This window comes from Schistocerca nitens, chromosome 9, assembly GCF_023898315.1.
Source record: "Schistocerca nitens isolate TAMUIC-IGC-003100 chromosome 9, iqSchNite1.1, whole genome shotgun sequence".
NCBI classification, from domain to species: Eukaryota; Metazoa; Arthropoda; class Insecta; order Orthoptera; family Acrididae; genus Schistocerca; species Schistocerca nitens.
The window spans coordinates 77,742,334-77,814,422 of NC_064622.1; positions in this window are offsets into that span (position 1 = coordinate 77,742,334).

The following is a 72,089-nucleotide window of genomic DNA, read 5'->3' on the forward strand; positions in this document are numbered from 1 at the left end:
AAGACTCGAGATTTATAAGCGTCGCGGCCGCTCAGTTCGGCGACAGTTTACTGGCGCTCAGATACTGTATTGCCGCCAGCTCACGGACTGACGCGTCCCGCTCGCGTCTTCCTGTCGGTAGCGGCAGCCGACCTGTTCGGCTGAAAGCCCGTCCAGTACCTCTACCTCGCTGACTAGAGTCTGTCACGTGTTCGCGAGTCACACAGAGTGGGCACCATGTGACGGGTGGCCATAAACTATTAAGTATCATCTCAAAATAATCAAGCTGCGACCACGGAATCTGATGATGGTGTTAGCCCTCCTCTACATAATTATCCACCCTGCAGTGCGACACATCTTTCCCAACCATGGATGGCCTGGAGGAGACATTGGTAGAAAAGTAGCTTTTTTTAAAATTTATTAGCTTTCAGAAAGTGCCCATACAGCCATTTCAATACTATAGTGTCAATTGTGACGATACGAACGTAAAGACAAGCCAACTCCCAGTCCCCGAGTGAAAAAAATATCCGGCCCTTCCGGGAATCGAGTACGACGCCCTGACAGCGCAGTTACCGAGGAGGACTATTTTGACAACGTGGAAGCGTTTCACCTCAAAAATCAACTCGTCGCCACTGGGGAAATGCGTGTCACGCAATGGGTTCTAAGGCGCTGCAGTCATGGACTGTGCGGCTGATCCCGGCGGAGGTTCGAGTCCTCCCTCGGGCATAGGTGTGTGTGTTTGTCCTTAGGATAATTTAGGTTACGTAGTGTGTAACGTTAGGGACTGCTGACCTTAGCAGTTACGTCCCATAAGATTTCACACACATTTGAACATTTTTTTTTTTTTTTTTTTTTTTGCAGTGGGTTCCTCGTGTGAGGAAAAAGGAAGAATTTACTGGATTCCTTGTCAAGAAAATAGAAAATACGGCCTGTGAGACCAAATATGATAGCCCAAAGAAGCATAACTGTATCTCACGCACAGTGAGCTGAGGCGTTTTTACGGGGCAAACGTAGCCCCCTGGACAGCTCCTGGCGAAGCTTCCTGCACACAGCCTCCCGTAGCCTGGTCGGGATGTTTCACTAGTATGCTCTTGTGATAGTTTTCCCCTGACAGGCACAAACTGTTAGCAACACATCACGCTATTCGGAAAAAAGCTCAGCATCTCCTTGCCCTATGATGGTTGCTTCTTCTCTTTTTCGGCTGTGGTGAATACACATGTTTTCTCCGCCTGCAGTGATCTTTTGTCCCGGTGTCACAATGACGCACACACAGCACTCGTCGATGGCGATTATGCAGCTAGTCATCTGAATTAGCCTAAGAGAGCTGCAACAATTCGTTAATGCCTCGGTTTGGGAGAATTTTTGAGCGGGTGTGAGCAGTCGAAGAAACCTGCGGGCGTCGTCCTTTGTCAAACGGCCCTAAGCACATCTGAGGTCATCAGTCCCCTAGAATTAGAACTACGTAAATCTAACTAACCTAAGGACGTCACACACATCCATGCCCAAGGCAGGATTCGAACCTGCGACCGTAGCAGCAGCGCGGTTCTGGACTGAAGCGCCTAGAACCGCTCGGCCACAACGACCGGCAATCTTTTGTCACATCAAAAATGTGCGATACATTGAACATGGATCCATGTCAAATTTTTACCTTTGTCTACTACCGCCTTGATTGTAATGGGCGAATAACCGACCACAAGTATCTCCACTTCTTTCTCGATTACCGCTTCGTAAGAGAGACACAGTCTGCCACTTCGTACTACGTCGTTCAGACTTGTAATGGCCTAGCTGGAAACGTCTCCGCTGCCTGACCACTGTGTCATACAATGATCCATCGTTTTCGTGCACTTCAACCAACTCAGCAGTGATTGCTGGAGCATTATTCCCCTTCAAATACAACAAACGCATAAAAGCACGATACTACACTTAGCAGGCTGCACCATTTTGGTTTAGTTATGCTGACGGTGTACTGCGATACCTGCGATGCCGTGGCTTGGCTGTTATTTATCTCAATAAAATAAAATAAAAATAAACATCATAGCTTTCTCTTTTCGAGGCAACAACCGAAAGATTGTGTCGAACCCTCCTATGAATTCATTATACAGGATTGTATTGTTCTCTTTCTTCTAAGAACGTAGGCTTTAGCGCCTGTTGTCGATTATGTTAAAAGTTTTTGGGTAATGGTACCGCGTGCCGGCCGCGGTGGCCGAGCAGTTCTAGGCACTTCAGTCCGGAACCGCGCGACTGCTACGGTCGCAGGTTCGAATCCTGCCTCGGGCACGGATGTGTGTGATGTCCTTAGGTTAGTACAGAGTCTAGGTCCAGTACACAGGTAGTTCTAAGTTCTAGGGGACTGATGACGTCAGATGTTAAGTCCCATAGTGCTCAGAGCCATTTGAACCAATTTTTGAATGGTACCGCGTCATTCTCGCAGAATTTTCCTATTCGACCTGTTGGCTTCCTTGCTAAGGCACGAACTTAATGTGCGCCTCTCAAGTAACCCAGAAAGTCGTCGATAGGAGAGGATAGCCAAATATGACATCAGGAGATAGATTTTCCTATAATTCACCTTTTAGCAAAAGCATCATGCTAATGTAACCGGAAATCCAGAGAGGCAAACGAAATTGCTGAACTTCGAAACGACTTTAACCGTAGCTGCGGCCTTAGCCTGCTGGCGTCATGGTTTCCCGCTCTCAGTGCTACGAGCACACCACCGGCGGGTGCAGACGTTAACACAAGCGATGCGTCACTCATAACCCAACCTCCAGCCACTGGTACGCTGGTGAACGCTTTAACCCATCGCGGTGTTGTCACTGAATAGCCAACAGTTACGGTAATTAAAACAAGATGTAGTGCCCTTTAATTAGTGAAAGGTTGAGAGTGCTCCACAGCGTACAACCAGCTCCTTCAAGGAGTCCTCAGCTAGAAGGCCGAAACGTCGGACCTTAAGATGCTGCAAAAAGCTGCGGTACCAGTAACTTCTAACAACACCACATCCTCAGCTGTAAACTGAATCGTGACTGGATAGCTCAGTAGGTAAGAGTATTGCTTGCTTAAAGCTCAAGGTCCGGTACAGAGTCTAGGTCCAGTACACAGGTTTAATTTTAAAAGAGGATACACTTCGTTGAAAAGTGAATGAACTCCTAGGTTGTGGGTAAACCATTTCTCGTCAGTATACTTTCTTCCACTATTGGTAGTCTAGTGAAGTTTACAGGAAAGCTTCTATCAAGTTTGGAAAGCAGAAAAGAGGGACTGACAGGACTAAAGCCTATTCAGTTGTGTGTGGCTCAGTCTAGAAGTCCGCGGTGAGATCAACACGTGCTCAACTGATTTCACCAAAGTGTACGGGCCTGAAGCTGGCGTTGACGCAACGCCGAAACTAGTAGCGAAGTAAATAAAAAATATTAAGTACAGCTGGAGGAATTTCATTTTAATAAAAATTATACCAGCTGTGTCCCACCTACATCCAGTTTAAATATGGTTGTAATAAGATGAAGCCTCTTCGGCATTAGAATTGCCGTCGATAAATAAGGTCTGAGATTCGAGGCCCTATCCAGCACTGTCTGGTAGTTTCAAAATAGCAACAGACTCTGCTGGAGAGTGAAAGATTCGGTCTAGCAGTTATTCAAATTGTGAAAGGTTTAGAAAGACACTGCTGAGTTATACTAGCGTCTGGGGCCGAGCCGTTGCAAGGACGAAGGCAGGTTTAAGATCTCGTTGATACCATTGGCTTCGTTCATAACACCAGCTCCGTGGCGTGGGATGTGCGATGAAGGCGAAGCGGTCGTCCTAAGAAATCAACCTAGTATTTATCAGGGTCGAATTTAGGAACTCAGGAAACACTTAGAATACCTGGAAACATACAGAATTAAACTCTCACTCCTCCAGAAGGCGGATGCCACCCGTTAAGACGCTGTGCCACATTGCTCAGTAAAGTCATTTGAGGAAGTGAGTATCCACGAAGATGGACTACTGAGGAATTACGTTAATACTTGGTCGTATTCTCGCAACCACCGTAGGACACACTTAACTCACTGTTGAAGGATGACAGAAAAAATCTAAAGTACGCATTATCTGCAAGCTTAGGATCATAAACATGGTTAAGAGATGCACAAGTTTCACAGCTTTCGATTGATTTACATCTACAAATACAGGGTGTTAAGAAAAAGTGTCACATATCCCTACAGGAGACAGTATTAGTCAAAACTGAAAGAAAAATTCGAATAATGATACGTCCGTAATCTGGTACCTGTTGAGACACAGGCCGTTGAAGATCCGCATTTCACAGCCTGCAATTTATTTACAGGTGTGGCACGATAACTGAATAGAAAAGGTTTTATAGAAACCCATCCCTTTCGTTTTTTGACGTACGAGTACCGTGAAAGTCACAGTACAGCCCATGCGAATGCGTAACAAAGGTGCTGATGGAACTTAAACGGGAAGATTTGTGTAAAAGGCGGCGTCGTTTCAGCGAAACATTCTTGCGCAGATTTAGAGAAACGTCATTGCAGAATGACTTGTGGTAGTTCTACTGCATCCATTACAAATCTCACACAGGAACGGAGAGAATAAGACAGCGGAGTGTACTGAGGCATATGTGCAGTCTGCTAATATTTGGTATGTTGTTCGCGTAGAGCATCAGCGAACAGTCGGACCTGACTACAGAGGTTATCAGTCGGTCCCCCGCAACGTTTCATGGCTGACGGATTGACCGAGGAGATCCGGGAGCATGGCCTCCCCGTTCACCGGATCTGAATGCGTTGGATTTCTGGCTCTAGGGAGATTTAACAGCACTGGTGTACGCTCAACCCTTAGACTATGTGCAGACGCTGCAGGAGCGTGTGACCAGTGCATGTGACGCAATGTGAATAAATTCTGGCGTGTCGGAAAGAATGCGCCTAAAGGATACGTGGTAACCCCACGCGACACTGCATGTGGTGTCTGCTTCAACGTAACAGACAGATGGGAATGAGAGAACAGGTTGGATCATACCTCAACACATACTAGTCTCCGGGCATAACGTTCTGGGAACTTCTGTTCTACATTTGACCAATACTTCCTCATTTAGAAGTATGTGACATTTTCAAACGTCGTGTATACTCCGCAAGCCGCTATACAGTGCTTGGTCTCGGGTTGAGGCGGGGGGGGGGGGGGGGAGGGGGGAGAGGGGAGGGGGGGTTAAATCGGACCAGCGTCAGCAACGTCCTGTCCTATTACGTTGACGAAAGAATCTAAGGAAAAAATGACAGACTACAGAGGTTAGCAATCAATGCTCACAAATATTGTTTATTGGCTAGACCAGTTTCGGCACTTATCTCATTCCCAGTAGCCCATATTACATACTGACATAGTCATCGGCGAAGAAATAACATGGCTTATTGAGAATGACTTGAGTGTCGAAACCGATTTAGTCAATAAGCAATATATGTGAATAGCGACAGGTAACCTCTGTAGTCATATGTAGTGAGTTCACTGATGCTCTATGCCAGTAAAATAGAAAAAATTAACGTACTGTATGCTTCAGCATACTCCGTTATCTTGTTCTCTCGATCCCTGTGCGAGATATATGATGGAGGCAGTGAAATTATCACACAGTCATATTGCAATACCGGTACTCTACATCTGCGAAAGAATGTTTTGCGAAAACAACGTCGCCTTTGTTACCAATATTCCAGTTAAATTCCATCAGCACCTTTGTTACTCATTCGCAAGCCCTTATTGTATTTTCACAGTACTCGTATGTCGAAAAACGAAACGGATGTATTTCAATAAAATCTTTTTTTACTCGTCAGTGGAGTTACCATTGAATAGTGGCCACTTTTAGTAATAAACAGGAGATTGTTTTATAAACTAAGAGAAGTGGTAGTGATTTAATACGACAATGCTCAGAATCATGGATGATCAGACTGGAGAGGGCAACAAAATGGCGTGCACCTAGTTAGAGGACACACACAGTGAGGAAAGGCTGGGGAAAATCATTGAACATCATCTGTTATTAAGTAACTCCTCCAAAATTTTATTAACCAACAAGAAATTAGTAAATACTTATGTTTCCAAACAGGTAAATCATCATTACTTTCAGTGAACATGATTATTTTCTTTTTATTTAAAAAGAAAACCCGTTAAATATTAATGAATGACAACAGAACCAGCTTGACGTCAGATCGGGCCACAAGCCCGTCTGCGGCACAACAGGCGCCGGGCGTAGAACTCGGGACCAGCCAGCGGCGAGAGCGAGGGTAAGACGACTTCTACAACACCTACAGCAGGCACTCTCTTAAACAGTGAAAGGGTAAAACAAAACTAAAGCTTTTGGCCCGCCTCCGAAAGATGTCACACTCAGAACGCGTATAGACCCGGAAGTACCTAAAAACCAAAGGTTATTTATACTTTAAATGAAAAACAAGTATTTCAGTATTACATAAAATATTTGATTTATCCAGCTAAAGAGTAAGGAGGGATATATACTACTGGCTAGATTAGATTTGATCAGTTTTTCGTTTCATAGATCCGTGCTGAAGAGATCCTCGTGGATATGGAACATGTCATTTATTTTTTTAATCTGAATTAACAATATTAATAGTATGAGTATATACAACACATTAAAATATTCGTCAATGGAGTAGAAGGAGTTGGCCACTAGTATGTCTCTCAGGCTCTTTTTAAACTGATCTTTATTTGTAACTAAATTTTTTATGGCTGCAAGAACCAAGTCACTGCCGCTGATGAAAGTGGATCCCCTTTCTGAAGTTCAACACAGTGGCAAGATGAAATCTAAATTTAAAACTGACCAAAAGCCAAAATCACAAGAAAACAATAGTTAAATTTTAAAACACATATACTCTAGATAGATAAGCCAATTTCCATAAGGGAGGGAGTGGAGCACACGCCAGCGGGTCCTTCGATTAATCGCCAGTTAAATGTAAAATACGAGAAAACAGCACATTGAAGTTGAAAACCAAGCGGAAGGCAAGCGCCAAGAAGCTTCAAACAGACTGCAGACAAAATGGTTCAAATGGCTCTGAGCACTATGGTACTTGACATCTGAGGTCATCAGTCTCCTAGAAGTTAGAACTACTTAAACCTAACTAACCTAAGGACATCACACACATCCATGCCCGAGGCAGGATTCGAACCTGTTCCAGACTGTAGCGCCTAGAACCGCTCGGCCACTCCGGCCGGCCAAACTGCAGACAACAGCCGAGACGAATTTCTGGCTAACATTAGAAACGCCCCATAAACAGAAGAAGACAGGACGTGGTTCTTTCCTCGTCCTGGGGGGGGGGGGGGAGGCCTTGACCCGTTGTCCGCCAAAATCCCACGATGAAGGCATTCCGAGCGATTGGGGCAGCCCGGCGCTCGGTCCGCAGGCCTCGCTGAATCGCGCTGGCTTCTTGAGGACGAAATTCCTAAACCACGCAAACTAGCACAGCCAGGACAGGGGCAGCCTCGCCAAACACATGACGTCAACAACCGCACCGTGCCGTACGGTAAGCACCGGTTCACGACGCTGGCGCCAGGAAGTACGTGCGCCATCGGCAGTGGCCATTTGCTCCCCAAGAAGCACGTACGCTCCACCGGAGACCATTACTAACTGTTCACTTCCAGCACTTCCTTCCTACTGCTGAGAGAGACCAAAGATCCTCCAACTGGCAAAGAAACTGTTCAGTTCGCAGGGCGAGAGCTGTCGAAGCGCAGCACGGCTCAGCGTATATAATGGATACATGTGGAAAAATATGAACTCAAATAGTTCCTCAAAGTACAGAAGAAAACGGAGTAACATCCCCCCCCCCCACAAATATCTTAATTTGTATCTTTAGGCAGTCCGAATGCAATGGCTCACGTCGAGTTTGGAGATGAAAAACTGTCCTGCCTCTACGAGGCTAGTAAATTAACGTAGATGATGTAGTTAATGAGCTGAAAAAATGTAGCTTGTACCTGAAGTTTATTGTAGTACAATCAAAATTACTAATAGCATTTACTACTACATTCACCGCGTTCGTAGTGATCACATTATTATACCTCGCGGATAAAGCGAGTGATATGATGACCTTGGATGTTTAACCCTCTGATTTTTCTTAAGGCACTGTTCCCGTCGTCATTAACTTCATTTCATGCTATTACGCCACGTGACAATAATGATAAACTTGCGATAGCGCGCCTGTATTCTGGGTATCATAACTGCCCTTTTATAACTAACGTCCATTCCGCACTCGAGCCCGAGTGTTCGAAATGTTCAAATGTGTGTGAAATCTTATGGGACTTAACTCCTAAGGTCATCAGTCCCTAAGCTTACACACTACTTAACCTAAATTATCCTAAGGACAAACACACACACCCATGCCCGAGGGAGGACTCGAACGTCCGCCGGGACCAGCCGCACAGTCCATGACTGCAGCGCCCTAGTGTTCGTCTCAGCAGTTTAGTATAGGCTGTAGGCAGGGTAGGGTTCCTCCCGCAGCTGCAGAACTACGCACATGGCCGCTCCCGACGACAGATGTACACGCTTCTCCTCCATTTGTTCAGTCACGTCTTAAGAGTACCGCAGTGACTAGCCATTGGCGATCAACCACTTGATGCAGGAAGAACCCTAAAATAAACAGCTAGGACTATGCATCCCAGTGACCTAAGTAGAACGACGACACAAAACTTTTGGTAGGAAAAGGAGACGACAGACTGTGATTTCTTCGACGAAACTTAAGGAAACATAATTCACCCACGAAGTAAGCAGCTTACGATACCCTCGTTCCACCGACTCTCGAGTATTACTCATCAGCCTCGAACCCGTGCCGGGTGAAATTAATCAGCGAGGTAATGGAGATCCGTAGAAGAGCTGTGAGCTTCTCACAGGCTACACTAAAAAAAGCGAAAAGTCACGGAAGTTCTCATCAAACATCCGTGGCAAGCGGTGTAGGAGGAACATTTAACATTATGGATGGCTTTACGGTTAATACCCCAAAAGCGTACATTCTAATAAGAATCTGGAGACATTTTACGTCCACTGAAATATAGCTAACGAAATTAATATGAAAATTTGAGAAATAGAGCTTAGACCTATCAATAGTTGTTCTTGCCACACAACCTTCGTGAATGGAACAGCAAAGGAGGGGGGGGGGGGGGGTTGGGGGGAGGGTGGCGACGGGGAGGAGGGTGGAGGAGGGAGTTGACGACAGTAATATCAGAAGCGGTTAAAGTGGCACCTGAAACCCACTGTAAACTTTTAGAGATGCTGAAGGAAGTAAAATTCAGGAAAGAGATCCGGGAGTAAGATGCAGATTTCTTTCACTGCCTGGTACTACATCATAGTTCCAGCGGCTTATTTAGAGAATGATGCGAAATGGAACCGTAGTGCCGGCCGAAGTGGCCGTGCGGTTAAAGGCGCTGCAGTCTGGAACCGCAAGACCGCTACGGTCGCAGGTTCGAATCCTGCCTCGGGCATGGATGTTTGTGATGTCCTTAGGTTAGTTAGGTTTAACTAGTTCTAAGTTCTAGGGGACTAATGACCTCAGCAGTTGAGTCCCATAGTGCTCAGAGCCATTTGAACCATTTGAACCAAGCGACCGCTACGGTCGCAGGTTCGAATCCTGCCCCGGGCACGGATGTGTGTGATGTCCTTAGGTTAGTTAGGTTTAAGTAGTTCTAAGTTCTAGGGGACTGATGACCTTAGAAGTTAAGTCCCATAGTGCTCAGAGCCATGTTTTGAACCTAGGCTGTTGAAGTTAATAAGATTGCGGAGCAAGGTGATCGAGATTCAGGATAAGCCCATTTGAAGAAAGCAAAAAACTAGCTTTTTATGAAATAATAGGGTCACACGTATCAATAACAACGTATGGATTTTGGCTGTGTGATTCTGTGTGATAAATCGATCGCGTGATAAATAAATACTAAATACTACGATCTCGCTCGAGTATTCGTTCATGCACGAAATTGACTATACCGGAAAGAGAACTAGATTTAAAAATGTCTGTAGACAGAACAATCAGTGATGACATGGAACAACTTTAAAATCTGTTTTTCAAGTGAAACATACAAGTGAAATCAGCTAAAAGCGCGCAGGCGGTTACACTAATGAAATTCGGTCGCGTGTAAGGTACACGCACGTAACGGGCAAGAGCCGAATGCAGAAGTTTGTTCTGAAAGGATATCCTTCATTAACGAAAACCCTTTTCTGTGTACAAAAACTGATCGCGTTACTGACACTGATGAGTCCTTGAAGCGCTTTAAATTCTCGTCTTATTTTCAGTGCTAATATTTTGCTAGGCCAGTACCCGTTCCGCTAATTACCTACGCCGTAGGAGTGGAAGAACGCCAAGCTCAAATCGAAACATACGGTCACCTTCCCAACAGACGGTACCGTAGGACTCTCTGTGCTAATAAACCAACTGCAAAGTCACACACAGGGCATTTCACCTGGTGCGATATCGGTTATTGAAACTTTTTCATAAGCCCTGTGACAGAAAGTAGAACGAGATAAAGCTCTTTTCTCTTTCCTCTTTGGATTGCTTTTCCGTTCTCAGGACACTGATGATTTTTCCATATTCCCTTAAACAGTTTTCGAAAAAATATAATCATGACGGTCTCATTTTCACGTATGAGACAGAATATCAAAAAAATAGCTCTGAGCACTATGGGACTTAACATCTATGGTCATCAGTCCCCTAGAACTTAGAACTACTTAAACCTAACTAACCTAAGGACAGCACACAACACCCAGCCATCACGAGGCAGAGAAAATCCCTGACCCCGCCGGGAATCGAAGCCGGGAACCCGGGCGTGGGAAGCGAGAACGCTACCGCACGACCACGAGATGCGGGCGACAGAATATCCACTTAAAAATTTCTGCGTGTCAAATCCTATATGTACAGTTACTCCATTAGTGAGACATGTTCTGTTCCAAAATGTTAACTTTTGAATTAGATGAAGTACTCGCGTATTTGATCAATTTTTAGAAATATATGAAGCCCCCACACTCCTAAAATACCAGACAATTTGTGGAACAATCTGGGTAGAAATTTTAATGAGCGCATCTGTCTGACACTGGCCAACTACAAACAGAAAAGTACCCTCCGCTTTAACTGTTCTACGTACATAATGTATTCTGCAAGAGCAGGCAGTAGTGTTTCGCAGAAAGTTTACGCGGTATTGGGAATTATTACGGATAAACAAACAGAGCATTTTTTTTAGATCCATAAAATTAAAGGGAACGAAAATATTCTAAGCCCCATAATATATTAAACGGTAGAGCATTCTTCAGTCATCCCGTGGCCTACATGCACGAAATAACACCTAGTTTGAATGTGACGGAGTAACAATAGGAGATATAATCCAGATTTTCGTAGCATTAGGGCTGTATTCACCACAGTAGAAGTATCAGTAAAGAGTTAATCAGATATTAGCAATTGTCATTCATCAAAATGATATTTGATTTTTAAAAATAATAATAAAAATTTTAAATAAATTAACATTACCCTATAAACCGCTGGAAAATCTCGAAAACGCTAAGAGATGGTAATGTGGCTTTTGGTTCAAAAATCAATAATTAAAAACGCTTCCAACTTTTCGACCGGTAATGTTTCGCTGTTGTTTTAAAACCAATTCCTTTAGAAGATAACTTCGGGAAAAACAGTCGTGTAATCTTTATGTTTCATTAGCGAGGTACTCCTTAAGCAATTATTGTTTTGAAACGCACATAAAGATCATAAAGAGACTAAAAGAATTTGAATGACAGTTACGATCCTGTTTTCTGCTCGCCAACGATACAGCTATACAAATCGTGTTTCGCAGTCCCGTTTTATGCCGGACATGCAGCTGAACTTTTAATGTTGTAAGTTGTCAAAACTTACGCCGTAGAAGAACAGTAGCGAAACGAGGCATAAATTTCGCCTCCTCCTGCCGCTATCTGAAACGATAAATCTGTCGAAGCACGAACAGTACGATTTTCACCCCGAGCAGGTTTCGTGACTGCCGAAGATTTCTTTTCGCTGCTGCCCTGACAAGTTTACAACTTTCTCACAGGAAAGGAATCCTTCAGCCGGGAACTGGAAAGCTCTGATAATCAACTTTGTTAAAAATGAGTGATGTTTCAGAAGTTGAGAGTCTAGGACATCTTGCTCTCTGACGTTTTATACCTAGCAACCACGCCTGCGCAGTTTGAGAATACGATGCCTTTTCTATTTCGAATTCATTTATTCAGATTGGCTTCTAAAATATTGATGACACAGTTTTGTGAACCTTATATGAATTCGCACATCTTTACTCTGAATAATTCTGACCTACATTTTTTTCCACATCACCAATTCTTACAGATGCCAGAAAGAGATAGTTATTGATCTCCATCGGTGTTGGATGTATCTACTTTGTTGCTGATATTTTTCTTATGATTTATCATTAATTTTATCTGACACGTCGTGATACACGTTACAGTACGCGTGCTTGTACTATGGTGTAACAACCTCACTTGATGAAGTCCTCTCGTTGTTGTTTGTAGTCGGAGTGTTTTGGAGTTTCTGCAGTCATTGTCGACAACTGCAGTTGCCGTCCTCGGATGTAATACGTCGCAAATGATATCATTGTTTATCACACTGGATGCATTCGATTGTTTTCATTAGATTGTCGGAAATGTTCTTTATTAGGGCTATTAGGGCTTAGATTTGCTTTAGCTTTTTCAGCCTACATCACCCAGAACACTAGTATACAGGAACGGTCGTTGTCGTATATGAGCTAACGTACATAAAACAGAGAAACACTATATGTCAGCAGCTGATAATGGTGGTTTTTATGTAAATTTTTGTGCCCTGGAACTAGAAATGACCAAAGAATGAGAAGTAGCACGCTGGTTGACTGCTCATAGTTAATGAGATCTACAGCTGCATCCGCGAGACTACTCTGCAGTTCACATTTTAAGTGTACGGCAGAGCGTTAGTAGAACCACTGCCAGACTATTTCTCCACTGTTGCTTACTCGAATATCACGGGAAATAATGAACACCTATATCTTTCTGTGCGAGCTCTGATTTCGCCTATTTTATCACGATGATGATTTCTTCCTATGTAGATGGGACTCGATAAAATATTTTCGCATTCAGAGGAGAAAGCTGATTCAAATTTCGTGAAAATGTCTCCCTTTTTTAAATTTTTATCACTCCAACTTGCTTAATATATCCTTGACGCTCTCTCTCCTATTTCACTATAATACGAAACAAACTGCTCTTTTTTGACCTTTTTTGTCAATCTTACCTGGTAAGGAGCCCATACCGTGCATAATACTCAAGAACAGGACAGACAATCGTACTATAGGCAGTAGACGAGTTGCTAGGCAGTAGACGTGTTGCCGTGTTGCATTTTCTAAGTCCTATGGCAGAAGACGCAGTCTTTGGGTCGCCTCCCACAACATTTTTTAAATTTTTTTGTGTGGTGGTTCATAATTAACTTGTTTGAAATTTTAATCCCTAGGTATTTTGTTGAAATGACAACCTTTAAATTTGTGTGATTTATCGTGTAACCGAAATTCAATGGGCTTTTTATTACTAATGTGGAAGATCTCACTTTTTGCACCATTTTGTGTTCAGGAGGCGATCCGATGGGGTACCTCGGTGTAGTGGATCTGTTACATCAAAGAGGAACACCCTTGTAACGAATAATACGGCCTTTTCTCAACAGCCATTGTCCCTGTGCGCAGCATAAACGTTTAGTGCTGCTTCCTTTAACCGCCTGCTGCATACAGAAAGAAAGGCAGAATATTTCGAAAGTGTCTGTTATTCTCTGCTTAGATGCTTCGTGTTTATTTATCTCACAAACAGCGTGAGTGTGCTCGAGATCTACAAAATGCATGCCGTATTTGCAAGCAGAGCACTGAAAATAACATTTGACAGCTAACGAAGTATAAGAAAGAAACCGTTGTGATAAGGAACAAAATTTGTGTGTATTTATCCAATAGTCTGATGAAAGTGCGTTTGGCAACATGGCAAGGACATCCGTCGGTATGACACTGCATTTGTCACTGATCAGCTGAGCAGGAGAATGCATAATGACGCAACCTGTCCTGCACCCTTTGGTGTAGCTGTGCGTAAGGATAGTTTGCTCCATTAAGGAACATGTTGACCGGACGTATCCTTTTTGCCCTGTACAACGGATATGCAAGGATGTCAATACCTAGAAGACGCTGGAATCTCGACTTTCTGATTTTAACGGCGTCAGTTTTAGGCGTTAAATGAGGCTATCCTCAAGCGAACAACATATGTCCACTTGTGAGTGCTAAGTGTCAAAATACTGTCATGTAGGCAAGGAGAACACAGTTAACATAAATGTAATAAAATGTCGGTGCCTCCAACTCTCTGCAATGGTAGCTACATTTTCATTTACCTTTTCACAATACGTCACAATTTTCCAAATTTACATTACTCTCTCTCAATGCTCTCTAGATTATTTATGTAGTGGACACTTGACCGTTGCACTGTAGACGAGGAAAAAAACTGTGTTGATTGCAATTAACGGTGCGAGCGCCGGCCGCGGTGGTCTCGCGGTTCTAGGCGCGCAGTCCGGAACCGTGCGACTGCTACGGTCGCAGGTTCGAATCCTGCCTCGGGCATGGATGTGTGTGATGTCCTTAGGTTAGTTAGGTTTAAGTAGTTCTAAGTTCTAGGGGACTGATGACCACAGCAGTTGAGTCCCATAGTGCTCAGAGCCATTTGAACCATTTTGAACTGTGCGAGTGCGTGTGCGAAAGATTGCATGTAGCTCTGATCTTTGCCTTCGCAGTTAGCTTGAGAATATTTACTAAAATCATATAGGATGACGAGTTAGGAAGCAGAATGATCACGGCATAATTTATGTGAAAACGTTATTCTCGATAATTCCCTGAAGTATATTGATACTTTTCACGAAGATTGTCGAAGGGTGGAAACCTTACATCGTTAGAATATTGTCAAATATTTATAAGTCAATATAATATGTAGAATTGTTAGTAAAGTCGTGCCAAGAGTAATAAACTCCAAATAATGCAATTACAGTCGTGCAAAAAACAGAAACTCAGATGCATCACGACAGAGTCCTAGCATGGATACGACAACCAATATTGTTTTCCTGTTAGCCGGGAGATACAAAGAACATTGTTCTTTCAAAATTTCTGCCTCCAACCGCCAGTTTTAATACAGCGTCACGTTTTCAGTTGTTATTGCTTTGTATAATAAGAGAATAGCTCGCACTGGATCCATCCACCACCATTACCCTCTGTAGTTTTCTACGTGCTTGAGCAGGACTCGAATCTGCAACCTCGGCGTTCGCGGACAATACGCTATCAGTTACGCTATCCAACAAACCCCCAGAATACTGCTGAAATATAAAAATCGGCAAAGTCTTCACCCATTTCTTTTCTGTTTCGATTCTGGAATTTGAATCTTTTGAGGGTACTGATCCACTTCACCTGTATCACACACATTTTTTAGTTATAATAAGTATTTGATGCAGGTTTTCACATTTGTGTAAGGTTTTTAACCAAGGACATAATAGAAAATTGCAAGATTTGAAATTTCTTAATTGAAGCGTAAACCGTAGAAATAAATGTAATACTGAATGTGTTAATTGTGCGGGCTCCTTAGTGGTGATGTCATTGTGTTGTTAGGCCTACGATCTCGCCGCTGTTTGTGATATAGTTGTATAAGCTGTATTGTCAGTGTACATCAAGTAACACGTATTTTTGATGTCACTGCCGTGTCATATATATATGGGTAAATATTATCACTGAAGTGATTTTTGTTGAATACTAAGCAAGTAGACGCGGACCATAATAAAGAGAAGAAATATAAGGTAACCATAAAGACAAGTATTTCATTTAGCGTTGCTACAATTAGGAATGACGAAAAGGATTCAGCACCGACCGGTAATTTCAGTATGTTGCTAATGCAATTAGCGAGGTTAGTTAAATACTAACATTTGTGAATACTCCACAGACAAATATAACGGCTGCCCACCTACATACGTCTGCTACCAGTCTTAGAGCTACCGTCTGAGACTAACATCACATTTCCACACTTGAAAGTTTACAGCAATAGCTTTGCCAATTTACATACAGGAGATAAGCAAAATAATGTGAACAGTGGTAGTAATGGGATGATTATGTTTGACGGTCAACAACGCAGATAAGCCACGTGTCGCGCTGGACTGTGCGTGTTCAGTATGGACTAGGCACCAGTGCAGGTTGTTTACGAGTAGTGCACACTTCCTGTTTGCATTCAGAGGCCGATGTGGACATGCAATGAAAGACCTAACAGATCATAGTATGAAGGCTTTCGCGATCGGATGACACAGCTGCTGGTAAACCTTTCGGGATGTGAGGTCGTGGTCCAGGAAATTCTTCTATCCTGACGTTTCATCCAGGACTGAGTTGGACATCTTCAAAGGCGCTCCTCCACTGAATCTTGCTGACTGACTGGTCGGACCCCCGAGAGTGACATATATGCTCTGGGAAAAGGGGAGTGGTCGAAATAACACGTGATGAGGAGAGATAAACCTTGTCAAAGGTAGAACTTAACCATCGATTGTCGTCTTGTCAAAGATAAATTGCCTAGCGATTCTGCAGAGCTACTGTCCACATGTCGCTAAGTTTCATTGCCTCCTCTTTCCTATTAAAATTATACTGATGCTTATAAATTTCAATGGCTTCTCCTACATAGTCGTGGATAATAATTTGACGTTGTAGATAAAATTTCTGTTTCAGAAACCGTCACTTCGTGGTTTCCTGACTAAAGAGCATGCTCTGCTACAGCTGATTTCTCTATTTTTCCTAGTCTCCAAAGACTTTTGTGTTCCTTTAGCCGTGTATTTACGCTACTCTTGGTAGTTCCAATATAAACTTTACCATACGTACACGGAATTTTGTATACACCACATGTCGACAGAAGAGGGCGTTTATCCTGCACAGATCGGAGTACTTGACTTATTTTCTTTGTTGGTCTAAAGACTGGTCTGGTGTCAGGTTTCTGTAAAATGATACCGATCTGATCCGTTACTTTTTTTTAATAAAAGGGAGAGAAAGTGTATTTTTCCATCGTTGTGGTTCATCCTTATCCTTCGGTCTTCTGTTCCTTGGTCGCAAAATTTTCTTTACCTCTTTCCCAGAGTAGCCATTTTTCTCGAAGGCCTGCTTCAAATGTTTCATATCAGCGTTCAGGTGTTCCGATGTGCATATCCGCTCGGCTCCATCGATATGACTTTTTATGACACCTCTCTTTTGTTGTGGATGGTCATTGGAGTTTTTGTGCAAATATCTGTCGATATGTGTTATTTTCGGAAAACTTTATGTTCCAAACTTCCATCGGACAGTCTCATAACTAAAACATCCAAGAAAGATATTCTATTACCATTTTCCATTTCCATGGTGAACTGGAGTTTTGTGTTAATTTTATTTAGATGCTCAAAGAACTCGTTCAAAGCTTTTCTACCATGGGACCAAACCGTAAATGTGTCATCTACAAACCGATACCAGCGAGACTGTTTCTTATTTGCTCTGTGCAGGGCCGATTGCTCAAATTTCTCCGCATAGAAATTAGGGATCGCAGGACCTAATGGGTTACCCATTGCTACACCGTCAAGTTGCTCATAAAGTTCATCGTCTGACTGGAACTGACTCGAAGTAAGGCAATGTCTAAAGAGAGCAGTCAGATCTCCTGGAAAAATATCCATTGTGAAAATCATAACTTCGTTAATTGGAATCATAGAGAATAAGAACACTATGTCAAAACTAGTCCAAGTTTCTCAATAAAATGACGCGAGTCTTTTATATTTGAGTCAGTTTTCCTAATGTATGGTTGTAAACGAGTTGCTAGATATCTCGCTATTTCGTCCTTACGAAGGAACCTACAGCCAGCATACAGAGGAAAACAAATAATCTGATTACGTCATCTACCGCTATTCAAAAAGAAGATAAAAGAACTTTGTTGAAGAGTGAAGCTATGTGTCCTAGACTGTATGGTGTACCCAAAATTCATAAAATAGATTTTCCTTTGAGACCCGTAGTTACTGCCATGAATTCTCCCACGTACGAAATAGCAGTTATATTGTGCGCAGAAGTTGGTGTTATACCACGAACTCTCAAACTCTGGGTCTTCCAGCAGGAAGCGGGAAGTGGAGTAATACAAGTAATTCACAATTGCAGTTTCTCGACCAGTATTCATAAATCGTATTTCTAAATTGTGCAGTACTCGAGACATAGCTTGCCTACGGAAGAAATCTGAATTACGATCAGATTTGTGAATAAGGGGCTGTGATAAGGAAATTAACACTCTGAAATGAATAGCTCACAGTGCAGGATGTATGAGTGACAACGATTTGCAGGGTCCAAAAACGGGAGGATTATGCGAAAAAATTCAAAAGATTGTTGACATTAATGTTGCTGTATCAGTCGTCAACCTGTGACGTTATATGTCAGTACCGTCCAGATTGGGGAGGGTGGGTCTCCGTCTGAGGATAGTCGTATAGATGGGGATTTTATAGTTTGACAGAGGCAGGCGTGTCGGATTTGCAACGCTCCACGGTCTACCGGCCAGGCACGAACGAAGACTGTGGCTGAAAAAATAAGTAGCTTGTTTTAGAGTAATACAAATATGGACAGATATGTCTCTATGAAAGGAAATCGACGGGTTCAGAAAGAAGAAACACCGCTTTGAAGCACATTTCATGACGGTTCTAGTAGCGTAAACGCACCATCTGCAGTACATGTACTTTAAACACTACACGTACGCCAAGTCTGCTAAAGTATCAAATATTTATTAACTAATAACAAGTTATGCTCTAATGTAACGAAAAAACAGTAGGGTTCAAATGAAAGTTATTGAGGTGTGCTTTCATTTGACCTCAGCACCATTTATATCCAAACGCGGACACAGCCTCCAGACACCAATGATTACACTAGCTTTTTATAAACAGTTTGATACGAAATTTAATCTGCACCATACAGCGAAAAGGAATAGCATATAACATACTACAATATTTGCAGGATAAGGTATTGAAATATTCATGCTTTTCAATGATTTTGGTGTCTTCCGCAACAATACAATTTGTTTATACGTTTATTATAACTCGAAAAGTGTGAAAGATGCTCAAAAAGCAACTGCGTTAGTATTGTTCCATAAAATTTTGCGTTAGTATTATCACCAGCCAAAAAGAATATGGACTGATGTGCCGCTATCGTTATTAGTATTACTGTTTAACAGTTGTCGATATTGTGATTATTTATCGTAATTTTGTAAATTTGTAATTAAAGACATTAGGTAATTTTAATCGTAATAGTATGACCCACATACCGTTTTAATCGGGGAGCAAGCGCGTATCCAACAAGAGTATTATCATATTTAAAGGTCGATTTTATGCAATAATTGTTTATTTTGTCACATATAGTCACACGGATGCATTACCACGTGAAGTGCTTAGCAACGCTCAGGCGCCCGACGGGGAAGCGCAGAGTGGCGAGGGAAACCGCGGGAACATTTCGGCTCGGGACGTGGTGAGTGGCGTACATACAGAGTACGAGCGGCAACAAGGCCGCAAGTTTCCGAATGTAGAATGTTGTACCGCAAGAGATAGTCTTGAATGCGTATGATTAATATAGAATAGTCTTTCTGTATGATCAATTATGAACCTTTGACAAGGCAGGCATTCTCGAATGATGAAGTATTTATCAATTCGTACTTTCGCATTGAAAGCTGTTTGGACTTGAATGAAAGTGGTAATATACATATAATGTTGTTAACGGAAAATAATTTCACTATATCGCTGGTACCATACGACTATATTTATTTTCAGCCACTGAAATTTAAGGATTAACATTTCAAGTGTAGGGAAAAGTATCTGACGCTTCTGGTTGACTTTCATACAAAGAGCTGGCCGAACTTTTCGGACTAGACCGTACATTGTCCCGGCGCCCATTGCACGAAAGTGTGTGATAATATGGGCCGGCATCGCCATAAACCTTGACTTTAGACTGATACAGTTCTCCACTCCTGCATCTGTTCTCGTCATTTTAGTGCAACTGCTGCATTTCACGCAAAGGTGATATGTTTGACGCGCTCGTATCTAGGTCTTCCCCTGCGATTCTGTCCTTGCAGTATCCTTTCAGCTAAAATTCTGAGAAACGTCTCACGTCCTAATCGTCGTAATATGTGCCCAACCACTCAGTATCTCTGATTCATTATGTTCTTTACTGCGTATTTTTTGCCGTTGACTAATGAATTGACGTCTTCATTCCTTACTTGATCAATCCATCTGATTTTCAAAAGTCCCCCGCAACTCCACATTTTATATGTTTCCCCTTGTCCATGTCTCGCAGCCTAACATAACTGTGCTCAAAGACTTATTCGTGAATTTATTTTCCTACCAGGTGGTGTTTTTGGATGTTAGCAGATGTGTCTTGATCTGCAGGTATAGCGTAACGCTCTGCTCGGTACATTGCGAGGCTGCAAGGTGAGCCGGAGCAACGTGGAAACCGCACGGCGAATCAGCTCCCGTGTCTGATGCACCGGCCTGACTGGTTGCAACTTTTCGACGACTTCTCACGCTCGTTTACGCAAGCGCTCAGCTGCTCCCTAATTTGCACCTGATGCGCAAACAATTAAAGTATTGTCACACGCGGAAGGGGGTTCACACAATTCGCAGACGGTTGGCGCAGACGACTTACATTCCTTATCTGACTGACGACCGCAGCATCCGGCCGCAGAATTAAATAAAATGAATCTGGCATATCTTGAGCACGGTGTCTCCGCACTAGGCGAGATTAACGCTAAAACCCCTTTTACTTGCCAGTTTGTCCATCTTCAGTTATTTTCTGTTCTACTTTCGTGAAGGCAAAATTCATGCACCTCTTCAAGAGCCTTTTGTGGAAGTTTAGCATTTAGCCATTGATGAGCCTGTCCAGCTGCTGGCCATACCATTACCATGAAAGTTTTCTCTTTGTTTGCGTGGGCACTGGAACCATCGGCTGGAACACGTTCCACGTCAGTAAGCATCTGACTTGATTCCTGTTCGTTTCCGGTGACTACTGCTATGTCACCATGCAGATTTTATGCCCATGACAGACAACTCCCACTGTAACACGGTTGTTTACTCCTACCATTACCCTTCCACCACGCGAGTTAAGTACCAGTGGTTGCAATGATCAACCACGCCTTGCACCTTTCCTTAGGTTGGCCTCCTTTGCCATCAAGTGAGCGCTGAATACTCCACTCTGCTCCTTATGGATTTCCCTTCCATACCTGACATTCACACTAGACTACCTAAGTATAGAAATCAATTTATTCCACTCCACGTTATGACAAACCTTTTCCTAATATCTACATGCAATGTATATTCCCTAGTTTCTCGTAAATCCACCCTCTATAATTGTCTGCAGTACTAAAACTTCTTCTTTAGTGTCTCCAAACCTATTTTCAGCTTTACCTTAATTTCTTGGAGAAAGTACACTTGTAACTCATTGTTCGTATGCTCACAGTCGCACTGTATTTATGAACTGACAACATATAACCGTGACGACTGCCTTCGCTTATTATGTTATTCAATCTTTTGCACTATCGATTTCGGTCTGTAGCCAGTTTGAAGAGGTTCTGCCATATCTGGACATATTTAATTCATGAATTGAAAATATCCTACCATATTAATACGTGAATTAAAAAAATTGTAATTCACACACCTGGAACCAAGTGTGTAACTTACTTACGAGTTAGTGCATGTCACAAACTAAAAGAGAACAACTGATGTGCCAAACATATGTGCTCAGCAATCATAGCTGATTACAGGAACTATAAAGAGTGAAACAAACGGATAAGGAAAGGCTTTGAGTGGTCGTAGACGGTGTCCCGAGGAGTAACTGAAGATAGCAACCTGTGCTCAGAAGCGTCATATAGGGACGATACGAGGTGTCGCGGTAACCGTGTGACGCCTGCCGTAGGACCATCCCTTGGGCAGTTGGCGAGTCGGTGGCAGTGCTGTGGGGGCTATGGGGGGGGGGGGGGGGGTGGTTTCCGCCACGTGACGTCCTGGATGCACTCAAGCCCGGTGCGAGCGTTTTCTCTCGCGGCCACTCGGCGCGCTCTCCGGTCGTAAGCTCAAGGGCTGAGCCAGAAGCAGGTGTTGGCCCTTAAACGTCGATGCTAGTCGGCTGACAGTCTCGGACATTGGTTCTTGTCCTCAATTTGTTGCTCAAGGCACCGTCTACGACCACTTAATGTTTGGTCGGTAATGACTATATATACGCTGTACAAATTGGAAACATTTAACATTAGGAAGCGAGTACAGCATACATGGTGTCGAATGCATGGTTTCACGGCGATATTTTCTCAGGCTTCCAGCCGCGTCGGTTGTTTAAATCTCCAAGAGCTTGCGGCCGAATGCCTCTCTGCCATTGTCAAATGATGATTGTCGTGTCATTGCTGCTGCCCGCCCTACACAGGATGTTTCAAAATTCCCGCTACAGACATCTAGGGTTTGTACAGGGGAATTAGCAGATGAAGTTTAGATAAGAATCCCATATCCAGAAATGCATCGTTTGCATATAAAGTAAATTTGAAGATCGGATCAAGTTCAAATCTCCCACATCACGGTACGCACACAAGTTGCGAAGAGGTCGTCGTCGCCAGTCTCTGTTGTAATTAGCAGATCACATTACACCTTTGTCCAACATCGACTCCGAGAAATTGATACGTTCGAAGTTAGGAGGGTTGGCTGTGGTGCACCAAGGACGCGCTGCACTCACGACTTGAAGAGGACGTCCTTCGTCACGTAGAAGAGAACCTGAGGACAAATACTCGAAACGTCGCCCATGCCATGTGCTCCTACAGCACGCAGGTCAGAGCTCATTGCCGCCGCACCGTGAAGCGGGAGATCGAAAGTGATCCGATCCTCAAACTGATTTTATATCCATACGGTGCATTTCTGGACATAGGTCTTTTGCAAAACTTCGTCTACTAAATCCCCTCTACAACCTCTAGAAGCCTGTAATAGGAATTCTGAATCATCCCGTACGGCCAAGCCGCCTTCTGATGCTCGCCCCAGCACTTTATATGGTAAGGTTTCCAATGCGCGCCGGCCGATGTGGCCGAGCGGTTCTAGGCGCTTCAGTCCGGAACCGCGCTGCTGCTACGGTCGCAGGTTCGAATCCTGCCTCGGGCATGGATGTGTGTGATGTCCTTAGGTTAGTTAGGTTTAAGTAGTTCTAAATCTAGGGGACTGAAGACCTCAGATGTTAAGTCCCATAGTGCTCAGAGCCATTTGAACCATTTATTTTATTTTATTTTATTTTATTTTTCATTGTGCAACCGCCACGCCCGCTTCAACCTTCCAGTGGCCGGATCCAAAGCTGTGGGTTAGAGGCTTAAAAGAAACGATCGAGATAACAATTTCCGACAGCTCCTTCAATTAAGAAAGGTGACCTGCATGCAAGCACAGCTTGCGACCCAGCCGTAGAAAGGCTGAAGGGGGCGCGGCGGGAAATGTGCCACTGGAATGAACGCCGGCAACGTCACAGAAGATAGCGCGGCTGTATAAGGACGGTAGCAGCAGTCACGCGACGGTTGTCAATTGACAATGGGCGAGAAGCACTCGGCCGAAAGCTCGTGGACATTTGCCCAGCTGAAGCGACTGGAAGCTCGAGAAAATTCTATCAACATACGGAGTGTTTCAAAAGATTAATCCGATTTCAGAAGACTGTATTTCTCCGCGCATACCCACCCACATTGCCGCGCGTGTTAGCACGCCAGTTTCGGCATTCGGGCGACTCTGAGCGAGCCACAGACGAGGGCTGGAGTGCGGACCAAGATAGATGTGCTTTTTAGGCGGTTTTCCACATCCTAGTAGGTTCAAAAATGGTTCAAATGGCTCTGAGCACAATGGGACTTAACATCTGAGGTCTGCCGGCCGAAGTGGCCGTGCGGTTAAAGGCGCTGCAGTCTGGAACCGCAAGACCGCTACGGTCGCAGGTTCGAATCCTGCCTCGGGCATGGATGTTTGTGTTGTCCTTAGGTTAGTTAGGTTTAACTAGTTCTAAGTTCTAGGGGACTAATGACTTCAGCAGTTGAGTCCCATGGTGCTCAGAGCCATTTGAACCATTTGAACATCTGAGGTCATCAGACCCTTAGAACTTAGAACAACTTAAACCTAACTAACCTAAGGACATCACACACATCCATGCCCGAGGGAGGATTCGAACCTGCGACCGTAACGGTCTCGCGGCTCCAGACTGAAGCGCCTAGAACCGCTCGGCCACAACGGCCGGCTCCTAGTAGGTGAAAACTGGGCTGGCCGAGGGCCAGTTACACGATTCGAAAACATTCGAAATACGTTCCACACTTTCACATAGACTACACACAGACAGTTGGGGTACATATCTTCCTCCCCGTGGAGGCAGGGGTTGGCAACAGGAAGGTATCGCCGGCCGCTGGTGGCCGAGCGGTTCTGGCGCTACAGTCTGGAACCGCGCGACCGCTACGGTCGCAGGTTCGAATCCTGCCTCGGGCATGGATGTGTGTGTTGTCCTTAGGTTAGTTAGGTTTAAGTAGTTCTAAGTTCTAGGGGACTTATGACCTCAGCAGTTGAGTCCCATAGTGCTCAGAGCCATTTGAACCATTTTTGAAGGTATCCGGCAACTCCTTAAATTAACCTAGCCAAATCCAAAATGAACCACGCAGACCCCGCGTAGATGCGGGACAAAGGCGAAAGAAAAAGAAGAAGGTCTATTCTACATGAATGAAAATGGAAACTCGGAGGAAGTTTCATCACGCATTTCTAAACTGCCTGTATGTTGTGAAGAGATAATGACGGGACTCGTTTTCGTGTTGGACCCTACCGGTAACGCTTTTGTTTTGAGTGGACAAACTAGCAGCAGACAAGTAGTTACTGCAGTCGGAGAAAGAGCAGATTACGAGTCGCAGGGACGCCGAGTGTTAAAGGTCTTCCCGGAGGCGATAGTGTCCCGGAGGAGCGGCCAGGCGCTGAAAGTAATTAAACGTTAAGAGAGCGCATGTATCCCCTGTGCGGCGAGAGGACCATCCTTCTTAGCGCGACCGCAGCGGGTCGAGAAGATGTGGAGGCGAGGAGTGGGGGCTGTATCCATCCAGGGCTGTACACCCAACACACTACACTCTACGTCTACACTCTTCTCTCTACTAGCGGCGGTGGCCTCTCGAACCACTCGCCTTGCCCAGGCGCGACTTGGCGACCATCTCCTCACACAGTAAATATAAGAAAATATGAAAGTCGTGGAGAAATGACAATACTAGCGGTAGTGATAAGGTTTTAGATACCAACTCGAAGAAGTCAAGATGCTACCACAATATTTCATGCCGGATATTCACACTTCAATGTGACACATTTTTCCCAACGATAGATGACTTCGCAGAAATAGTGGTTACACAAATCTGAATTTTTGTTTGTCAGGAAACGTTTCGCCTCCAAAATGACCCTTCATCCAAGGGAAGACGAAGATGTCGGTGACTGCCATGTCAGGAGAATACGAAGGGTGACGCAAAATTACATAACGAACTGGGGCATTTCGTGGAACGGAAGACAAACAGAAGATTTCGGTGGTGTAGTCCTGTGACGGTTTTCCCAATACCAGCATAATCGATAACAACACGCTATGCCTGTCCCTCCAAATAAAAAAATAAAAGAAATAAAAAATACCTTCACATAGCTCTATATCTATATCATTACTCTGCAATTTAGAATTAAGTGACTGGCAGAGGGTTCATAGAACCACCTTCAAGTTATTTCTCTGCCATTTCACTCTCGACGTTGGTGATTGAAATTTCATGAGAAGATCCTGCAGCGAGGAAAACCGCCTATGTTTTCATGGTTGGTACTCCAATTTGCGAATAATGTCCGTCTGTGAATCTTTTTGATGTCCTTTGTCAATCCTATCCGATGCAGATTACACACCGAACATCAATACTTTATAATAGGGTAGACAAGCGTGGCGGTATCAGTCTCTTTAGTAGACCTGATGCCCTTCGTAAGTGTTATGCCAACAAATCGCTTTCCCCACAACATTATCTATGTGATCGTTTCAATTTAAGTTACTGCTAACTGTATTCCCTGTTTAGTTGAATTTACAGCCTTTAAATTCAGCGGATTCCTTTTAGTACTCATGTGGATGACTTTACACTTTTTCTTATTTAGAGTCAGTTGCCGCTTTTGGCGCCATGCAGTTATCTTGTCTAAATCATTTTGCAATTTGTTTTGATCACTTAACAAGACTGCAAATGACAGCATCATCTACTAACAGTGTAGGAGGGCTGCCCATCACTTGTCTTGTGGTCCCCTTTTCTTCAAACCGAGATGATTCCCCATTCGTTTTTCATCATCCAGACTTGTCTGGCCACTCGGGGAACGTCTGTGTGCCACCTAATCATGGTGTCCTGTGCCGGTGCGTTGTTGCCGCATTTTCCCACCTAATGAGCATTGATTGTTGCGCCGCTGTTCCGCTTCAAATGCCGAAAGCGAATTACCGCTTGATATTCTACTTGATCAGTTGATTAGTTTTGCCTCCTCTAACGGCTTGCTAGGGTAATTTGATGCGGGGTTAATATGTGTATCAGAACGGCATACTTATAGCTGCCGGCCGCTGTGGCCGAGCCGCTCTAGGCGCTTCAGTCCGGAACCGCGCTACTGCTACGGTCGCAGGTTCGAATCCTTCTTCGGGCATGGATATGTGTGATGTCCTTAGGTTAGTCAGGTTTAAGTAGTTCTAAGTCTAGGGGACTGATGACCTCAGATGTGAAGTCCTATAGTGCTTAGAGCCGTTTGAACTTATAGCTGCAAAGAAATAAACATTAATTAAGCAACTTAAATCTTTTCGAAATGATAATTAAAGTTCTGCGACTGCCAGTCGTTCTGTTTGCACGTTTCGTTGTGGTTAACTTACCCCATTTTCCACAAGACATACTAGAAAACGTTTTGGTAAAATGTGCAAAATAAAAGTCTCATTACTTGTTGACTGTCGTAGGGTAAAGTGTTGTACCTTGAGGGTAGTTTCCCTAGGAAACATGATGTCTCTTGGTCGGTGGTTCGGTCTAATAACCGATTTCAGAACCATATCAAGAAATGGTGTACCAGTTTTCTCAGTTTCTGTCTTTATGTTGTTGTCAGACGTAAGGTTGTGTTTCGTGCGTGATTTGTAAATATTTTGAGCTCTACACGCTTAATTCCGTAAAATATATAGGAGCTCTTTGGAAGATATTGTTAACTCTTCAGTTACAGAATTTTATGATGAGTGAAATTCCACGTATTTTTAAAACTAGTTACATAACGTGTGAACTGTTTACCGTACTTTGTCGATAGTGCACCATCTTCTACCATGAGACAGTAGGCCTTCTACCATAGAACATGTGATGTTTGCAAATGAACTGAGGTTCCTTAATCTCCTGATAATTTAACCAGTCTTGAAAATGGAAATTTGTGTTAGTTTGCAGCAGCTTCTATCTCAAAATGTATTTAACTTTTAACTGTCTTTCGACAGTATTTCTACTTCATTTGATGTCACTTACTGATATTAGTGTGTGGCACGGTAATAACATAACAGACAGACTATTAAATAAAGTACTGACAAGAGATACTCGTTCACAACAGTTTTAAATTTCAATAGATTATTTATTCCTAGGCACATGACCATTTTGTACAGTGGAACATTTTTTCCACATTTGGAAAAACCTTACTTTCTGGAGTAATTATTTTTGTAACGGAAAAGGAATGTAGCGCACAAAGAGTGAATGGAATAACAGGTCTGAGAAGTGTTACAGGTTACAACACCCTTACCTACTCGGCGTCCATACGAAAGCGAACACCGTTCCTGTACACTCGTAAGCCCACCGTAGTCCCAAAGACCGTTTGGACGCTGTCGTGCTTTACCTGTGACGGCCCAGTCGTAGAGTGTTTGGTATGCTCTTACCTTCCTCCACCCTTTGAAACGGCTTACTCTGCCAATTACAGAAGGGGCTACGAACTAGGGTGCAACTTGTGGTTTTTTCAGTGTTAGATATGGAAAAAGTGATATGTTCGACTGACTTTTGATCCCTGACTTTCGGATTTGTAATCAGACACTTAGCCATCTAGCCACCGACCCACGCCCTATCAGCTAGAATACGATAAGAAACGAAGTTATGTACCACTCGAAATATTTAACCTACATATCTATTCATCTACTCAACCAAAGATCTTCACAATGTTTTAGGACGTACTCCAAAATAATGATTTTGATTTTTTACATGCCCTTCGTATTTTGAAATAGTGTTTCTGCTTGTGCTATGTGTTCCTCATACAGTTTATAGACACCATCTTTGTTTATATGTGATGTATTATGACAGAGTAGGAGCCCATGACCATTGCAGTATTCTGTTTTAGTTGTTTTATTTGCATATTTACATTTACTTTCAATTTTTAGTCAGAGACCACCACTGAGCCATTTTCTGAAACAGTGTTTTGTTTCTCTATTAGACAGTGCCACAGGTTAACTTAAAGTCGTAATCTAACACACATGTATTAATACAAATAAATCCACCCGATGATGGAGGTTTCAACCTTTGAAACGCGTTGTGGAAATAAATAAAACAGTGGCTGGTGACAGAAATCTTGTTGTTTCGTTCGTTACCCTATGTATTTCATAAACTAGCACAAACATTTTGAAGCGTGTATTACGACACGTGTCTTAAAAGGTTGGACTGAGTGCCTGGAAAAGCTAACCACGGGGGTAGACCAAATAATAATTATGAGATCCACCAGCACGTTTCTCATTACTATGCACATTCCCCAAACGCATTTGATAGCGTAGAACAAGCCGTTATCGAATATCTGCACAGGATTTCGTCACCTGTGATTTCAGCCAGTCCACGACTGAAGTTGCTACTACTCCAGAGTCTTTAAAACATAGAGAAACGGTCTCCCGTGTTATACAGATAGATGATAATCAGTGGCTGCGATGTCATGCATATAAGACGGATGTGTGGGAAGTCCCCCGGCCTCGCTGTCAAAATGCATGTATCTTATACGTGGTGTGCCCCATCCTTTATACGATTTAGACCCAAAAATCACAAGCGAAATGAAGTAGCACCTTTTAGGTAATGAATTAATCAGTAAGCTCTACTTCACAATAGTTGTTCAAAATGGCTTTCCCTACTTCCTGTGCAGGCATGCCTCGTTGCACAAAGTTCTGCTCTCTCCGTTTGAACAAGTCGGTGAGGTTAGGAAAATGTCACAAGCAGCGGGAATTCTTGCCAGGAGCTCTACATAGACAGTATAATTAGAGGATGGGAGCTCTGAGGAAGTTATGATATTAAAATAAATGGAAGACTGCGCTTAAATACATGGATGTTTTCTGACGATTAAGTTGTTACTCAATAAACTGAGGATGACCTGCAGGAATCTGTGTATCGTCTCCAAGAGATCAGCTTGGGGTATAATATGAAACTCTCTGCACAAAAGACCAAGACTACGGCATTTAGACGCAAATATCCAGTCTCAGCAAAACTTTTCGTTTGCAGATATGATACAGCTGCCACGGTATACAGTGAAATGCGTACACTGCCAGAGGAGCCAAAACAAAATTACGCAAGCCATTGATAAATTGGAGACGGGCTGTGCCATATTTTTAGATTTTTTTCTGGGTCCTCTAACGATGTATTGCGCTTCTGTGGTACGCGGGCTTAATCTGTATCAGAAGTACAAACATTTATTCGCGAGTGAATAAAAATGAATTACGTAACTATTTTTTTAAGAGGATAATTAAAATTTTATGACAACGCTTGGCAAGTAGTACGCCATACGTGGAACAATGCGAGGAATGTTACCGTGCTGCAGTAGACTGGAAATATTAAGAAGAACTGAATATTTTTAAAATAGCAGAATCTACGAAAATAAATGACGTTGGCTCTCACACCTGAACGGAATCCAAGACGGACGAACAGCAAAAGAAGTCAGCTCTTCTAAAGTTTCCATTGAAGATTATGTCTACTAGCTCCACTAGCAGAACTCTGCCATTTCATTAGGGACACTTAGCTTGTGAAAACAGATTGCAGTCATATGTAGGTTGACACGAGGACAAGGCCGTCGGTGTACACACCATACATACCGTCTGCAGTGTGTTAGTGGGTTTCCTCTTCTCATTTTCCTTGCAAACTGGTCGGGGCTGCCTGCCTTTCAGTGTTAGCACGTGTGTACGTAATGAATCAGTCTATTCAAATAGCTCTGAGCACTATGGGACTTAACAGCTATGGTCATCAGTCCCCTAGAACTTAGAACTACTTAAACCTAACTAACCTAAGGACAGCACACAACACCCAGTCATCACGAGGCAGAGAAAATCCCTGACCCCGCCGGGAATCGAACCCGGCAGAATCAGTCTATTACGTCGTACAAACGACAATTCGTACTTTCTCATATTTCACTGACTAGATTATCGTATAACACGTTTGGCTTCAAAATATAGTTGTTTCCGCACCAAAGTATCTGATCTAAAATTGATACAATTACTCTTCTCCGTCACGCTTGTAAGTTCTTATTATCATCTTGTAACACCATTCACATTATTGTTTATTGACATGGTTATTTCTTTGTTACATTCACGTAATGGTCATCTGGTACTGCATCTAAACTTCCAAAGAACATAATTACTGTGGAATACACCTTCTCTTAATCTATTTGAAGCAATATGACAGTATCCGTCAATAAAAACATGTTGTTGTTGTGGTCTTCAGTCATGACACTGGTTTGATGCAGCTCTCCATGCTACTCTATCCTGTGCAAGCTTCTTCATCTCCCAGTACCTACTGCAACCTACATCCTTCTGAATCTGCTTAGTGTATTGATCTCTTGGTCTCCCTCTACGATTTTTACCCTCCACGCTGCCCTCCAATGCTAAATTTGTGATCCCTTGATGCCTCAAAACATGTCCTACCAACCGATCCCTTCTTCTAGTCAAGTTGTGCCACAAACTTCTCTTCTCCCCAATCATATTCAATACCTCCTCATTAGATACGTGATCTACCCACCTTATCTTCAGCATTCTTCTGTAGCACCACATTTCGAAAGCTTCTATTCTCTTCTTGTCCAAACTAGTTATCGTCCATGTTTCACTTCCATACATGGCTACACTCCATACAAATACTTTCAGAAACGACTTCCTGACACTTAAATCTATACTCGATGTTAACAAATTTCTCTTCTTCAGAAACGCTTTCCTTGCCATTGCCAGACAACATTTTATATCCTCTCTACTTCGACCATCATCAGTTATTTTACTCCCTAAATAGCAAAACTCCTTTACTACTTTAAGTGTCTCATTTCCTAATCTAATCCCCTCAGCATCACCCGATTTAATTTGACTACATTCCATTATCCTCGTTTTGCTTTTGTTGATGTTCATCTTATATCCTCCTTTCAAGACACTGTCCATTCCGTTCAACTGCTCTTCCAAGTCCTTTGCTGTCTCTGACAGAATTACAATGTCATCGGCGAACCTCAAAGTTTTTACTTCTTCTCCATGAATTTTAATACCTACTCCGAATTTTTCTTTTGTTTCCTTTACTGCTTGCTCAATATACAGATTGAATAACATCGGGGAGAGGCTACAACCCTGTCTCACTCCTTTCCCAACCACTGCTTCCCTTTCATGCCCCTCGACTCTTATAACGGCCATCTGGTTTCTGTACAAATTGTAAATAGCCTTTCGCTCCCTGTATTTTACCCCTGCCACCTTCAGAATTTCAAAGAGAGTATTCCAGTTAACGTTGTCAAAAGCTTTCTTTAAGTCTACAAATGCTAGAAACGTAGGGTTGCCTTTTCTTAATCTTTCTTCTAAGATAAGTCGTAAGGTTAGTATTGCCTCACGTGTTCCAACAGTTCTACGGAATCCAAACTGATCTTCCCCGAGGTCCGCTTCTACCAGTTTTTCCATTCGTCTGTAAAGAATTCGCGTTAGTATTTTGCAGCTGTGACTTATTAAACTGATAGTTCGGTAATTTTCACATCTGTCAACACCTGCTTTCTTTGGGATCGGAATTATTATATTGTTCTTGAAGTCTGTGGGTATTTCGCCTGTCTCATACATCTTGCTCACCAGATGGTAGAGTTTTGTCAGGACTGGCTCTCCCAAGGCCATCAGTAGTTCTAATGGAATGTTGTCTACTCCCGGGGCCTTGTTTCGACTCAGGTCTTTCAGTGCTCTGTCAAACTCTTCACGCAGTATCTTATCTCCCATTTCATCTTCATCTACATCCTCTTCCATTTCCATAATACTGTCCTCAAGTACATCGCCCTTGTATAAACCCTCTATATACTCCTTCCACCTTTCTGCCTTCCCTTCTTTGCTTAGAACTGGGTTGCCATCTGAGCTCTTGATATTCATACAAGTGGTTCTCTTCCCTCCAAAGGTCTCTTTAATTTTGCTATAGGCAGTATCTATCTTACCCCTAGTGAGACAAGCCTCTACATCCATACATTTGTCCTCTAGCCATCCCTGCTTAGCCATTTTGCACTTTCTGTCGATCTCATTTTTGAGACGTTTGTATTCCCTTTTGCCTGCTTCATTTACTGCATTTTTATATTTTCTCCTTTCATCAATTAAATTCAATATTTCTTCTGTTACCCAAGGATTTCTATTAGCCCTCGTCTTTTTACCTACTTGATCCTCTGCTGCCTTCACTACTTCATCCCTCAGAGCTACCCATTCTTCTTCTACTGTATTTCTTTCCCCCATTCCTGTTAATTGTTCCCTTATGCTCTCCCTGAAACTCTCTACAACCTCTGGTTATTTCAGTTTATCCAGGTCTCATCTCCTTAAATTCCCACCTTTTTGCAGTTTCTTCAGTTTCAATCTGCAGTTCATAACCAATAGATTGTGGTCAGAATCCACATCTGCCCCTGGAAATGTCTTACAATTTAAAACCTGGTTCCTAAATCTCTGTCTTACCATTATATAATCTATCTGATACCTATTAGTATCTCCAGGATTCTTCCAGGTATACAACCTTCTTTTATGATTCTTGAACCAAATGTTAGCTATGATTAAGTTATGCTCTGTGCAAAATTCTACAAGGCGGCTTCCTCTTTCATTTCTTCCCCCCAATCCATATTCACCTACTATGTTTCCTTCTCTCCCTTTTCCTACTGACGAATTCCAGTCACCCGTGACTATTAAATTTTCGTCTTCCTTCACTACCTGAATAATTTCTTTTATCTCGTCATACATTTCATCAATTTCTTCATCATCTGCAGAGCTAGTTGGCATATAAACTTGTACTACTGTAGTAGGCATGGGCTTTGTGTCTATCTTGGCCACAATAATGCGTTCACTATGCTGTTTGTAGTAGCTTACCCACATTCCTATTTTCCTATTCATTATGAAACCTACTCCTGCATTACCCCTATTTGATTTTGTATTTATAACCCTGTAATAACCCGACCAAAAGTCTTGTTCCTCCTGCCACCGAACTTCACTAATTCCCACTATATCTAACTTTAACCTATCCATTTCCGTTTTTAAATTTTCTAACCTACCTGCCCGATTAAGGGATCTGACATTCCACGCTCCGATCCGTAGAATGCCAGTTTTCTTTGTCTTGATAACGACGTCCTCTTGAGTAGTCCCCGCCCGGAGATCCGAATGGGGGACTATTTTACCTCCGGAATATTTTACCCAAGAGGACGCCATCATCATTTAATCATACAGTAAAGCTGCATGTCCTCGGGAAAGATTACGGCTGTAGTTTCCCCTTGCTTTCAGCCGTTCGCAGTACCAGTACAGCAAGGCCGTTTTGGTTAATGTTACAAGGCCAGATCATTCAATCATCCAGACTGTTGCCCCTGCAACTACTGAAAAGGCTGCTGCCCCTCTTCAGGAACCACATGTTTGTCTGGCCTCTCAACAGATACCCCTCCGTTGTGGTTGCACCTACGGTACGGCCATCTGTATCGCTGAGGCACGCAAGCCTCCCCACCAACGGCAAGGTCCATGGTTCATGGGGGAAGAAATAAAAACATATCCACCTTTAAAGTTTACAGAAACATACTAACTCAGATGTCGTCATCATTCTAAGTGTCACTGTACCTTATATATGGTGTAACAGAAGTATACAAACTTAGAGATGTCAGCCAACAGCTCTACGGATCGTCAAAGTTGTATAGGTCAACCTAAATTCAAACTTTGTGTTACAACATAACTAATGGGGAAGAAAGGAGTTATGCGAGGTAAACGAAAGTTGGTAAACGTGTTTCTGCGTCTGAAAGATGACGTCTATTCAAACTTAGAATGGAGCTAATAGCGCCACTATGAAAATGCGATTCATGTTTGCTTTAAATAGTTCTGTACAGGTCGTGAGCGTTAGTTACCTTTGAGATCGGACATAGTAAGTTGATGTTTATATGGCAGTTGCTTATAGTAATGCGTCTGCAGCAGCAATTGGAGCAGCAGTTGGCACCACAACGAACTGTTGCGAATCGTTTACTTCGAGGACAGCTCGGAGCTAGGCGCCCTGTAGCGTGCATTCCGCTGACCCCAAACCTCCGCCGTTCGCAACTTCAGTGGCGTCAGGCGAGAGCGGAGTGGAGGTGTGCTGCGTTTTCTGATGAAAGCCGATTCTCTCACGATGCTAGGGATGGCTGTGTGTTGGTCAGAAGGAGTGCTGGTAACTGACCTGCCTGCAGCCTTGACGCGCTGGAGCTGCCCCTGGAGTCATGGTGTGGGGCGCGAATTCGTATGACAGCAGGAGCGCACTCGTGGGTATCCCACGCACGCTGACTGCAAACTTGTATGTCAGTCTGGTCATTAGACATCTTATGGTGCCAGTCGTGAACAGTACTCCGGGGGTGTTTTCCAACAAGATAACGCTCGCCCATATACCGCTGCTGTAATCCAGCACGCTGGTCAGAGCGTCCAGATGTTGCCTTGGCCTGCTCGATGACCAAACGTCTCCAATAGAGCACGTATGGGACATCATCGGACGACAACTCCGGCGTCATCCACAAACAGCATTACTCGTCCCTGTATCGAGCAACCAAGGGCAACAGGCAGGGAGCTCGAACCACAAACTGGTATCCGTCAGGTGTAAGACATAATGCTTGCACGTCTTTACGCTTGCATTCAACATTTTGGCTGTTAAACCGATCGTTAATGTACGAAATACTCTCAGATTCAAGAAGAATATAATAATTCCAGTCCCAAAGAAAGGAGGTGTTGACAGATGTGAAAATTACCGAACTATCAGTTTAATACGTCACAGCTGCAAAATACTAACACGAATTCTTTACAGACGAATGGAAAAACTGGTAGAAGTCGACCTCGGGGAAGATCAGTTTGGATTCCGTAGAAATATTGGAACACGTGAGGCAATACTGACCCTACGACTTATCTTAGAAGATAGACTAAGAAAAGGCAAACCTACGTTTCTAACATTTGTAGACTTAGAGAAAGCTTTTGACAATGTTGACTGGAATACTCTCTTTCAAATTGTAAAGGTGGCAGGGGTAAAATACAGGGAGCGAAAGGCAATTTACAATTTGTACAGAAACCAGATGGCGGTTATAAGAGTCGAGGGGCATGAAAGGGAAGCAGTGGTTGGGAATGGAGTGAGACAGGATCGTAGCCTCTCCCCAATGTTATTCAATCTGTATATTGAGCAAGCAGTAAAGGAAACAAAAGAAAAATTCGGAGTAGGTATTAAAGTCCATGGAGAAGAAATAAAAACGTTGAGGTTCGCCGATGACATTGTAATTCTGTCAGAGACAGCAAAGGATTTGGAAGAGCTGTTGAACGGAATGGACAGTGTCTTGAAAGGAGGATATAAGATGAACATCAACAAAAGCAAAACGAGGATAATGTCGAATTAAGTCAGGCGATGCTGAGGGAATTAGATTAGGAAATGAGACACTTAAAGTAGTAGAGGAGTTTTGCTATTTGGGGAGCACAATAACTGATGATGGTCTAAGTAGAGAGGATATAAAATGTAGACTGGCAATGGCAAGGAAAGCGTTTCTGAGGAAGAGAAATTTGTTAACATCGAGTATAGATTTAAGTGTCAGGAAGTCATTTCTGAAAGTACTTGTATGGAGTGTAGTCATGTATGGAAATGAAACATGGACAATAAATAGTTTGGACAAGAAGAGAATAGAAGCTTTCGAAGTGTGGTGCTACAGAAGAATGCTGAAGATTAGATGGGTAGATCACATAGCTAATGAGGAGGTATTGAATAGAATTGGGGAGAAGAGGAGTTTGTGGCACAACTTGACAAGAAGAAGGGATCGGTTGGTAGGACATGTTCTGAGGCATCAAGGGATCACAAATTTAGCATTGGAGGGCAGCGTGGAGGGTAAAAATCGTAGAGGGAGACCAAGAGATCAATACACTAAGCAGATTCAGAAGGATGTAGGTTGCAGTAGGTACTGGGAGATGAAGAAGCTTGCACAGGATAGGGTAGCGTGGAGAGCTGCATCAAACCAGTCTCAGGACTGAAGACCACAACAACAGCAAATGTACTAGCATTTCACATTTGCAACTGGTTTTCTCGCGCTTACATTAACCTGTGAACTTGCAACGTTGATCACGCGAATACGGTACCTAGACAAATGTATTCCAGAAATTGCATTACTGTACATTACTTTCTTTTGGTGTCGGGATTTTTTCCGACGTTGTATTAAAACGTCATTAAGGCGTTTTTCGTTGTGAGCTGACCTCGTAATAATGTCGTTGGCTCACTGGTTGATCGTTAGATGATATAAATTTTTAATAAACCGTTTCCTCACTGTCCCATAATTCTCCATCCTTTAACTCCTTCTCCCTCCCCTTTCAGCCCCCCCCCCCCCCCGCCCCTACACACACACACATACACACACACATTTACACGACGCCCACCACGCAAATCAAGACAGAAATCAGTGTTGTATGTGAGGCAATATGTTACTCCTACCGTGGCGCTTGCAACAGCATCCATTGTATGGCGCAGCAGCAGAAAAATCTTGAACGCGACTGTATCTTTCCGGCTTCTCTGTAACAGGATGTGCGTGTGCTTGCGTGTATTTGTGTGCGTGCGTGTGTGTGGAGACAGCAGTGTTCGGCGCTCTCGTATTTAATCTTCCGCTAGTGAAAAATTCTAATTTCCCTCAACCTTGCGGGGCGCGAGGCTATGAAAATGACATATATCATTATGCATGTAACACTTGCGAAGTGCCTCATTACAGGAAAATTAAAATTTTTGTCTTACATTCGAGTTTCGGCTGAACAAAACAACGCGGCGGATTAATCCCGTTCCTCTGCGAAATTAACAAAACTCGCACGCTACCTGTTTTACATGCGTGCAGTCTCCCTCCATCCCACACGATTTCTTTGTAAACGAAAACATTACGTCTAAAATAATTAAATTTGAGTGAAACGGGGTGGGTTCTAAAAAAAACACGAAAACATTTTACCGCATTTACGACACCTCGATGTCGGCGCGCATCCCTTCTCTCATTTTTGCTTACTTAGAGATGACATTACAAGCTCGTCCGACCAGGGCACATCAACTAATTGTGTTGTTTTCTTTTTTTGTTGCTTTTTACGTCTGACTGATGACGTACATTAATTAGGCTACAAGTACTTGTGTGTTCGTCAAAAGCACGGCGCCGGGGTCGGGACGGCGTCAGGGAGCCGGCAAGTTGGCTGGGTTATTTTCCGTGCGACTGGCGGAGCGCCGGAGTGAAATGCGGTCACCTTAGGGGGCCGTCAACGGAGAGCGACTGACGCGCCGAACGCACTGCCGCCGCCTGCTCTGTTTCCCTCTCTTTACCTTCGCCTTGGATGCTTGAGCTCTGATCCGCATTTCACCTCGCAGCGGACCGAAATGATTGACAGCGACATCGCGTAAACGCGCTTTTTTTCCGACTCGGCGCCATACTGACGAAGGGTGAAGCAGGGAAGATATAAAATGCAAACTGACAATGGCAAGAAGAGCTTTCTGAAAGCGACGAAATACACGGAATGAATGTTTACCTGCAACTTGTGCAAAAACCGTGTCCAGGAACATGAGAGCGGAACAGTAGCTCACAAAGAAATGAGACGCCCCGCTGTTATTCAATCTGTACATTGTGGCATCAGTAAAGGAAAGCAGAGAGAAATTTGGCGAGTGGATTAAGGATTAGAGAAAATAAATAAAAATTTAAAGGTTGCTGATGACATAGTAATTCTTCAGAGACGGCAAAAGATTTAGAAGAGCAGATGAACGGAATGGACAGCGTTATGCAAAGGAGGGTATAAAATGAATCTCAACGGAAGTAAAATAAAAGTGGTGGAGTGTAGTCGAATTGAAGTAGACAATGCTGAGGCAATTGCGTTAGGCAACAAGTCAATGAAAGTGGTAGATAAGAGTAACTATTTTGGCAGAAAAATAACGGACAATGGCTGAAGTAAACGGTAATCTTTATCGACACCTGAAGATGTTCAACGAACGAAACTCATCTTAACATGATAGTTGTGTAATCATACAGATGAGGTGGTTTTTCATTAATCTTCTATACTAGTATAAAGACAAGTCGCTCTTTGGCCGGCCGGAGTGGGCGTGCGGTTTTAGGCGCTACAGTCTGGAGCCGAGCGACCGCTACGGTCGCAGGTTCGAATCCTGCCTCGGGCATGGATGTGTGTGATGTCCTAAGGTTAGTTAGCTTTAATTAGTTCCAAGTTCTAGGCGACTGATGACCTGAGAAGTTAAGTCGCATAGTGCTCAGAGCCATTTGAACAAGTCGTTCTTTAAAGTTGTTACCAAAAAACTCGAAAAGTTCTTGTCCGATTTCAAATGGTTCATATGGCTCTAAGCAATATGGGACTCAACATCTGAGGTCATCAGTCCCCTAGACTTAGAACTACTTAAACATAACTAACCTAAGGACATCACACACATCCATGCCTGAGGCAGCATTCGAACCTGCGACCGTAGCAGCAGCGGTTCCGGACTGAAGCGCCTAGAACCGCTCGGCCACAGAGTGCCGGCTCTTGTCCGATTTACTTAATGTTTTTACACGATATCCTAATAAACGTTAGGACGCACAATGGTTACATATTTTTTAAATATTTACTTTGGATGAGTGTATAAATACAAACTGTAACTATAAAGCTATTAGTAAATATTTTGAGTATAGGCTGTATTTTTTAAACAAGATATGGAGGTTTTTTTTATTAAACTGTGAGGGAAAAAATGCTGTGCTGTGAAACTGTAGGGTTCCGTTTTCTTTCTTGCAGTCATTTTAACTAACATAGCGGGCATTTAAACCATTGGAACAACCTGTATATGGTCTTTCTCCTTATACATAATTTTAAACGAAAATCGTTTACACAGCTCTTTCCTCTTTTGTTTACTTCTTCGCAGTTGGTTTTAACAGGAAACGGGAAAGTTGTACTTTTGGCTTGTCGGCTTATGATTAGAATACTATTACGGAATCTGAATCGTTCAAATATAACCCTGTCCATTTGCAGATTTAAACTATGCAAAATACTGCGACTGAAGCTACTGTAGTTAGTAGGAGAGGTCTCTCATACCCCGGACACCAAAGATCCCAGCCAATTTACCGATTCATTTTAAGCGACTTCAGTTGGCACTCAAGGTTTCGTAGGAAATAACTGTAAGCGAGGCTCAAAGTGAGAAGGGGGTGAAGAGATTGTCAGAGAGGGGGGATGGAAATGGGTACAGAGAGGGAGAAGGGGGAGGAGGTGACGCACAGAGAGCGGGAGAGGAGGAAGAGATGGACATAAACAGGGGCCAGGAGATGATGGAGGGGGGGCAGGGGGTAGAAGAAATTGCGAAGCACTGCTGGCTTCGCTAGTGACTAACAAAGAGAACGAAAAATGCAGATTGACAACAGCAAGGAAAGCGTTTTTGAAAATGAGAGATTTGTCAACATCGAATAAAAATTCAAAAATTAGGAAGTCTTCTCTGAAGGTATTTGGAATGCAGCGCTGAACGGAAGTGAGTCGAGGGAGATGAACAGCCCGAACAAGATGAGAACAGAAACTGTAGGAATCTGGTGCTACAGAAGAATGTTGAAAAATAGATGGGTAAATTGAATAACTAATGGGCAAACTGAATAACTAATGGGGAAATGGTGAACTGAGTTGGAAAAAAAGAAATTTGTGGCGCAGCTTCACTAAAAGGACTCGGCTGATAGGTCGTGTACTGAGACATCAAGCAATCGTGAACTTGGCAATTCAGGGAAGTGTAGAGGTTAAAAATTGCAGGAGGAGACCAAGGCTTGGATTTCCCACAGTAAGTAGCTTCAAATGGATGTAGGTTGACGTAGTTAAATGCAGAGATAAGAGGCTTTCGCAGAATACAGTAGCATGACTGCATCAAATATGTCTTCGTGTCGAAGACCACAACAATGATATCGAGACGTTCGTATTACGTTTCGTCGAAGCCGAATGCAGTATCATTGACGGTCACATTTTCTCAAGGGAAAAGCAGCGAAGTGAAATAGTTTTATTTCCTGCAGGCGCAACAGAGACGAATATGGCGTCGATTATTCGCATGAAAGAACCAGTAATACCGTCGGACACTTAGACTAAACAACTGCTGATCATATGTAACTCAGTAATACGCGGTGACAGCGACGTACATCTCATGAACATGAAGCAGAAATTGGTTGAAATGCAACGGTATGGACTCTCTCACGAGCTTTCTCTCGCCTGAACTGAGACCGCGGCTCTGGGAAGGCAAGGTGGGCTGTGCCTAATCTCATCGCAGAGTGAACCCATCGACAGCGGACAGATGGTAGCTGTCGGACAAAATAGTGGCCAAGTCATGTTGTGAACATGTTTCGGGGCTTGTCCCGTGAATTCCGTAACGCATTATCTTTTATCTTTTGTTTATCCCTTGTACTGTAAAAACTCTGGAAAGGTGGTGGAGCTGCAGCCGTATTGAATTTTATTGAACTTTCTCTGCACTGCTTTGCACCAAAGACTCCAACAAATCGGGCACGTGGCCCCGATCGCAAAGGACAGAAAATCAAGCGGGGCACTTATAGTGAGCCCACAAAGTATTCGTCAAGCTGCATGTCCTTTAGAAAACAAAGTCTGTGTAACATGAAACGAAATGTATACAAAATCTAAAGAGCCAGTCATGTAAGCATTACCTCGGTAAGTCATTTTTGTTGAAAAGCAAGGAAAAAAATACATCCAAATCGACCGCAAGGTTAACAAAATAGAAAAAGGAATACAAGAGCTAGTTCATAAAGTATTCGTCCACCATCTCAACATGCCGAAATTCTGCGCGCAGTGATTCAACTATAACGCTGACCCACGGCACACACTAGATTCAACCGTGTGCGGCCCCACTCTATCGCCTGTTGTGGTTCTGAAAGGCGCCCATACAGTGCAATTAGCGCCATTGGCCGTAAGGGTAGTGAGACGAAGCTGATCGAAAGGAAACTTATTCTGCGTTTGCATAATGAGTTCAAAAATGGTTCAAATGGCTCTGAGCACCATGGGTCTTAACTTCTGAGGTCATCAGTCCGCTAGAACTTAGAACTACTTAAACCTAACTAACCTAAGGACATCACACACATCCATGCCCGAGGCAGGATTCGAACCTGCGACCGTAGCGGTCACGCGGTTCCAAACTGTAGCGCCTAGAACCGTACGGCCACACCGGCCGGCGAGCATAATGAGTGCAAACCTTCTTACGAGATTGCTAAAGCAGTCGGTAGACCTAGATCGACGGTTCAGTTGATGACAGATGGATTTTGCGCAAAAAATTCATAAAGAAACCAACCACGTACCGGACGCCCTCACACTTTCAAATGGCTCTGAGCACTATGGGACTTAACATCTATGGTCAACAGTCCCCTTGAACTTAGAACTACTTAAACCTAACTAACCTAAGGACATCACACAACACCCAGCCATCACGAGGCAGAGAAAATCCCTGACCCCGCCGGGAATCGAACCCGGGAACCCGGGCGTGCCCTCACACTTTGACTAATGCAGATGTGAGATTTATCATGAGGAAAATGAAGAAGAAAACTAAAATCAGCGCTCCTAAGTTGGCTGGGGAGTTAGAGTCTAGGGGAAAGAAGGTATGTGTCAACACAATCACGGGCGGGTAGCGCGCAAGAAGTTTTGGGTCAGTGAACAGAATGGAAAGAAACATCTTCATTTTGCGATGGAACATAGATTCAAAAAAGAAGACTTCTGGAACGGGGTAAACATATCGTATTCGGGTCGGATGGCAGGCGAATGGTGTGGCGAAAGAAGAATGCGGAGATGTTGCACGCAATCTTGTGCCAACGGTTAAACACCGTGGTGGCTCTCTGATGGTGTGGGACTGTATGAGTGCTGCAGGTGATGGGAAATTAAATTTCATAGAAGGTACAATGAATCACCATATGTATATCAACATTTTAAAGGACAATCTGAATCTTAGCGCCGAAAAATTAGGTCTGCAAGGAAATTACATTTTTCAACAAGATAACGACCCAAAGCACACGGCTCTAAATACAAGGCTGTGGCTCTTGTACAATAACCCAAACACCTTAACACCCCTCCTCAGAGCCCAGACATTAATCCAATTGAACACCTTTGGAAAGTACTGGAAGATAGCATCAGGAGAAGACACATTTCTAACAAGAGATACCTAAAAGAAGCACTTCAAGACGCATGGGACAAAATTCCAGCCTCTCTGGCGGCAAACTTGGTCAAGTCGATGCCCAGACGACTACAAGCAGTAATAGCTGCAAATTGAAACCCTATTGAATATTAATTTTTGTAATTGAAATCATTTTCAGGTTGTAAATTAAAAAAAATGTATGAGTGGACGAATACTTTTTGAAGTAGTCCTTGAATAAAGTCTCCATTTTGTCAAATTTGTTATCGCTATGGATGTATTTATTTCCTTGTCCATCAATAAAAATGACTTACCAAGGTTCGTTGCATATCATTGGATGTTCACATTTTATATTCCCTTCCTTTCACGTGACATATACTTAGCTTTTTTTATAAAAAATTGTAAGCAGACGAAAACTTTTTGGACTCACTGTATTTATCCCAGGTTTTAGTGCTTCCAAGCACATCCCTGTGGTTAAAGTGAGGGCACACAACGCATGGAAAGAAGACTGGGAAAGACAACGATGGTACAAATGTCGACGCTACTATAACAAGCAATTGTCTTTGGAAAGTGAGTCATTAATAAAAATATTTTGAAGAGTGACAAGGAAGCACATGATGATTAAGATCGCCGATACGGGAGTTGACATATATCATTTAAGCAGGCACTGATAAAGCATGTGTATATGCATACGATTTGAGATAATCTATTAAAATACACTTGAAGCGACAGCGTTCGTGCCTGTGATAACATATTTTATTTTAATTTTTTTCTAGTGTGTACATTTGTATTTAAGTTATATACGTAAGTTCGTATAAACAATTTATGAGAGTGGTTACATATATTGTTAAATTAGTGGATCATTTGTGCCTAATATATGCGAAATACATAGCCTTAGCATATGTCACAAGGAAAATTACTCGTTATACACATGTCCAATTACAGTAGCCTTGAAATACATGTGGACGTGGCTCGTGTGGTGTGAACAACTTCCACCTGTGTGGCTCTTGCCTTCTCACTAACACATGGTACATTATTTCCATAGTGTTTCGACTCAGAAACCTGGTCAACGAGCTTCCAGCAGTGCATCCTAGTTATGCCTCTAAATGTTTCACGGTAGCTCTGACCATAGCTCTAAACGTCTATCGTGTTTCCGTGAGGCGATGAATGTAACTTACTATTTCGCAAGTGGAGCTTTGTCATTAGCTTTATCTTATGATTCAGTTATACACTGAAGTTTTCACCCACAGATCTGCAGGTTCTCTCTGTATTTTCACATTGATTCTTAACGATTCTTACTTACTTCGTTGACATTTAGTTAGTTCCATCAGTGTAGAGGTTACAAAGCAGGCCCGTGACACTGCCCTTGACCTGGTGTTCACGTCGAGCTCCGCGGCACTGAGTGCGCTGCACGCCTGAGCTACGACACTGCAACCTCGGCGCACTTTTCATTTGTCTCGCTGCGGCCGGCGTCGCGGTCAGAGCGTACTGCGAAGTGCGGTAGAAGGGCCTGGCGGCGTTCTGGGGCCGCCTTGGCTTGGCCACCCCTGCTTCCTATATCTGCAACGGAGTTTTTTCACGTCGTCTTTTTTCTTTCCTTTCCCTCTTTGGCTCGTGATGTATGGTAATGGTTAGGAAGTGTAAGGAAGCCGGCGCTGTGGGGTGGCAAGAGGAAGAGAGAGAGAGAGAGAGAGAGAGAGAGAAATAGATAGGAGGAAGCAAGAGAGGAAGCGAGGAGGGAAGACAGAGTCGTAACAGCCAGCTCGTTTTAATTTCACAGATAACGGCAATATGCAAAGTATTAATTTCTCCGTGGGATGTATCTATTGGAGCTCAGCGTCCGAGGGGTGGAGAGAAAGTTGTTGCAGAGCTCGTGCACGAGTTCTCTCCATTCGCTGTGTGTGTGTGTGTGTGTGTGTGTGTGTGTGTGTGCGCGCGTGCGCGAAATGGACAGGTATATTTCTGAGTACTTGCATACTGGACCGAGGCGTTGAAGTGGGTAACAAACACACTAAAATTACCTGCTAGAGACACTACTTACACACGAAACTCCACCTTATCAGAATTAGCGATTTATATAAGGTGAGGCAACTAATACAAGCCGCTAAAATACATACAGAACTAGTAAATAAACTGTGGCTTGTTTTCGGTTGAGTTATAACGAAAGACGTGGCAACTTTTCTGACGTACACAATTAGTTTTTAATGTTTATGATGCAGAATTTTGACATCGATTTTTACTTTTTTATGGAACTGTATACATTTTTCTGGGGCATTACAAAGAGCCTTCGAAGAGGTCTTCAGCGGAGTAAAATGTACGAAACTTCGATCAAATTGTAACAAGATGAAAGTGCCGCAGAGAATTTTCCCGGAGTTAGGAGTTTGGTTCCACAAACGACTGCCGCACTACGCGATATGTAAGCAAATATGTAACTGAATTACGTTTCGTACATTTAGCATTATGGGTGTCATAGTATGTGCTCAAGTTGTGCATTTGCACATGCTATAAAGCGATTGAGCATATGCAATAGTGGCCGCTGAATTTCATCTGGACTTATCGCGGCACAAGTCTTTGTTATAGCGCAGTTCACTTCTAACGTCGTCGGCGTTTCTTTGGAGACCTCTTGCTTCGATTTCCCCATAGCTAAAAGTCACCAAATTAAGTAATGACTCAGGCTAGTTTGTGTTCTGCTGAGAAGGTATGTAATTACCTGCGAAGTACAGGCGGTACATCCATGATGTTGCTACCACACTGCTTGCCTTACGTCCATTGCGGTGTCTTGTAGTAACTGCGGCTACACGTCTCTTAGAATTTGTAGATACCCGAAAAGCCCGCACCACACGCTATGCGGCAGAGATCATGGTTTATTCACTTCTGTAAGCCAGCATGGATTTTCAGCTGACCAGTGCGCGTTGCGAAAATTAATTTTCCAGTGGTTTGTAAAAGATGCTCTGCCGTAAATAAAATCTTGTATAGAAACACCGCATCGCACTGCAGTTTTCGTAGACACATTTCGCAGAAATGTAACCGATTGTAAAAGTCGTCGAATGAAGCTATAGAGCGGCAGGGCTTCACGCAAAAGCGCTCCGCGAGCCGACTGCGAGCGTAGGCCTGTGGCAAACCTTGCGTAGCGCTGTGTAAACGAGGAAGTACACATTGATGTTTTAAGCACCTTATTGCTTCCCACTGTTTCAGAGCAATTCGGGGTTGACGATTGCATCTTTCAACACCATCGAGCACCTGTTCATAATACATGGCCTATGGCGGAGTGGTTACAGACAATAACATCCCTGTAATGGACTGGCCTGCACAGAGTCCTGACCTTAATCGTGTAGAACACCTTTGGGATGTTTTGGAACGCCGACTTAGTTCCAGGCCTCACCGACCGAAATCGATACCTCTCCTAAGTGCAGTACTCCGCGAAGAATGGGCTGCCATTCCCAAGAAACCTTCCAGCACCTGATTGAACGTATGCCTGCGAGAGTGGAAGCTGTCATCAAGAATAAGAAAGGGCCAACACCAAACTGAATTCTAGCATTACCGATGGATGGCGCCACGAACTTTTAAGTCATTTTCAGCCAGGTGTCCGGATACTTTTGATTACAAAGTGTGGATCCTGTTGGAAATGGTTGGCGAAATCGAGATTGCTTTTATTTCCCCTGTCACTTTACAGAGCGGATTACTTCAAGCTGCAGATCAGCGCGTATTGGGTACTAGAAGCTTTTCCATTTTCCCATTCAGCTGCGCTACGAATCCCGACTAGCTCTCCGTCTGTAGACTTATAACAAATTCCACGACACAGCTACATTTTCTACACTCTATTTAACACTGCTAAGAATGTCACATCCAGCTGTATGCATTATGATATCTACACTTTTACAGAGCGCCGAAGAATGTACGACGATGTCTTTAAAAGGATTTCGCAAGATGGCTCAGACCATCTTGTACCATGCGAAACTGTTCTAGCTGAAGTGGACATACTGGGTGACAATTATTGAACTATATGAAAAAATGTAAATATAAATTAAGGCGTGCACACACTTTATTCAACATGTAAACATCACTACAGATATTCGGATTTATGTTATGACATGTTCGATATGCCTGCCACCATTGGCGACGATGTGGCCCAGAAGAACAGCGAAGTTCTGCATGACCTGCTGAAGTGTCAGAACGTCAGTGCTGGAGATGATCTCCAGAATGGCTCAGAAATGGTTTTAGGGTTATTGCTGTACACCTTGTCTTTAATTTTTTTTAACATCAGTCTACTGACTGGTTTGATGCGGCCCGCCACGAATTCCTTTCCTGTGCTAACCTCTTCATCTCAGTGTAGCACTTGCAACCTACGTCCTCAATTACTTGCTTGACGTATTCCAATCTCTGTCTTCCTCTACAGTTTTTGCCCTCTACAGCTCCCTCTAGTACCATGGAAGTCATTCCCTCATGTCTTAGCAGATGTCCTATCATCCTGTCCCTTCTCCTTATCAGTGTTTCCCACATATTCCTTTCCTCTCCGATTCTGCGTAGAACCTCCTCATTCCTTACCTTATCAGTCCACCTAATTTTCAACATTCCTCTATAACACCACATCTCAAATGCTTCGATTCTCTTCTCTTCTGGTTTTCCCACAGTCCATGTTTCACTATCATACAATGCTGTACTCCAGACGTACATCCTCAGAAATTTCTTCCTCAAATTAAGGCCGGTATTTGATATTAGTAGACTTCTCTTGGCCAGAAATGCCTTTTTTGCCATAGCGAGCCTGCTTTTGATGTCCTCCTTGCTCCGTCCGTCATTGGTTATTTTACTGCCTAGGTAGCAGAATTCCTTAACTTTATTGACTTCGTGACCATCAATGCTGATGTAAAGTTTCTCGCTGTTCTCATTTCTACTACTTCTCATTACCTTCGTCTTTCTCCGATTTACTCTCAAACCATACTGTGTACTCATTAGACTGTTCATTCCGTTCAGCAGATCACGTAATTCTTCTTCACTTTCACTCAGGATAGCAATGTCATCAGCGAATCGTATCACTGATATCCTTTCACCTTGTATTTTAATTCCACTCCTGACCCTTTCTTTTATTTCCATCATTGCTTCCTCGATGTACAGATTGAAGAGTAGGGGCGAAAGGCTACAGCCTTGTCTTACACCCTTCTTAATACGAGCACATCGTTCCTGATCGTCCACTCTTATTATTCCCTCTTGGTTGTTCTACATATTGTATATGACCCGTCTCTCCCTATAGCTTACCCCTACTACACTCCTGGAAATGGAAAAAAGAACACATTGACACCGGTGTGTCAGACCCACCATACTTGCTCCGGACACTGCGATAGGGCTGTACAAGCAATGATCACACGCACGGCACAGCGGACACACCAGGAACCGCGGTGTTGGCCGTCGAATGGCGCTAGCTGCGCAGCATTTGTGCACCGCCGCCGTCAGTGTCAGCCAGTTTTTCCGTGGCATACGGAGCTCCATCGCAGTCTTTAACACTGGTAGCATGCCGCGACAGCGTGGACGTGAACCGTATGTGCAGTTGACGGACTTTGAGCGAGGGCGTATAGTGGGCATGCGGGAGGCCGGGTGGACGTACCACCGAATTGCTCAACACGTGGGGCGTGAGGTCTCCACAGTACATCGATGTTGTCGCCAGTGGTCGGCGGAAGGTGCACGTGCCCGTCGACCTGGGACCGGACCACAGCGACGCACGGATGCACGCCAAGACCGTAGGATCCTACGCAGTGCCGTAGGGGACCGCACCGCCACTTCCCAGCAAATTAGGGACACTGTTGCTCCTGGGGTATCGGCGAGGACCATTCGCAACCGTCTCCATGAAGCTGGGCTACGGTCCCGCACACCGTTAGGCCGTCTTCCGCTCACGCCCCAACATCGTGCAGCCCGCCTCAAGTGGTGTCGCGACAGGCGTGAATGGAGGGACGAATGGAGACGTGTCGTCTTCAGCGATGAGAGTCGCTTCTGCCTTGGTGCCAATGATGGTCGTATGCGTGTTTGGCACCGTGCAGGTGAGCGCCACAATCAGGACTGCATACGACCGAGGCACACAGGGCCAACACCCGGCATCATGGTGTGGGGAGCGATCTCCTACACTGGCCGTACACCACTGGTGATCGTCGAGGGGACACTGAATAGTGCACGGTACATCCAAACCGTCATCGAACCCATCGTTCTACCATTCCTAGACCGGCAAGGGAACTTGCTGTTCCAACAGGACAATGCACGTCCGCATGTATCCCGTGCCACCCAACGTGCTCTAGAAGGTGTAAGTCAACTACCCTGGCCAGCAAGATCTCCGGATCTGTCCCCCATTGAGCATGTTTGGGACTGGATGAAGCGTCGTCTCACGCGGTCTGCACGTCCAGCACGAACGCTGGTCCAACTGAGGCGCCAGGTGGAAATGGCATGGCAAGCCGTTCCACAGGACTACATCCAGCATCTCTACGATCGTCTCCATGGGAGAATAGCAGCCTGCATTGCTGCGAAAGGTGGATATACACTGTACTAGTGCCGACATTGTGCATGCTCTGTTGCCTGTGTCTATGTGCCTGTGGTTCTGTCAGTGTGATCATGTGATGTATCTGACCCCAGGAATGTGTCAATAAAGTTTCCCCTTCCTGGGACAATGAATTCACGGTGTTCTTATTTCAATTTCCAGGAGTGTATTTTCAGAGTCTCGAACAGCTTGCACCATTTTATATTGTCGAACGCTTTTTCCAGGTCGACAAATCCTATGAAAGTATCTTGATTTTTCTTTAGCCTTGCTTCCATTATTAGCCGTAACGTCAGAATTACCTCTCTCGTCCCTTTACTTTTCTTAAAGCCAAACTGATCGTCACCTAGCGCATTCGCAAATTTCTTTTCCATTCTTCTGTATATTATTCTCGTAAGCAGCATCGATGCATGAGATGTTAAGCTGATTGTGCGATAATTCTCGCACTTGTCAGCTCTTGCCGTCTTCGGAATTGTGTGGATGATGCTTTTCCGAAAGTCAGATGATATGTCGCCAGCCTCATATATTCTACACACCAACGTGAATAGTCGTTTTGTTGCCACTTGCCCCAATGATTTTAGACATTCTGATGGAATGTTATCTATCCCTTCTGCCTTATTTGACCGTAAGTCCTCCAAAGCTCTTTTAAATTCCGATTCTAATACTGGATCCCCTATCTCTTCTAAATCGACTCCTGTTTCTTCTTCTGTCCAGTGGCCTCTAAGTACCTGAGAGCCAGAATGCGGTCCACAAAGTGCTCCTCCAGGACATCAGACATTCTCCTGCTTCGATGTGGTCGAGCTCCGTCTTGTATGAACCACATCTTGTCGAAATCAGGTCACTTTCGATACTGGGGATGAAATCATCTTCCAAAACCTTCATGTACCGTTCGGTAGCCACCGTGCCGTAAAGGAACGTCGCAACGATTATTCCGTGACTGGACATTGCACACCACACAGTCACCCGTTGAGAGTGAAGACACCTCTCGATGGCGAGATGCGAATTCTCAGTCCCTAAATGCGACAGTTTTGCTTCATCTACATCTACATCTACATGATTACTCTGCAATTCACATTTAAGTGCTTGGCAGAGGGTTCATCGAATCACTATCATACTATCTCTCTACCACTCCACTCCCGAACAGCGCGCGGGAAAAACGAACAACTAAACCTTTCTGTTCGAGCCCTGATTTCTCTTATTTTATTTTGATGATCATTCCTACCTATGTAGATTGGGCTCAACAAAATATTTTCGCATTCGGAAGAGAAAGTTGGTGATTGAAATTTCGTAAATAGATCTCGCCGCGACGAAAAACGTCTTTGCTTTAATGACTTCCATCCCAACTCGCGTATCATATCTGTCACACTCTCTCCCCTATTATGTGATAATACAAAACGAGCTGCCCCTTTTTTGCACCCTTTCGATGTCCTCCGTCAATCCCACCTGGTAAGGATCCCACACCGCGCAGCAATATTCTAACAGAGGACGAATGAGTGTAGTGTACGCTGTCTCTTTCGTGGACTTGTTGCATCTTCTAAGTGTCCTGCCAATGAAACGCAACCTTTGGCTCGCCTTCCCCATAATATTATCTATGTGGTCTTTCCAACTAAAGTTGTTCGTAATTTTTACACCCAGGTACTTAGTTGAATTGACAGACTTGAGAATTGTACTATTTAGCGAGTAATCAAATTCCAACTGGTTTGTTTTGGAACTCGTGTGGATCACCTCACACTTTTCGTTATTTAGCGTCAACTGCCGCCTGCCACACCATACAGCAATCTTTTCTAAATCGCTTTGCAACTGATACTGGTCTTCGGATGACCTTACTAGACGGTAAATCACAGCATCATCTGCGAACAACCTAAGAGAACTGCTCAGATTGTCACCCAGGTCGTTTATATAGATCAGGAACAGCAGGGGTCCCAGGACGCTTCCCTGGGGAACACCTGATATCAATTCAGTTTTACTCGATGATTTGCCGTCTATTACTACGAACTGCGACCTTCCTGACAGGAAATCACGAATCCAGTCGCACAACTGAGACGATACCCCATAGGCCCGCAGCTTGATTAGAAGTCGCTTGTGAGGAACGGTGTCAAAAGCCTTCCGGAAATCTAGAAATATGGAATCAACTTGAGATCCCCTGTCGACAGCGGCCATTACTTCGTGCGAATAAAGACCTAGCTGCGTTGCACAAGAACGATGTTTTCTGAAACCATGCTGGTTACATATCAATAGATCGTTCCCTTCGACGTGATTCATAATGTTTGAATACAGTATATGCTCCAAAACCCTACTGCAAACCGACGTCAATTATATAGGTCTGTAGTTCGATGGATTACTCCTACTACCCTTCTTAAACACTGGTACGACCTGCACAATTTTCCAGTCTGCAGGTACAGATCTATCGGTGAGCGAGCGGTTGTATAAGATTGCTAAGTAGGGAGCTATTGACGAACCCATCCAAGTTAAAGTGGGCTACGTCACTAAACGAAACTGTACAGCGCATGCTAATTTCCATCATGCCCGGCGTGCAACCGTATAGTTTCGACTACCTAAACCAAACCGTTCAGAAGTTATAATGATTTTATATCATATAGTTCAATAATTTCCACCCTGTAAATGATCTGCTGCAAGGACCAAGTACTGTTTTAACAAATCACCATCCGTGAAAGGGCGCAAGGACTTTGCTAAAAGTACTGCATTTTTGAACTCGTCCGAAAGTCACAGACTTAATGTTTTTCCCTCCTCTTCCTCCTCATCAGATTTCTTCCTCTTTATTTTTCAACCCCTTCGAACTTGCTAAGGTCCTCTACATTTTCCGTTTCCGAATTCCCCGCCGTCGTGGTAAGACATGAAGTGCCCTTGTAAACTGAACTTCCTGAAAGTATTCGGAGTCTTACGATACACTATACGTCTTGTGAACCAAGCGTTTTATGTAAAATGATAAGATTCTTCCGTCTGTGGATTGAAATTCGAAGTCACTGTCGGCGTTAAGTGATGGCTTCTCGTTACAGCTGGACCGCTAGCGAAACTGACCCTCACCAGCATTACAGTAGTCGTTTCTGCAGTGTTGTCGCGACCACGACACAGTCCTCAGCCCCAGCAACAGCTCAGCTCGCGAGCGACAGCCTGAGCAGGCGCGAGTGGTCATGCTGAGAGTCAGCGAGTTGTTAAACCTTGCTGTAGAGGAAGCCAAGTGTGCAAGGGATGAAATACGCAGAACGCAGTATTAGTAGAACACTTGTTCGGCTGGTCCTACTCGCGCATTCTACCTTCCTCGTAGTGTCGCCTGGATTCAGTGTTTCTTCTGTTGACATTTCGTGCACTTATCTTTTCAGCTGCAGTACTTTCAGTTGGTATATTTTGTTCGTCAGACGTCCAGGTTCTTGAAATTTGTGTAACGTTTGCAGAGAGAAATCCTGAGAGCTTGACGAGATTAGAATACCTCTCACCATGCAATGGCAGAGCTGCTCTAACAGTCTGGCGAAATGTGCCGTGAATGAAAATTACATCCACGCTCTCGACTGTCGTATGCATTGTGAGCGTCTGAACAGCTTCACGAGTATATTGTCCAATTTCTGAAACATAAAACTGACCGGCATTAAGCGCACAAGTAAACGTAGGAGCCGTAGCTGACTTGGGCGTCCGCTTGTATTTGGTACACTACAATAGGGCGGGGTATTGGTTTGTGGCGCTACTTGATGAAGACGTCAGCTATAAACATTGGTAACGGGCAAGCTGGTCGTTTTGAGAACTTTTGCAATCAATTTCCAACAAATTTTCGTAAATAATATACTTGAAGAACATCCTTTGTGATTTTTTTTATTCAGGAAAGTCATTGTTATCAGATATTTCTAGAGTAATGACATGGTTTTGAAATTCGTAAACTGTGTCCAAAATTTTATTCTTAAAAGTTTGTCAGTGGTTACTTAACACTTTTTACTTGCAAACTTGAGTCTAGTTAACATCAGTCATCGTTGACTTACCACAGTTTACTTTCTGGGCGAGTTAAAGAAACGTTATTGCGAAAGCGTTCAGAAATAGAAATACAAAAGTTCCGAACTGTTTCAGTTTGTGATACTAAGATTCGCGTTGCAGTTTTGGAAATAATGAAGTATAACAGCCTCAAAAATCAGGTATGATTCAACATATTACACTGCTACGTAAATTGACGTAAAGAACGGTAACAGACGCGACTTAACGGTGTTTACTGCTTAAAGAATAATTCACAATTACCTAAATAGCAACAACCTTTTTTGAAACGCATTTGCGTTCAGGAACACATTCAGGATCTTCACCTCAATTTTAGTTACCCACATTATCCTCACATTTGTGCAAATCGCTCCTGGAAAGTATTTTTATGGCACGGACACCGCACACGTTATCAGTATCAGCCGCCATGTTTCCGTCACTTACCACTGTCTACATGCATACCTGATAAACATGCCGTTAGTGACAACCTGAAATTAGAGGTGGGCCTACTGTTTCTCTCTTTATCCAGAAACTATCAACTAATACGAGTAAAGTACACCATGTACCAAGTTTTTCATTGCGAGCTAACACCCCAAAAATGTTCGGGCTCACATACGGTTACTCTCCGTCGAAATGTATTTGGCAATACGTGTAACGACATTCCTCTCAACAGCCAGTAGTTCGCCTTCCGTAATGTTCGCACATGCATTGACAATGCGCTGAAGCATGTTGTCAGGCGTTGTCGGTGGATCACGATAGCAAATATCCTTCAACTTTCCCCACAGAAAGAAATCCGGGGACGTCAGATCCGGTGAACGTGCGGGCCATGGTATGGTGCTTCGACGACCAATCCACCTGTCATGAAATATGCTATTCAATACCGCTTCAACCGCACGCGAGCTATTTGCCGGACATCCATCTTGTTGGAAGTACATCGCCATTCTGTCATGCAGTGAAACATCTTCTAGTAACATCGGTAGAACATTACGTAGGAAATTAGCATACATTGCACCATTTAGATTGCCATCGATAAAATGGGGGCCAATTATCCTTCCTCCCATAATGCCGCACCATACATTAACCCGCCAAAGGTCGCTGATGTTCCACTTGTCGCAGCCATCGTGGGTTTTCCGTTGCCCAATAGTGCATATTATGCCGGTTTGCGTCACCGCTGTTGGTCACTGACACTTCGTCGCTAAATAGGACGCGTGTAAAAAATCTGTCATCGTCCCGAATTTGTCTTGTGCCCAGTGGCGAAACTGTACACGACGTTCAAAGTCTTCGCCATGCAATTCCTGGTGACTAGAAATATGGTACGGGTGCAATCGATGTTGATGTAGCATTCTCAACACCAACGTTTTTGAGATTCCCGATTCTCGCGCAATTTGTCTGCTACTGATGTGCGGATTAGCCCAACAGCAGCTAAAAAACCTACTTGTGCCTCATCATTTGTTGCAGGTCGTGGTTGACGTTTCACATGTGGCTAAACATTTCCTGTTTCCTTAAATAACGTAACTATCCGGCGAACGGTCCAAATGGCTCTGAGCACTATGGGACTTAACATCTGAGGTCATCAGTCCCCTAGAACTTAGAACTACTTAAACCTAACTAACCTAAGGACATCACACACATCCATGCCCGAGGCAGGACTCGAACCTGCGACCGTAGCGGTCGCGCGGTTCCAGACTGAAGCGCCTAGAACCGCTCGGCCACACCGGCCAGCGGCGAACGGTCCGGACACTTGGATGATGTCGTCCAGGATACCGAGCAGCATACATAGCACACGGCCGTTGGGCATTTTGATCACAATAGCCATACATCAACACGATATCGACCTTTTCAGCAATTGGTAAACGGTCCATTTTAACACGAGTAATGTATCACGAAGCAAATACCGTCCGCACTGGCGGAATGTTACGTGATACCACGTACTTATACGTTTGTGACTATAACAGCGCCATCTATCACAAAGCGAAAAAAGTGGTCCAATTAAAACATTCGTATTTCTTTAAGTACTACACGAGTATGTAATAAAAAATGGGGGTTCCTATTTTTAAAAAACGCAGTTGATATCCGTTTAATCGATGGCAGCGCCATCTAGCGGGCCAACCATAGCGACGAACTTTTTCCAGACATCAGACCTCCTGCAAGGGAGCACATTTGCAGTTTTATACACTGCATTACTTAATTTTTGTCTTACATCTTCCGCAGCCTGACAAAACACAGCTTCCTTACATGCCATATGATCCCAACGATCTGTCATTTCGCCTTGTCAGTGCCACATTATAACGACAAGATAGTGCGCACCAGTTGCTTACTAACAAGTAAACCTACTCAAGGGATACACCTGCTGTTTTGATGGGCTTGTAATATGTTGTAGTCAGCAAAATACGGGACACATTTTTTATACGTGGTGTCGTAAACATACGGCCGGAAGAGTGGTGTGCTGACAACATGTCCCTCCATATCACCATCCGGTGACGCCTTGGGGCTGAGGATGATACGGTGACCGTCGGTATCTTTGGGCCTTCAAGGCCTGTTCTGGCGGAGTTAAGCTTTTAATAAACGTTCAAATGGCTTGTAATGTACGTTACAACGGTGCACACAGATTTTTCAAAAAAGCAAGTTTCTCCTGAAATCCCCTCCTCCACTATTTTCTTTTTCATTTTGACGTTTGACTAGTAGTAAAACGTATACAATCGGTAATACCAAATTCAAATATGTAATTATGATGAAGTAGTACTGTAATTGTTCGATGTGCTTAGTGCGCAAGGTCAAAGTGCATTCACTATTTTTTGACGTTACAATTCTGTGCTACCTCATTATTCTGCAGATTTACAATAACGATACAACAACAATGAAAAAATTTCAAATATAACATAATTACATCTGAAAATGTTACAACTTGAAAACAAAAAGAAATGCACCAACTGTAAAAGTGAAACACAAATACAACAGATGATGTTTTACATTTTATAAAATTAAATGAAATATCGCTTATCGTAATTTTTTATGTTTTCCGTCTTTCTTTAGTTGCTTCAAATTCGTGGAACTATGTTCCGTCTATGCAACTAATTGAAGACAGTGTGTCGGCCGGAGTGGCCGAGCGGTTCTAGGCGCTTCAGTCTGGAAGCGCGCGACCGCTACGTTCGCAGATTCGAATTCTGCCTCGGGCATGGATGTGTGTGATGTCCTTAGGTTAGTAGTTTTAAGTTATAGGGGACTGATGACGTCAGAAGTTAAGTCCCATAGTGCTCAGAGCCATTTGAACCATTTTGAAGACAGTTTGTTTATTGCGACACGCGTTTCGCTTCTTTTATTTGAGCAGGATCTTCAGTGGCCTATAATACATGTTTCTTTTTTCTTTTTATACATACGAGGATCACTCCAAAAGAAATTCACACTTTTTTTTTTTAAATCCATAAATTTTTGAAAGCTTTACAGTGTGTAGATACACCCTTTAGGAACAATATTTTCATTTCTCCTTATAATTTCCATTCCTCTCAACTGCCTTACGCCATCTTGGAACCAACGCATGTATACCCACACGGTAAAATTCTGGACCAACCTGTTGGAGGCACTGTTTGGCAGCGTGCACAAGGGAGTCATCATCTTCAAACCTTGTTCCACGAAGAGAGTGTTTCAGTTTCCCAAAGAGATGATAGTCACATGGAGCCAGGTCAGGACTGTAAGGCGGGTGTTTCAGTGTTGTCCATCCGAGTTTTGTGATCTCTTCCATGGTTTTTTGACTGACATGTGACCGTGCATTGTCGTGCAACAGCAAAACATTCTGCTTTTGCCGATGTGGTCGAACACGACTCAGTCGAGCTCGAAGTTTCTTCAGTGTCGTCACATATGCATGAGAATTTATGGTGGTTCCACTTGGCATAATGTCCACAAGCAAGAGTCCTTCGGAATCGAAAAACAGCGTAGCCATATCTTTTCCAGCAGAAGGTGTGGTTTTGAATTTTTTTTTTCTTCGGTGAATTTGCGTGATGTCACTCCATTGATTGCCTCTTCGTCTCTAGCGAAAAATGATGGAGCCATGTTTCATCACGTGTCACAATTCTTCCAAGAAATTCATCTCCACTATTCTCGTACTGTTCCAAAAGTTCACTGCATACCGTTTTTCTTGTTTCTTTGTGAGCCACTGTCGACATCCTGGGAACCCACCTGGCACAAACCTTTTCTAACACCAACACTTTCAGTATTCTGCAAACACTTCCTTCCCCTGTCCCAACGTAGCGTGAAAATTCGTTCACTGTGATGCGTCTGTCAGCAGTCACCAATTCGTTAACTCTCTGCACATTGTCTGGAGAGTGTGCAGTACGAATAATGCCGCTGCGAGGACAATCCTCAATATTGCCGTGCTCTCTTTCATCGCGTAACCTGCTTACCCACCGACTAACCGTACTGCGATTGACAGCAGCAACTCCATACACCTTTCTCAACCTCTTGTGGATGTTTCCCACTGTCTCACAACAAAGGAATTCTATGACAGTACGTTGCTTCTGACGAACGTCAAGTGTAGCAGCCATCTTGAAGAGATGCTGTGACGGCGCCACTCACGGGAACAGGTTGAACTAAGTTTGAAAACAAGCGGGAAGGATGTATCTACACACTGTAAAACTTTCACACATGCAGAATCAAAACTGTATTTTTTTAAAAATAGTGTGCATTTCTTTCGGAGTGACCCTCGTACAAAGTATGAAAATAAAAATGTATTACAGGCCACAGAAGATGCTTCCCAAATAAAAAGAAACGAAACGCGTATGGCAATAAACAAACTGCCTTCAATTAGTTGCATAGACGGAAGATACATCCACAAATATATAGCTTATTTCCGAAAAATGTTTCTTTTGAATACCACTTCATCATTCATGACTGAATTTGGCATTAATGATGTTACACATTTTGCTATTAGTCAAATGTAGAAATGAAAAACAAAATAGTGATGGGCGGAGATTTAAAGATAATAACTATTTTGAAAAATCAGGGTGCGCAGTTGTAACGTGCATTATAAAAAGTACGGAACATTTATTTGAAGTCTTTTTACATCTGTTACTCTTTCAACGGTATTTATTCAGAAGTACTACAGTCAGTTCCTTTCAAGAGGGTGTTACACCGCTTTAACGGCCGTATGGGCAAGTATAAAAAAAATTGTCTCTTATATTACTCTACAGTACAACATATTGGCCGGGCGGTGTGACCGAGCGGTTCTAAGCTCTACAGCCTGCAACCGTGCGACTGCTACGGTCGCAGGTTAGAATCCAGCCTCGGGCATGGATGTGTGTGGTATCCTTAGGTTAGTTAGGTTTAAGTACTTCTAAGTGAGGCAATACTGACGTTACGACTTATCTTAGAAGAAAGATTAAGGAAAGGCAAACCTACGTTTCTAGCATTTGTAGACTTAGAGAAAGCTTGTGACAATGTTGACTGGAATACTCTCTTTCAAATTCAAAAAGTGGCAGGGGTAAAATACAGGGAGCGAAAGGCTATTTACAATTTGCACAGAAACCAGATGGCAGTTATAAGAGTCGAGGGACATGAAAGGGAAGCAGTGGTTGGGAAGGGAGTGAGACAGGGTTGTAGCCTCTCCCCAATGTTATTCAATCTGTATATTGAGCAAGCAGTAAAGGAAACAAAAGAAAAATTCGGAGTAGGTATTAAAATCCATGGAGAAGAAATAAAAAGTTTAAGGTTCGCCGATGACATTGTAATTCTGTCAGAGACAGCAAAGGACTTGGAAGAGCAGTTGAACGGAATGGATAGTGTCTTGAAAGGAGGATATAAGATGAACATCAACAAAAGCAAAACGAGGGTAATGGAATGTAGTCGAATTAAGTCTGGTGATGCTAAGGGAATTAGATTAGGAAATGAGACACTTAAAGTAGTAAATGAGTTTTGCTATTTGGGGAGCAAAATAACTGATGATGCTCGAAGTAGAGAGGATATAAAATGTAGACTGGCAATGGCAAGGAAAGCGTTTCTGAAGAAGAGAAATTTGTTAACATCGAGTATAGATTTAAGCGTCAGGAAGTCATTTCTGAAAGTATTTGTATGGAGTGTAGCCATGTATGGAAGTGAAACATGGACGATAAATAGTTTGGACAGGAAGAGAACAGAAACTTTCGAAATATGGTGCTACAGAAGAATGCTGAAGATTAGATGGGTAGATCAAATAACTAATGAGGAGGTATTGAATAGAATTGGGGAGAAGAGGAGTTTGTGGCACAACTTGACGAGAAGAAGGGACCGGTTGGTAGGACATGTTCTGAGGCATCAAGGGATCACCAATTTAGTTCTGGAGGGCAGCGTGGAGGGTAAAAATCTTAGAGGGAGACCAAGAGATGAATACACTAAGCGGATTCAGAAGGAAGTAGGTTGCAGTAAGTACTGGGAGATGAAGCAGCTAGCACAGGATAGAGTAGCATGGAGAGCTGCATCAAACCAGTCTCAGAACTGAAGACCACAACAACTACAACAAGTTCTAGGGGACTGATGACCTCAGACGTTAAGTCCCATAGTGCTGAGAGCCATTTGAACCATTTGAACTACAACATATTCAAAGCCTATCAAAATCGAAGTGTATGGCTTGAGTAGGTTTACTTATAAGTCACGACTTGCCTTACACCCCTGCACAGTTCAGTGAGAGACAAGTGATAACCACGGAACTAAAGTGGGTGGGAAGGAAGGAAGCCAGTGTTAACATTGAGGCTACAGCGGCGCCTCGATTTCTAAGGAGTGCAGCCCTCAACATCAGACTCGCGCTCGCTCCGTCGCTGACGCCTGTGGCAGCACAGTTCGCGGCGCGGTATTCCCTTTGTCCGCCTCCCGATGAATCAATGCGCCGCGTGGGCGAGCCGAGCGCCAGGTGCGGACTATTTGTACTCGGCTGGCGGGCGGACGGCTGATCGGGAACACGGCGCCCGTTGTCAGCGCGCGGCCCTCATTTAGCAGGCACGCCGCGGCTATTTTGCTCGCGGCCCGCCGCGGCTGACTCACTCGGCGCGGACGCGGCCCTCGGCCGACGGAAGCCGGCTGCTGCCGCCTCTCTGCTGTCCGAGCCGCGGCGCCTCTGCCCGCTACCCTGCAGCCGCCCGCGCGCCTGTTTCCCGTCACCTCGCTCTCCACGCATTTATAACATCAAAGAGCGCCGGCCGCGCCACAACATCGGATCTCGCCGCTGGCCGAGTCTTGTTGCCGAGGGCGGCGATAGCGCAGTACATCCCCGGTTCTTGTTTTGGCACGGCCCCAGAGGGGGCAGCTTGCCATCGAATTCCTGATGTGTCGGGTGCCGAGCGTCTCTCATTGTTCAACTCTGTAAGATCTCAGTGGGTGTTGTAAGACGGCAAGAACTATGCCCCTTACATGAAGTCATTAAAGATCACCTAACTCACGTTGAGCGAACAGTAGGGCTGAACAAAAATTACTGACAAGCCACAATGCATCTTGTAGAGGGTATAGTATGGACGTATTGGAATAATTAATGTCGGGTGATGGTTTTAAAGTAATTCACACGACATGAAAACTTTGTGGAAACGTGTCGATTTACTGGAGGCTAGTTTGTCGCAGGGAAATATTCAGAGTTGACCGTGGCCAGCTGAGGAGCGGCGAAGGGAAGCGACAATAGGCAGCTTAGGGCGGCTCGAGCTCTGAGAAAGCGGTTACAGGGTGCGGCCTCCGGCTGCCTTAAGATGAGTGACAGTGAGTGGGTGGTTGACCCCATGCTGGTGTACCAGGAAGCAGACGGAGAACTTGCACGCCTGTTGATAAATGTCCGTCGTCCTGTTTTCAGTGAAACATGCGAGCAAGCCGTGCAAAGCTACGGTGGAGCGGTCAACAGAGGTCAAAATATGTGTGTTCGTGACTATAGTAACTTCACACTGAATTCACGGTCCGCAGAGTCTGAAGTAAATCAGGTGAAGAGCGACAGAATGAAATACGCCGGCCTCCAATGGGAACGTAGGACCGAGGAATTTGAAGTACTCTACTGGGAGTCAGAATTCCGGAAAAATTGGTGTTTTGTGCAGACGCTAACCTTGATGGGTGGCCTGGGAGGAACTAAACAGCAGAAGTTGAGAAGAAGGGAAATTTTGTGGGAATTTGTTCACTTCCCAGAGCAGGCATTGGTCGGCGCTGGGAAGCGACGCATAATCAACGCGACTTGCACTGCAATTGGCGTAAGTGATTTTTCTGGAGGGGAAACCGAGGCGAAGAGTGGACTGGCAGAAGTCTCCATAGATGTCTTCCATTCCCAGCTTGCCTAGAGTGCAGACGTGGCGTTCTTTACTCAGCTTGCCTGAGAAAGAATTAGCATCTCTGCAGTTTAGGACTTAGCAAATGGAACGATTGAGCTTGGAGATAGAAAGTTTTGGTTCAGCTATGTACTGAGCAAGATAGCTAGCAGTGAATAGACGAGCGCAGCCTTGCAGCACCACGAGGCCGGCCGACGTCCTCACAACGACGCCGCCCTGCCACGCTGAATTCGGTGATATTCCACCCGCTCCGGCTTGAATTAGGCCACTGATTAATTTGTTGGATCACGTCGGCAAAGTTTCCACGAGGGTTTCATGGGCTGTGTATTAGGGAATTCTTTTCGCACTTCGCATTACGCCTGGGTCAGTCGATAGGAATTAATTTTGATTTATCGCGCTTTACTCCACGTAAACGCAATTTATTACCACTGCCTGATAGTAAAGTCTTGTAATGTGATGATTGAAGGTCGGGAGTTAAAATAAATTTGTGCTAATCGACTGCATCTGTTTTCAATCAAGTAGTTGAAATCCCAAGTCACTTTCTTAATTAATTTTATGTTCAACATTTTCATCTGGTGTTCAATAGCTGAACATAACATGAATTTGCACCCCTTTTTAATTAAAAGTGATCAATTCTGAATCAATTAATGTCAACACTGCCACCGCAGTTCAATCATGAGTCACAGGGCTTTATTACTTTCTTTAGGTTATCCGATATTGCGGCATTTTGCACTCTCTGTTGATCTGTTAGTCAATTAGCTGGGGTGAACACACGCGAAAACCAGATAAGTGACGGGTGGGGTGTTACAGTGTAGTCCCTAACAACTTGCTCGAATTGTGAACGACGTGCCAAAATTGCAAGATGCAACATTCAGGTTTTGGCAAGGTCTTGAGAGGATACGTCAAATTTAGGATGTCATCCCCCATTGTATTGGCTGCGACAAACTGAGGTTTACACCAACTTTTTACAAGCTAAAGATGATGAGTCAAATGTGGTTTATCAAACATTCTTCTGTTTACAACATGCTAGCGGAAGTTGTTTCTCATCACTCCTAAAATTGTGTCATCTACGTCTAACGTCCGACAGCCGACACTGATCTTTTGGCAGTGCCCGAGTGGAGGCAGTTTACTGTCAATCTCTACGTCTTGTAAACATCATACTGTTACGTCAAGATACCTATAGTGTACCCTCACTGTCATATTTGTTTCTTAAGGTGGCAGTTTCTGTACAAAGCCAGGGAGTGTTGGAATTACCTGAAACAAAGAAATGAAGAAGCTTCGTTCGCGTGTTGGAATAAAGGGCAGAGCGTGAAGTTAAAAGACTTTTATACATTGTGAAAATGCGTTTCTAACTTGGGCAATCCTTCTCCTTTCAGAGAAGTTTCTCCATCTTCAGCAAGTTCTTCAATTCTCTGTTAGATAACATGTACAGAAATTTTTGCATCATAATACACAATAGTTTACGAGATTATGTTATCTAACTTTATAAAAGTATGAACACAAAAATATTAATCGTAAATACCTTAGTATTACATACTGATGTTTACGTGGCTGACATTTGTAGTACAGCTATTACTTTTCTCCAGTTTTTCATCTACAACTACACTGCTGGCCACCGTAAATGCAACACCCTGAAGGAAGCATCCGAATCAAGTGAAATTTACACCATGGGTTTGCAGCGATGAGATATGCAACTGATTAGAATTTCAGCGCAGACGCACATCACGCGCGCCTGTGGCGCCACCTCATAGCGCCATTTAAGGCTTGGCGATTTCGACGAGTGTACGTTCGGCACGTGTGTTTACCTTGTGGTTGTTTCACAAGACGATCAGTTATGCCTCGTAGACAACAGCGAACATCTTTTGATCAAGTATCCGAGTTCGACAGAGGAAGGATAGTGGCTTACCGAGATTGTGGATTATCATACAGAGAAATCGCTAGTCGTGTTGGACGAAACCAAACAACTGTAATGCGGATATGTGACCGTTGGATGCAGGAGGGTACGACGGACCGACGTGGTCGATCGCATTCACCTCGGTGCACCACTGCACGTGCTGTTAGGCAAATTGTGCGCATGGCAGTGACGGATCGCCCAGTGACATCCTGAACCATAGCACAGCACATTGCGTCTGTAACGCAGCATCCAGTGTCTGCGCGTACCATTCGACGCCGTTTACAGCAGAGTGGTCTGTCCGCAAGACGTCCATTGCTTCGTCTACCATTGACGCAGAACCACAGACGTCTCCGTCGCCAATGGTGTGATGACAGACCGATGTGGACGGCAGAATGGAATGACGTTGTCTTTACTGACGAGGCACGCTTCTGTCTGCAGCACCACGATGGTCGGATTCGAGTGTGGAGACACCGTGGAGAGAGGATGCTGGACAGCTGCATTATGCACCGCCACACTGGTCTTGCACCGGGTATTATGGTATTGGATATTACTCTCGCACGCCTCTAGTACGCATTGCCGGTACTTTAAATAGCCGGCGCTACATATCCGAGGTGTTGGAGCCAGTTGTCCTTCCTTACCTTCAGGACTCGGCCACAGCCATATTTCAACAGGATAATGCGCGACCACACGTGGCACGCATTGTCCAAAGGTTCTTCGTCAATAACCAGATTGAATTGCTTCCCTGGTCGGCTCGCTCTCCGGATCTTTCGCCGATAGAAAACATGTGGTCCATGGTTGCTCAACGAGTGACCCAGATTACATCCCCAGCTGCCACACCAGATGATCTTTGGCAACGTGTGGAAGCTGCTTGGGCTGCTGTACCCCAGGAACACATCCAACGTCTCTTTGAGTCAATGCCGAGACGTGTGGCAGCGGTGATCTGCAACAATGGCGGCTACTCTGGTTACTGATTCTGGCAGGAACCACATGTCACAGACGTCTGTAAACGTAATCATTTGATACTTGGTCAACATGTTATCTACAAAATAAATCTTGTTGTGCTACCTCTTGTCTTTCTTGGTGTTGCATTTACGGTGGCCAGCAGTGTAGTAATGAATAAACTTAGAAATAACGGGACTCTCATCATGCAGGCTGAAGAGAGAGACAGCTCTGTGATATAATGAAACAGGAGAAGAAGAAAAATAAAGCCTTAAATTTTTTAGAAGGGAAAAACATAGTAAAGTTAATCAGTGACCCAACACAAAGATACAAAAAAATACACAAACGCCTCTAAAAACATCCCACCCATATTGACAAAACGGAAACGAAAATGGCTAGAACAAAAGAACCTCAAGGCACTCGCACTATACAGCCAACAAGAAATCCACAAGCAGGGTGTACCAATATTGCCCACCCTAAATTTCAGAAGTGCACTTACATATCACCTAACCAGAAAAAATAACACATACATACAGAAACATTATATATACACAAACAACAGAAGCATACACAACGGTGAAGAGCTTAAACAAAAGATGAAAAATATCGGTATATCCACAACAGCCACACTAACATCATTCAACATCACATCCGTAGACACCGATATCCCCACTGTAGAAGACAGCAACATAATCAAAGAACAATTAGAACAACAAAATGACATTTCCACAGCCCCAAATAAGAGAAATAGCAAACATTCTAAAATTAATCACAGAGCAAAAGTATTCCTCATTCGACAACTAGTTCTACTCACAACAGAATGAACTCCCCATGCGATCACAAATCAATGGACTCCAACCCAACGTTTTCTTAAATCGCACTGGCAACAAAATATTTGGAGCCGCAGCAAACCCACATCATACAGAATAATACACTGAAAATGGTTCAAATGGCTCTGAGCACTATGGGACTTAACTGAGGTCATCAGTCTCCTAGACTTAGAACTACTTAAACCTAATTATCCTAAGGACATCACACACATCCATTCCCGAGGCAGGATTCTAACCAGCGACCGTAGCGGTCGCGCGGTTCCAGACTGAAGCGCCTAGGACCGCTCGGCCGCACCGGCCGGCAAATAAAACACTGACATCGCTATGTAGATGACATTATATTCGTTCTGGATGAAACAGCTCACCATATACAACAGCTCGACAATGACATAAACACAATCCACCCACAGACAAAATTTATTAAATAAGTAGAAAAACACAAAAAGCTAAACTTCTTAGACTTCACAACACTGAGATACAACAACCAACATCAGTTTTTCACGTTCAGGAAACATTGCAACCATACTTTGAAATCCAAAGCAACCAATTACCCTCAAAGAAACTGGGTTCCAGCACATGCTACACAGTTTGAATAAAACTCCTTCAATGAAGACAACTACAAAAATGAGCTACAAATATCGAAACTAATAGCTGTTGCAAATGGCTAAAAACAAGCATGACAGACAAACTAAATTACAAAATTCAAACAAAAATGAAAGACACACCCAATACACAGCAATAAATGGATGAACACACAACCACAGGAACATACAACATAACATATCTGGAATCTGTCAACTCACATGTCAACACTGCAACTCAATTTATATTCGAAAGCCGGCCGCTGTGGCCGAGCGGTTCTAGGCGTTTTAGTCCGGAACCGCGCTGCTGCTACGGTTGCAGGTTTGAATCCTGCCTCGGGCGTGGATGTGTGTGATGTCCTTAGGTTAGTTAGGTTTAAGTAGTTCTAAGTCTAGGGGACTGATGACCTCAAACGTTAAGTCCCATGGTGCTTAGAGCCATTTGAACCTTTTTTTTATATTGGAAAGACAAGTAGAAAATTCAACATCAGATACTCTTAACAGATGAGGGCACTTAAAAGTAACAAAAGTCATTCTACATTTGCTGATCACCTCACTGACATGAAACACAGACCAACAGAAATCAACACAGGCTTAAAAATTCTTAAATGTTGCAACAGCCCTCCACAGAATCTTGTATAAAAAAATTACAATATAACAAAACGCTAGTGAAAGGGAAAGAAATGATGAATGAATAAAAAGTACTCTGCAATGAAATCTTGTTCTCACCTCTAAAAGAACTATTAGAAGATCAAGACACGCACTCATGCACACGCCTACACATACACACACACACCACACACACACACACACGAAGACAGTCCTCCCCCAACCCCAGAGTTCAATGCCACTGCAAAATTTGTAATGCCCGCCCAGAACACACAACAAGACGGTGGAACAAGTGAACATTAGGCAAACAGTGAAACAGGGCGTGTGAGGAGGCACAGTTTCGAAAATGGTTCAAATGGCTCTGAGCACTATGGGACTTAACATCTGAGGTCATCAGTCCCCTAGAACTTAGAACTACTTAAACCTAACTAACCTAAGGACATCACACACATCCATGCCCGAGGCAGGATTCGAACCTGCGACCGTTGCGGTCGCGCGGTTCCAGACCGCAGCGCCTACAACCGCTCTGCCACTCCGGCCGGCAGGAGGCACAGTTCTGCACGCTGTAGAAGCATGAAAATCTACCAAAAGCAAGCAACTCTGTTTATATAAATACCCCCCCCCCCGCAACTCACCAGTTTACAAAGATCATTCATAATCTCCACAGTTCCAACACAATTTCGAAAATTAGTACTCTGACCTACAGAAAGAACCTTTAAAGATTAAAACAGCGAATGTTTATTGATAGCAGAACATAATACAATGACAGTAGTGCTAGAAGTTGGTGATTCTGCACTCCGTGGTCTGAAGTACACAGTATGCGATGCTGTTAAATGTGTTCATATCCTTCTGCATTTAGCGCTTTCTTCTGTGCAGTTAGGAGACCACACCGTAACTGTTAAAAGCACCTCCGTACCTTAACACCACCTCCTCAGTTATTCACTGTTGGCAGATAATATTCTCCAGGGTTTCGCCAAACCCAAACCCTTCCATCGGACTGCCACAGGCTGTAGCGTGACATCGGATTGCCATAGAGCATAGCGTGATTCGGTACCCCAAATCTCTCCTCGTCCACAGTCGCGTCTCCACTCTCGCGTCTCTCATGATGCCGCCTCAAGCGTCGCTTAACATTGACTGTAGATATGTGTGGCTTATGAGGGGCTGCTCGCCATTTTACCCAATTTTTTATACCCAGAATGATTGTACCAGCTGGACTGCCGGTAGCACTTTGGAGCTCACGAGTGATTTCTTCAGCTGACTTCAAGTGATTTTTTACAACCAGCCTCCGCAATGCTGGAGACGGCCCCAGACCGTCAGTACACGTGACGTGCTTTAGCTATGGTTGTGTTTGCTCCAACAGCTGACTTGGGTAGTAGTAGAAGGATTGAAGTGCCTCTGATGGATGTGTAACTCAGCTGACATTCAACGACTAGTCCGTGTTCGAAGTCTCTGAGCTCTCCTGTCCGGCCCGTAAAGCTATCACTGTTTCTGTACTGACAGCAGGAGAGTCGCCGCCTCCTTTCGTACTGGCGGGTCCGCCTCTCGTAACATCTGGTGGTCAATTCCGCGTTACATTTGGGTATCTGGATTCTTTTGATCAGACACTGTACACACATGTGACTCGTATTAGTCCAGCGATACATTTCGGTGCACAGTTTAAGACAATTCGCGTGTGCTGTTACGAGTATTCCTACAGATATGCCGCGTCGCCCTGACTGTGCTTTTTTTTGGGAGTAGTGGACTATATCATAAGAACTGGCTGTGAAAATATTGTGCTGTTTATTGTAATCTGACCGTGAATGGATCATTGCGAGATTTAGAAGCGAATGAAGTGATTATCACAGTAGGAAGAACCTGAATACGACAAAGTAATCGATGGACTTGGGTCGTTTCAGTGTGAAAGTGTTTCTGATTTATGTACGAGAATATCATCTGAACAGTGCAGCCCTGTGATAAAACAATTTTCATAAGAGTGTTGATATTATCAGGAGTGTGTTATCTTAGCTGCTGCGAACGGTAGTGCCATGGAGGAAGGGGCAACAACTACTGAAACTTCATGTAGGTGGTTTAGGTCGCAGTCGTTAAAGGAACTTCCCTATCCCCTACCTGAGCATCATCGAGAAGAAGAGTAGTTTCGAGAAGAAGTGAAACAGGGAAGAGACACTGAAATAACAGTAGCAGATACATTTCGTTTTATGTTTCCAGATGGACCACTTACGTTCGGAAAAGGAATTGTCAACTTCCAAGGATCAAAGTGAGGCACAGTCTGCTACCAGTTTTCTCCAAACTAAGACGAAAAGTTTCCGAACACTGTCTCTCAAACCCTTCCCTTCCTCTCAAACAGTAAATGATATCTTAAATGTCTGATGTTTAGTATTGACCTGTTGGTAAGGTCTCAGTTTCAGCCACTTGTAATCATCTTCTTCCGACCTGCTTATAGTGGGTATGACAATGGTGTAATCTGTGGTTGATACGGCACAGGTATTACTACACTACTGGCCATTAAAATTGCTACACCACGAAGATGAAGTGCTAGAAACGCGAAATTTAACCGACAGAAAGAAGATGCTGTGATATGCAAATGATTAGCTTTTCAGAGCATTCACACAAGGCTGGCGCCGGTGGCGACACCTACAACGTGCTGACATGAGGATAGTTTCCAAACGATTTTTCATTCACAAACAGTAGTTGACCGGCGTTGCCTGGTGAAACGTTGTTGTGATGCCTCGTGTAAGGAGAAGCAATGCGTACCATCATGTTTCAGACTTCGATAAAGGTAGGATTGTAGCCTACCGCGATTGTGGTTTATCGTATCGCGACATTCCTGCTCGCGTTGGTCGAGATCCAATGACTGTTAGCACAATATGGAATCGGTGGGTTCAGGAGGATAATACGGAACACCGTGCTGGATCCCAACGGCCTCGTATCACTAGCAGTCGAAATGACAGGCATCTTATCCGCACGGCTGTAACAAATCCTGCAGCCACATCTCGATCCCTGAGTCAACAGATGGGGACGTATGCAAGACAACAACCATCTGCACGAACAGTTCGACGGCGTTTGCAGCAGCATGGACTATCAGCTCGGAGACCATGGCTGCGGTTACCCTTGACGCTGGATCACAAACAGGAGCGCCTGCGATCGTGTACTCTACGACGAACCTGCGTGCTCGAATGGCAAAACGTCATTTTTTCGAATGAATCCGGTTCTGTTTACAACATCATGATGGTCGCATACGTGTTTGGCGACATCGCGGTGAACGCACATTGGAAGTGTGTATTCGTCATCGCCGTACTGGCGTATCACTCGGCGTGATGGTATGGGGTGCCATTGGTTACACGTCTCGGTCACCTCTTGTTCGCATTGACCGCACTTTGACCAGTGGACGTTACATTTCAGATGTGTTACGGCCCGTGGCTCTACCCTTCATTCGATCCCTGCGAAATCCTACATTTCAGGAGGATAATGCACGACCGCATATTGCAGGTCCTGTACGGGCCTTTCTGGATACAGAAAATGTTCGACTGCTGCCCTGTCCAGCACATTCTCCAAATCTCTCACCAATTGAAAATGCCTGGTCAATGGTGGCCGAGCAACTGGCTCGTCACAATACGCCAGTAACTACTCTTGATGAACTGTGGCATCGTGTTGAAGCTGCATGGGCAGCTGTACCTGTACACGCCATCCAAGCTCTGTTTGACTTAATGCCCAGGCGTATCAAGGCCGTTATTACGGCCAAAGGTGGTTGTTCTGGGTACTGATTTCTCAGGATCTATGCACCCAAACTGAGTGAAAATGTAATCACATGTCAGTTCTAGTATAATATGTTTGTCCAATGAATACCCGTTTATCATCTGCATTTCTTCTTGGTGTAGCAATTTTAATGGCCAGTAGTGTATATCATGTGAGTAACAATAACCGCTATGCAGTGTAGCGTTTTCTGTGTTTTATTGTAAATGGCTGTGGAAATGAAGAAAGGGAAGTTAATGATTAATGTCTATGCAACATCGAGGTCGTTACAGCCGGAGCACTATTTTAGCTGGAAGACGAGGAAAAAAACAATGGTGCTCTGTTTAACATCCATCCTGATTGGCTTAGGGAACAATAAAGACGACATTAGAATAGCTGATAAAGGATTCAGTCGCTCCTTCTACAGAATGCGAGTCCATTGTATTACTAACTGTTGCCGCGTGTGGGTGACTATGGAATTGTAAGGAATGGAGAGCAAAGCATGTGCCATCACTAATCGATATACTCAAAGAGGTTAAGATATAAGTCACAAACAGTTTGGTATCGAAATATACACAGCGACTCTTCTCCAGGGCTGAAAACTATCATTCGATGAAAATAGTAAAACAGTCTCGCAAAAAGGCCAAAAATGGCAAAATTATAATTATAAACATGAAAAAACACTCCCTTATCAAATCTAAATATCATAATCCTCACCCTCCGCTGCCTCACCTTCTTTGCTGAGGGTGCAGATTTCCCTGTATGCCGCATTTGTATCAACAAGCTCCAGTATTTCTTCTGGGACTTCGTGTAAAAAAACGACACGTATGGTGACGCCTCAATCCGTACGTAACAATCAGAACTGCGGAGAGTGTATTCGTTTTAAGTCTGTTTCTGAGTGTTTTTCACCGAGTATACCTGGCTAAAAATTAACTGACGCCGTAATATGATTTTCGCCTCACTGTACTGACTAACATCTTGCCAAGATTCAGGTGTGCCTGTTTCATTAATCAGTTTTATGTAACTAATGTTTCGCCACTGGCTTTCAACTTTGTTGGCATTTTTCTCAAAACAAAGTTAACACCAAACCAATATAGGTTGTTCTGCTGTTTTGAACGTTTCTTTGACACTTGGCAGCGACATTTGGTTGAGTACTTCAAGATTTTCAGGAAGTCTATTTCGAAGCTGCTGGACTAGGCTTTTTGTGAAATTCTCTCATGTGTCCCGTAAAGTTTTCCTCACGTCATCGGACGGAGTGGAGAGTTTTAGTTCATTTTCGACTGCGTGGCCGAGATATGTGGATAGATCGATATAATTACCAATGCTGTTCTTGAGGGGATCAATTTTAGCAGTGGAATTTATTACTCTGCTACTTATAGAATGAACTAAATTGGTCAAACTGTCTACCAACTTGGTGGGATCCGCAGCCTCGGATTCAAAAAGTTTAGTGGTTTTTTGAATTTTAATTAGAATATTCTGATTGTACTATAGATACACCTTATTGGGTGGATCCTTGTACTCGTACATTTTGTATGAAACTTCTGCAGAAAGCAACGTTACTTGTGATGGGTTAATTCAAAATGTAATACTAGTTTTGCATACTGTTTTCTAGGCGCGCAGTCCGGAACCGTGCGACTGCTACGGTCGCAGGTTCGAATCCTGCCTCGGGCATGGATGTGTGTGATGTCCTTAGGTTAGTTAGGTTTAAGTAGTTCTAAGTTCTAGGGGACTAATGACCACAGCAGTTGAGTCCCATAGTGCTCAGAGCCATTTGAACCATTTTTTTTTTTTTTTTGCATACTGTTCTAAAATTCTATTGACAGCGGGTTCTGTGGGAATCCGGCGATTATTGCAAATTTCTGGAATGTTTCATGGATCACGTTTATACCTTTCATAATTAATTGTGGCGCTCAGAAGAACAGAAACACGGTATATGCGTTTCACGAATAAGGAATTCATTGTTTCTGGACAGAGTTTGCTCTGTAGCATGAGAAAGCGCGAGCGGTAGTGAACACATGAGAATAGTAGAACTGTTTTCAAACTGTTTTCTCGTCTGAACATATACCCCGTTGTTAACATCACACATTACGCTGGCACTGTCTGTTCTGAGCCCCTACGCTTTTTTAGAATCAAGTTTCAAATTCAGCAAAAACTATTTTATTCCTAAAAGTAAGGATGCAGCGTCACATTTTTCTAGC